Source organism: Lactuca virosa, chromosome 4 (genome assembly GCF_052849685.1).
Source record: "Lactuca virosa cultivar CGN04683 chromosome 4, Lactuca_virosa_CGN04683_v6, whole genome shotgun sequence".
In the NCBI taxonomy this organism is placed as follows: domain Eukaryota; kingdom Viridiplantae; phylum Streptophyta; class Magnoliopsida; order Asterales; family Asteraceae; genus Lactuca; species Lactuca virosa.
In genome coordinates this window covers 237,845,474-237,917,562 of record NC_136429.1, presented here as the reverse complement: position 1 = coordinate 237,917,562, position 72,089 = coordinate 237,845,474, and the positions used below count along the sequence as shown (strand labels likewise).

Genomic DNA, 72,089 nt, shown 5'->3' with positions numbered 1-72,089 from the left:
ATTCTCGTATCTAGACAAACAATTTCATGGAAGCCATAAATACTTTCATATTCCAATACCAAAGATATAGATTCAGACTCAAATGCAGAACTTAAAGATTATAGCTAACATAGTAGCATACTAGCATAATGATATAAATAGATGAACATATTACATAGATCATGTGTAGTGAAATCAGACTTGGTGAATATATAAAAGATAGAAACACATAAGCTACTGAATGCAGGTTCAAAACAGAGCAAGAAAAATATTCTCATCAGTTTTATAAGTAAGCGGAGAAGTTCACTTACTTGATCGGAATCTTGAAATGGGAATTTCTCGCAATTCACGTTTTATACACAAATATTCTCCTAACAAAGCCATTAGTGCCAATCCAGTGCCATTGACAATCCACCATGTAATTGATGTAGGCCATCCTCCATATATGATGCATATGAATAGATGGATGATGTAAAGGGTGGCAGCAAAATCTAGGCACTTCTTTGCTCTCTCAATCAAATAAAGCAAGAAACCAGCCCTGTTTAAAATCAGAAACAAATCTTCAGAGAATTCATAATTTCACACCAGGTTTTCATGTGATAAAGGCAAGATGATGTATATGTATTATTGATAAAGTAATGGTAACTTTAATTTAGCTATACATTTATACTTATAGGAAACAAACTTGAGAAAGAAAGACATGACAATTAGACATTTTTCATTCCATGATCACAGCAAAGGTAAAAACCATGAGTTCAAAAGAATACAGCAAAAGACAGAATCCAGGGTACAATAAGCTTCATTTCCTTTGCCATACTGCATTGAATCATATTTTTTACTGAACACCTACAGCATGTCAAAATCCAAGAAGTATGCAGACAATATCTAACAGGTATGATTTTTATAGAATTTGTTCTAGAAAAATTAGAAATTACATTGCATTAAATACAATGTATGGGAAACTCCCTGAAATTAAAAGTAAGAATCAAATTAAGCACAAAAATTAGGAAATCATAACTCTCACCCGGCTACAGAACTGAGGATGAAAGAAGCGATGACACACCAGCCGGTAACTGTGGAGATGCTAATCGTAGCGTAATCAAAGAAATAAACAAGGCTCATCATCGAAACCCTAGTTCCAACAAGAATAGCCATGAAAAAGCCCAACGTGAGATAGTACAAGCACTGAATGCATACAATTTGAGCTACAATTAGCCATGGATCCCATACCACCGAACCATAGAACATGACTACCGATTCACTTCCACTCCAAACACCCAATTTTACAAACAAATCAAAGAAAAAACTATTCAGCTAATTTTCACAACATATGAAGGGCACGCCCGATTGAACCTTAATTATCGGCGCAATCACCAGATACAATCATCGCTGTTGGTTTAACAGATACTCAATTCACTAAAACCAACGAATCAAACGACAAGGAAGGGTTTACAAAACAAATTGGAATAGATTCGAGTGAGGTGTAAATCGGCTATGAGAAACGGAGCTAGATCTAAGATTATGATTTAGGAAAGCGAAATTTGAAGATTGATTATCAGACCAAACGATGAAAATCGAAGGAACCCTAAACTTAAATTTCAATAACAAAACATTAAAACATAGAATATACTTACTTTGGAATACATATGGGGTTCGGTCCGCAATCATATAATTAAGTATATAAAATGATATTTTTTCTTAAAAAACAATTCATAAAATTAAGTAAAATGATATTTTCCTTGAAACAAAACTGCAAAATTGGTATCTCTAGTATCCAAAAGATAATGATTTAAAATAATAATATATTTTTCGATTTGAATATTTTGTCACCGAGTTTTTTCGTTTATATTTATATCTTTAACTTGTTTAAATTGTACACATTTAGTCCTTATGAGCGACTACTTCAGATAAGTCGAAAAAAATAACTTAAAAGGTAATATTGTAACACCGAAAATTTCTAACAAATTTTTCATTTTTAAATTACAAAACTCTCAGAATACATTTCACAAAAAAATCTCATTTATTTAGTTTACAACTCGTAACTCCATAATTGTTTGATTAAAATCCAGGATCCTCAAAACATAACTCTTTCATTGGTGTGTACAATCAAGTCGGTGCCTTCTCGCGATCCTGAGAAAACCTGAAACACATAACACATAACACGGTAAGCACGAAGCTTAGTGAGTTCCTCAAAATACCACATACAACAATTCGCCACTCAAGGCTATACTCTGTAAGACCCTCCGGTCTATGTGTCTCAGCGGGACCCTCCAGTCCCGTAGCTCGTTGGACCCTCTGGTCCGGTCTGATTGAGAATCATCTAGCCTCGTAAATCATTGGACCCTCCGGTCCGGTCAGAATAGCACATAGCATACATAAATCACAATATACATAATCTCAAGCAAACACGTATGACCTTCCGGTCCACACAGATACCACCCTGGGTAATGTATAGTGAGAAGACTCACCTCAGATGGCGAACAGATCCTATAAATGCTGCTGCTACACTTCGGCTTCTATCACTAAGCCAAACCCACAAATAACCCCATTAGGATCTAAGACCAATCCTTCACATTATTAGGTCTAAATATGGTCCACCAATCCGGTCCATAAATAATCCAAGCCCAATGGACCCACCAAGGCCCCATGCCAAATGGGTTCACAAAAAGTCCTCTAATGGCCCAACTATGGCCCAATTTTCTAAATTAGGCCCAAACCCTCATATGGGCCTTACCCTAAAGCCCATCTAAATATTCTAGTCCACAGGATTGCTCTTGGATGGCCCATCAATAGCCCAAACACCAGAGTCAAATAGAAAGGCCCAACACAAGGCCCGAGTAAAAATTAGGGTTTTCTCATAAAATGATGATTAGGGTTAAGTGTTTCTCACTTAACCCATTAAGGACTTAACCCATTAAGTCCATTGTTCCACTAAACCATCATACAACGGAATCGGCATGCCATAACTTCAGTCCACCGGTCCAAACGTGGGTCCCAATAGGCCCAAACCAACACACCCAAAATTAGGGTTTTCTAAACCCTAATTAGGGTTTCTAGCCCAATCACGAGCCAGCCCCGTCCAATATTAAGTAATTGGGCTAATTAGGGTTCCACTAGGTCAACACCACTCACTGCCACCTCGGTAGTGGTGGTCGGCGGCGGCTCCCGGCGGCAGCCACCATTTCCAACGGTGGTGATGGTGGTTCCGGCCTAAAGAGTGCATAAACAGCCTCAAACATAAAATATACGCGCACACATCCACCTCCCATGGTGGCTAGTGGCGGCATAGGGCGGCAGAAAAATGGAATTGGGTGGCAGCCACCACCTTGAGGTGGTGGTGGTGGATTTTCTGGTCCAATGACTCGCATCTAACACCATTAACACAACCCGGCATACTCATATCACGATCCAAAGTTGAAAAGATGTACCTACACACGACCACCCTCACGGCTGCATAAGGCAGTCGGAGAAGAAGAAGGTCCACCGCGACTGCTGTTCGGAATAGAGATGGCGACGGCAGCCTAGCGACAATATAAGCGGAGGGGAAGGAAGCAATCACAGCAGGGAACCGGGGATGAGTTCTTCCCGACGAACGGAGGCCACAATCACGCCTCACAGCTCCGGCGAGCATGCGACGCTCAACTATTTCACATCGTCCAGCAGCCACAATGGCGTCCCGGTGGCGGATTAGCAGCGGCAACGGCTGGTCTGATCGGAATGACGAACAAACATGGAGGGTGGCCGCTGGGACGTCTCACATGGCGGCTGAATGTTTTTGCTAGTTTTAGGGTTAGACGATGGGAGGGAGCACCGGGTATAACCCGTGTCTTTCTTCAAACAATTTGCGTTTTTACAATACCAGCCCCTCCCCACCAAATCTTCTTCAACTTTAACCCAATATTTACCTTTTTAGCCCATACTTCCATAATTCTTCTTCAACTTAAATCCCAATAGTTACCATGCAGCCCCTGATTCCATAAATTCATTCCAATTAAGGTCCAAAACTTACCAATTAGTCCCTGCCCTCAGAAATCTTTATAAATTAAATCATGAACTTACACGTTTAACCCCCACAAATCCAAAATTACATCAATTGACTCCCCGACACCCTCACCCCACTAAATATTATTTATTTATTAAACGAGATGTTACAAATATATTTCTTACTTTATACACATTTAGTCTTTAATATTTTTTTTTGCATATTTAGTTCTTAATATTTTGTTTGCAAAATAAGTATTTGTTGTTTTTGTACACATTCAGTATTTATGACAGGTTTCTTTAGGTTTTCTCATGACATCCTACGTGGGACAATCATTAATGATTTTGGGGTTGTTGATGTTTATGGTCACTGCGTTCTTACGTTCTAGACGTCGTAACTTCTTCATACAATCTCAGATTTTAACAATCTTTATATTCATACGTTCAGATTTGAGTCTACTACAACTTTCGTTTAGTTTACTCTCATTAAAAAGTAACATATTTTTACTTACGCTTTTTATAAAAAAAAATGTTCATACATACATTCATAAAGAACACATGTATATAAAGATCATAAATAAAATTATATTACTTTTTAACATGAATAATCTAAATGAAAGTTGTAGTAGACTCAAATACAAACGCATGGATATAAAGATCATTAAAATCCGAGATCGTATGAAAAATTACAACGTTCAAAACACAAAACTTAAGCCAAACCACAAGACCTAAGCAACTAAGCAGCCAAGGTCGTGGTGTCCATAAGCATCAACAGCCCCAAACACCCCATTAATGATTGCCCCATATAGAATGTCGTGAGAAAATCTAAAGAAAGCGGTCATAAGTAATGAATGTGTATAAAAACAAAAAGGACTTATTTTGCAACAAAAAAATATTAATGACTAAATGTCTACAAAATGAGAAATATATTACCATATTAAGTCATTTTTTCTGGCTTACTTGAAGTAGCCGATCATAAGGACCGAATGTGTACAGTTTAACAAGTTAAAGGGGAAAATATGGACAAAAAACTCAGTGACCAAATGTATACAAATCAAAAACTATATTACCTTTTAAGTCATTATCCATATTCTAAAAAATATGGATATTGTCCAAAAAGTTTCCAACTTGCATGAAAGGTCCAAAATCAATGAAATTTGATTTTGGATATGAAGATCGTTAAAATCTGAGATCGTATAAGGAAATTACGACGTTCATAACACAAAATCTAAGCCAAACCACAAGACCTAAGCAACTAAGCAGTCAAGGTCGCGGTGTCCATAAGCATCAACACACCTCATTAATGATTGTCTCACATAGGATGTCGTGAGAAAACCTAAAGAAACCGGTCATAAGTAATGAATATGTATAAAAACAAAAAGACTTATTTTGCAGCAAAAAATATTAATGACTAAATGTCTACAAAATGATAAATATATTACTATATTAAGTCATTTTCTCTAGCTTACTTAGAGTAGTAGGTCATAAGGACCAAATGTGTACATTTTAACAAGTTAAAGGGGAAAATATGGACAAAAAAACTCAGTGACCAAATGTGTACAAATTGAAAAGTATATTACCTTTTAAGTGTTTTTAGTCCTTGAGCAACTTGAAAATACTGTTTTACCATTTTCATTTCTTTTTTTTCTTTTTTTAAATCTATATTAATACCTTTTCAATTAAAAAAAAGAGAGAATTAAGTAATCCCACCCGTACCCTCCCCTTCTCTCTCTCTCTCTCTCTCTCTCTCTCTCTCTCCCCTCTCTCTCTCTTTCTCTCTCTTTCTTTCTTTTTCTCTCTTTGAATCTCTCTCATTTCTCCTTTCCATTGAGCAACACCACTATGCATCCTCTTCTCCATCTCCATTATTGTATCTTTGATTATAACTGGCCACCATCAAGCTAACTTACCTCCTATAAAATCCCAAAAATTCTAAGTAAAACAAAATTATTTTTACGTCAACTAAAACCATTAATCATTCATTTCTAACCATCAAAGTATGACAATATGGAAAAATAGTTATCAGAGTACAATCACAAAATCATAAAATGCTAAACACCGATGGATGCGATGTGATCATGTCGAGCCCTTCCCTTTTGAACCGGAAGTACCTGAAAAACATTTAAACATAAAACGTAAGCAAAAAACTTAGTGAGTTTCCCAAAATACCACATACCATACATATATATCAACCTAAAACTGTAACGGGACTATTTCACCCCCTAAATCCCTGTGAGTTCCGACTCTCTGAGTCCCTTCCGACTCCCTCGGTATCTTTCAACTCATACGAGTCTATTTCACCCCTACATCTAAGTCTACAATCATATCAGCAAGAGTCATAAAGACAACAAGCATATACATGCATATCATCAAGTGTCACTAAGACAACAAGAACATATAGACATATCATCAAGTGTCACAAAGACAACTATCATCCTACAAACATAATCCAGTGGGCTGACATTGGTGCCTTCGACCCACGAGTACAATGAAGAGACTCACCTCAAACTCACAATATTCGAATCACACATGTACTGCTGCTACAAAGGCTCCTCATACTAAACACATCCAAACCAAACCTAATTACTATTTAGGTTAATAACCCATAATTAAAGATCCAAATCATATTCTCTCTTACTAAGGGTAAATGTCACACCCCCGAACCAGACGGCGGAAATGTCTGAGGGCTCGTGTGACTTAAATTGAAATATCATCACAATGATTATACATGAAACATAACATAAACATCACCATGCATTACAAAATACAACCGTCATTGTTCACATCAAGTACATTGTTTCGCATTACATATTCCAAAACATAAATTGTACTATGATTGACATTTGCATAAAAGAAATTCCAAAATACTCTCGATGATTCTTCAACTTACCGATTACCTGAGAATACAAGTTATTTTGAAAATGGTCAACATATATGATGTTGGTGAGTTCATAAGCATGTTTGAATGAAAGATTTTGTATTATTTGTAAAACCCAAAAAAATCCGATATTTTCTGTAAATAGTCTGAAAAATGATGTAATAGTCGAGTATAAATGCATGCGCGAATTCCATTGTAAAATATGTATAGGTATGCAACCCATAAATCCTTTGTATTCTTTCTGTTGTAAGTAGAAGGTAATTAAATAATAGTAATTCCCCAGAAAATCCGATATTTTCTGATTATAAATGTGTTGTGGTCTTAAACCCTAAGACCATGTATTGATATATGTATGATTTGTATGGACGTGATTAATACTCTGATTTCCGTAATGTTATGATGATAATGATCTCTATGTGAGTCGCTATAACCATGCTTGATAATGACTATTACGCCTGTCTTGGCATTTTCAAAACGCCGGTTTGATAAAGAATGAGGTTGTCACCCTAGACTGGCCTGGTCTAACTGTAACGAACAGCTCAGGTGTGGGGGAGTCACCCCCGTATAGATCTATACACAAACTCTCACTCTCCCTCCAGGAGACTCTGGTTATAACTACAGGCTACGATCATACACTCAGTGGTGTCAACCGACATGTATCACTAGATCCGAATTGCACGATATAAGATGTATATGAATTTAGATTTTTGCACATACCAATTAAGTATTAATATGAATAGATCAAGCCCAACCAACATGGAAAAGGACAACTGTGGCCCATTAGGCATGTAAGTTATTTCCAGGCTCGTTAAGTATGCAAAAGGACACTTGAGGCCCATTAAGCATATAATGAATACTCCAGACCCAATTAGCATGTAAATGGACCACCAAGGCACAATAAACACGTAAAAGATGATTTCGGCCCATTAAGCATGTAATTGGGTCACTAAGGACCAATAGACATGTAAAGGATGAATTGGGCCCAATAAACATGAAAATGGATCACGAAGGCCCAATAAGCATGTTTAGTGAGTATCAGGCCCAATAGTTGTACCGTTGTTGTATTTCTGTTTGTTTGTTATAACATGATTCGTTTTAGTTGATGTGTTTACCGAAAATAATGTAAATAGCCCATTATTTTATTATCATGATATTCTTAATCCATTACATCATAACTTTACAATTTGGACTTATTCTAGTAAAACTTACACTTTAGGTCCTTTAAGACCTAAAATATAGGTTTAGGGACTTATTTCTCATAAATGACATTTTTGGCCCATTTTGGTTAAAAATAACATTTTAACCCATTTATTTATAAAACTTTGTATTTTCTGCCCATTTATCTAGTAATTGACAAATTGGGCCCAAAAGTACTTATGTTGATGTTTTCAACCCATTTTTAAAAGGATTTTACATTTTCAACCCTTAATTGGATAAAAATGGCATTTTCGGTCCATTTTCCATAAAATTAACGTTTTAGGCCCAACTTTGAAATAATTATCATTTTTATCCCAAAAACCGTGGGTTTTTCATTTTAGACTCAAGTTTACATATAATGACATTTTGGTCCACCAAAATCAATATTTTTCACTTTAGACCCAAGAAAACCGTAAAGCCCATTTAAAGGCCCATTATGCGAAAATTTTCATTTATGGTCCCTCTAATACCAAAATAACATAGAAGTTCATTTTTGAAATATAATGACTCTTTTTGTCTTCATGGAAACCGTATATGTCATAAAAAGTGTTGGGTCAAAAATATGGTTTATACTTTACTTTTCTAGGAAAATGTATTTTTATGTCTAGGACCGTAAACAGCTTGGTGTTTACGGCTGTATATGTGTTTACAGTTGTGTTTACGGTCGTGAACCTGTTCACGGCCAATGTCTCATATATATATATGAGGTGAGGAGTGCATGTGAGAGGGGGTAAGGCTAGAGAAGAGAGGAGCATATTGTAGAGAGAGAAAGTTAGAGAGAAGATAGGAGCTTAAGTGTGTGTAAGTTGTGTGTGAATCTTGTATTTGGATCTACATTCTAATCAAATCATACAAGATTCATCATCTTCTTCTTCTCCTTCTTCTTCATTAGATCTGGAATCATCCGTTTGATCGGGATTCCGCACCATCAAACGGATCTAATTGATACATAAGCAGATTGGGGACTTACAAGTGGTATCAGAGCTTGGATTGTATCAATCATTTTTGTCAGATCTGGAGCGTATTTGATCTTATTTTTGAAGGATTTCTGCGTTTTTGGATAGATCTTGGCAAAATAAGGGGGGTTTGTTCTTCGCGTTTTTTCATAAAAACGAGTTTTTGATCGAGTTTTGGAGCAAAAAGGGTGAAAAACGTCGTTTTTCTTCGCATCTGTTGAAGGGTTTACGGCCCTTGGAGGGTGTACGGCCTTTGAAGGGTGTACGGCCCAAGAAGGGTTCATGGCCCAAAGTTCGTTTATGGCCCTCGGAGTTTACGGCCAGCCTCGCACGTGTTCGGTCGGGGTTCACGGTCCTCGGTGTGCGGCCAGCCTCGCACGTGTTCGGTCACGTGTTCGGTCAGGAGTTTGCGGTCCGAAGTTCACGGCCTTCGGAGTTTACGGCTCAGCAGCATCGTTCTCGGCCTCGCACCTCATCCTCGCACGTCCTCGCATCCTCGCACGCGCATCTAAAAAAATAGGAAACGATTTTGGGGCGGCCAGGATTCGAACCCGGGTGCCTCGCCTCATCAGCCAACGCGCTTTACCAGCTGATCTAGCTTGCTAGATGGAATAATCCTTCGAAATTTAATTCAAAAGGAGTCATTTCTAGGTTCCTAATTTCGCATTTTGACATATTTAGCCCAAAAACCAATTTCTTTTACTTTTAAATTTCATTTTCAACCCAAAAATTTTAGTTTTTAATTTTTGACTTTTATTTTTGACTTTTGACCTTAAAAATTGACTTTGACTTCCAAAATTTGACCTTTGACTTTAAACTTTGACTTTTTCGTTTATCTTTTAAATTTTCAAATTTAGCTTTTCGGTTTGACTTTTCAAGTTTGACTTTTAAGTTTGACTTTTTAAATTTGACTTTTAAGGTTGACTTTTGAGGTTTCAAGTCAAAGGGCATTTTTGGTAAACAATGAGTTCCTCAAACATCAATGTCAATGAAATTTCCTTGGAGAATTTACGTGTGCATTACGAATTATTACGTAGAGAAAACGAGGATCTAAAATATGAAAGGTACACTATTAGGAAAGAACAAAAACCATTAAAAGAAAAATTAGAGTCCAAAATTAAAGATTTCAAGAAACTGCAAGAAGATTACCACAACAAGTGTGAGAATTATGATCACATCAAAAATAAACTTGTTGTTGTAACTGAAGAACTTGACACTTTGAAAATTAAGTGTGGAAAAACAGATGTTAGTTTCAAAAATTATACTGCGTCAAGTAAGACAGTCGAGTCCTTAGTTGAAAAACAATTGAGTTTTAAAGATAATCAAACCAAGGGTCTAGGGTATGATAAAGTTCCTCCTCCTTTTAATCACACTTATTAGTTTAACCCTTTAACCAAAGAAGAAATTGAAAATGAAGCACACCTTAAGTATGTGTAGCACCTGGTTCCTGGTATGTAAATTTATCTAAGTATTTTGCATTTTTAGCCTTGGACTCGGCGAGTTGAAGGCCCGATTCGCCGAGTAGAGCCGGAACATGGAACACGTTTAAGTTGGCGACTCGGTGAGTCCATATTCTGGACTCGGCGAGTCCCCGTTGTCTGGTGAAACCCTAATTTCAAGGGTTTGCACCCTATTTAAACCAACCTTATGCGCCCCAAGCTCGCCCCCATTCACCCTCAGAGCCCCCTATATCGTTCTAACATCGTTTCTTGTGAAATTGAAGTGCTTGGTGTGATTTCTTGAAGACTTTGAGAGAGAAAGGAGAGTAGATCGAGAGGAGAGGAAGGAGGCCAGGCATCTTGGTGTTATTTCAGAGATTTCCTTGAGGTATAACTCAGTTTCCCTCCGTTTTCATGCTTATAGTCCCTTAGAGCTCCATTAAAGTCCTTCTTGAGCCATTTCCAAGCTTGGGTATGAACTAGGGTATGTGATAAGCTGATTAACCTTTAGATCTAGGCATGATTGAGCTCCAGGAGCTCGGATCCACTGCCTTTATGAAGCCATATTGCATGAAAGCCCTAGATCTACTCTTTTAGTGCATTTTGAGCCCTAAAACCTTCATTGGTGTTTATTTACACGTAAAGTTGGAAACTTTACGTGTTAATCAAGCCCTAGGAACCTAGATCTACGTATGGAATGAGCTGGATCCAAGCAAAATCGAGTATATAATAGTGGCATGTGGCCGACTCGGCGAGTCGTTCATCGGACTCGGCGAGTCGAGTCGCGAGTCCTCGAGTTTTCCCCTTTTCGTGTTGCTGAGTGGAGTTGTGAGTCATGGGGGGGGTGACTCAGTGAGTCGGAAGCCAGACTCACTCATGGAGGAACTCGGCGAGTCAATGCCCTGACTCGGCGAGCCTCAAGAACAGACTCGACGAGTTGTTCGTACGACTCGGCGAGTCTCAGCATAGAATGTTCTTCGGTTGAAGATGAACTCGACGAGTTGTTCATACAACTCGGCGAGTAGGATGAAGGACTAGTGGTCATCGGTTTAGAAGGAAACTCGTCGAGTCAATGCCTAACTCGACGAGTAGAGACGAGATTATGGTCAATCGAGTGGATAGGGACTTGGCGAGTTGGCAAGCCAACTCGGCGAGTCGGGTCAACTGGAAGTTGACTTTGATTTTGACTCTTGGTTTAGTTAGGGGTAAATGGTCATTTTACCCTGAGGTCGGTTAGCAGTATTTGACTGAGTGTTTTTGTGGGAATTATAGCCGAAGGATTTCCGGAGCAGCAGCAGCAGAAGTCAGTCAGTTCCCACGCAGATCAGCAGCCACTTTGAGGTGAGTTACCTTCCAGTAACGGTGGGTCTACGGCCACAATGCCGGCCCACCAGTAGGAGTTGCATGATAGATGATTGTCTCTGTGATATTCATCTAGGGTTGTTACTACCTGTGATATGTTTATGTGCTAAAATGACATGATGCTATGTACTAGTGACAGTAGGGGGAGATAGTCCCCAAATTACCGGCCGATAGGGTCGAAGGGGCGGTCGTGCCCAGCCATGCTAGATAGATTATGTGATAAATGTGTTATGTGGTAGTAGTAAGGGGGTGAAATAGTCCCCAGTACCCGGTCGAGAGGACCGAAGGGGAGACCAGCACCCATATATGCTAGTCAGTACCCGGTCGAGAGGACCGAAGGGGAGGCCAGCTCCCAGATATGCTAGACAGTATCCGGTCGGGAGGACCGAAGGGGTAGGTCGGGCACCCAGATATGCCGGACAATATATGTATGTTATGTAACTGTATGGTAGGTGGTATGATGGGGGAACTCACTAAGCTTTGTGCTTACAGTTTATAGTTTTGTTTTCAGGTACCTCTTCGTCGAAGGGGAGAGAGCTGGCGCGGTAGCGGTACATCATACACACACATTGATTTCCACATCATGAGTTATTATGGGATTTGTACTCTGACATTATTATGTTTTTATAAAATGGTTTCCGGATACGCGACATTTTTTTATGAAATGATATGATCAGTGAATGTTTTATTTCTAATGTTTTGCTAAGTATATGTTTCAAAATGAATTTTTTTTGGCTCGTATTTTGGGATGTTTCAAGTTGGTATCAGAGCCCTGGTTTGAGGGATTCGGACACACCTTCGGGGGATGTCTGGACTCAAATCGAGGGATTAAAAGATTTTTATAAAGAAATGATTTTCTAAAGACTGAGTAAAAGAGTTTCGAGAAAGAACGAGGTGTGTGATGTGCGCGACCGGCCGAGCTCAAGTAAGTTTTCCCCAAAGTACCCATACAAGTTTATGTTATGATTATCAGTTTCAGTTTCAGTAGAACAACATGCTAGAATAGGACTAAGGATCTAGGAATGATGCCTTATGTGCCTGCTTTATGTGTTCCAGCTTTATGAGAATTGCATGCTAGTACCGAGTAGACAGTAGTAGGATAGCCTGTTTAGGTTATGCCTGATAGTATGAGCTTAGCAGTGTATGCTAGTACAGATCAGTCGATATGATAGCCAGAGTAGTATATACTTGATTATGTGTACTCAATGTCCGAATGCTGCTTGCTATGTGCTTTTAGGAGTTCTAGTTGTCTTTCACTAACTAGTAAACGAACATGTTAAGTTACATATTGCAAGGACTAAATAATTTCAGAGGGTTGGGTCTAGCCCTATTTCGCAGCTCTTGTTTGAGTCCAACCGTTGTAGGGTAGGATCCCTCATTCGAAGAATTATCTAGTCTGAGTAATATGTAATAGTATTCGCGAGCTAGTTAGGGGAAGAAAGCAGGGACTTCTTATGCAGCTGAGGGCGGAGAGTGGGTTGGCGACTTCCTAGGGTGAGCCTAGGATGAGATTAGCATGAGATCAACAGTAGTAGTAGGGACTTGGTGGAGTCGAGGCAGTTCTTGAGGAAAGTACGGATAGATGTGGAAGGTAGTATGGGCCCGTACTACTGAAAGCAGAGGATCCGTACTTGAATTAAGGAAGGCTGAGGCGAGACCAGGAACCTTGCAGTAGACGTGATCCCTTTAGATGTATCAGTACCACTGACAGTTGTCGTTATGTATTGCAGAATGGTGGTACTACGCTCGAGGCCAGCAGTTGGCAGTTCAGGAGAGGGATCGGGTTCGGGATCAGGTTCCGAGCAAATAGACGAGAGGCTACGCGAGTTCATCGCGTCAGAGATCACCAGAGGCATCCTTGATTCGACCCCCATTATCTTCGGGTCGATCAAGGAAGGGATAGTGGAGTTGATGGAGGATCGCCTCAGGGCATTCAGGAGCGACATGGCATCTGGCCAGTCAGGATCTCGCACACTGTCCTTCAAGGACTTCCGGGGCAGTGGTGCGCCAGATTTTCACAGGGCGAAGGACCCCATAGTTGCCAGGCGATGGATTGCAGACATTGAGTCTGCACAGTTGACTAGCTTCTGCCCCGAGGGGTCGAAGGTGAGATTTGCAGCAGGATGTTTGAGAGATCGAGCTAGGGATTGGTGGGAATCCGTTGGTGACTCGTTGGGAGCCTCGGCTGTCGAGGCTATGATTGGTCGGACTTCGTGACCAGGTTCAGGGCAGAGTTTGCGCCGGCTGTCGAGCTTCAGCAGCTGGCCAGGGAGTTCCTAGATATGAGACAGACGACGGAGACTGTGTCGGAGATCACCACCAAGTTCCGGGAGAGGGCGTTACTGGTGCCCCAGTACGCGGGTGATGAGGATATGAGGAGGACCCGCTATCATGACATGCTACGAGCTGACATTCGGGAGCATGTCAGTTTTTCAGCTTGCCCTACCCTGGACTCTATGGTTGCCAGGGCAAGGGAGAGGGAGATAGACCTGGAGCACATTCGGAAGAGAAAGGCGGAAGAGGGGCATGTTATGGGGGCTTCGGGGAAGAAGCCTAAGGGACCAGATGCGGGGCCGAAAGGCCAACAGGGGCGGGGCCGCTGCAGGAAATGCGGCAAGACGCATGAGGGAGCGTGCAAGTTGGGATCGTCAGGCTGCTACAAGTGCGGCAAGTTAGGGCACTTCAGCAGGGATTGTACCGCCCCTGCACCCGTGTTACAGACGTCAGAGTTGCTGTGTTTCCACTGCAACCAGAGGGGCCACAAGAAGGCCAATTGCCCCCAGTTGACAGCAGCAGCGCCAGTGAAGGCGCCAGCTCCAGCGACCCTGCGGATTACCGATGGCCGGCAGGGCAAGGCAGAGGCTCCAGTGGTGAGGAGTCGGGCATTTCAGTTGACTACCGAGGAGGCACGCGCTGCACCCGATGTGGTGATGGGTATGATTATTTCCCTCTGGTTTATTTTTATGATGTTTATGTTATTGATATGTGCTCTGTTTAGGATCGTTCCATGTGAACGATATCCGAGTACAGGTACTGTTTGATTCGGGTGCTACCCGGTCATTCGTTTCTCTTGCGCTTAGCAAGAAGTTTTCTGAGTCTTCAGGTATGTTGGATTGCCCTCTGGAGGTCGAGATTGCGGACGACCGATCAGTGCGAGCATCTGAGGTCTTCCGAGATTGTATGCTGAGGTTATTTGAGGAGCGCTACTTGGTAGACTTGGTTCCCATTCCATTGCATGGGAACAAGGTGATTATAGACATGGATTGGCTCAGTCCTAATGGGGCAGTGATCGACTGCGCGCAGCAGTTGGTGCGGATCAGGACCCCAAGTGGGGGAGAGCTGGTGATTCAGGGCGAGAGGCCACAGCGAGGACCAGCCTTATGTTCAGCAGCGAGAGCTAGGCGTTACCTTCATCAGGGTTGCGCAGGTTATGTCGCGTATGTTATGGATACCCAGGAGGCGGGTAGGGCGACGGTGGGCGATGTGCCCGTAGTACGAGAATTCACGGATGTATTCCCCGAGGAGTTGCCAAGGATACCTTCAGAGCGACAGGTGGAGTTCAGGATCGACCTAGTCCCTGGTGCGGCTCCGATAGCCAAGGCACCGTATCGGTTGGCTCTTCCTGAGATGCAGGAGTTGTCTACACAGCTTCAGGAGTTGTTAGACAAGGGTTTCATTCGACCGAGCAGTTCACCCTGGGGAGCCCCAATTCTGTTTGTGAAGAAGAAGGATGGGTCGCATCGTATGTGTATAGACTATAGGGAGCTGAACAAGGTAACGGTGAAGAACCGTTACCTACTCCCGAGGATTGACGACCTCTTTGACCAGCTTCAGGGAGCATCTTGGTTCTCCAAGATAGATTTGCGTTTAGGGTATCATCAGATGAGGGTCAGGGAGGAGGATGTGCAGAAGACGACGTTTCGGACGCGTTATGGCCACTATGAGTTCGTGGTGATGCCTTTCGGGCTCACCAATGCTCCTGCCGCGTTCATGGACCTCATGAACCGCGTGTGCAGATCGATGTTAGACCGGTCTGTGATAGTGTTTATTGATGATATCTTGGTTTACTCCAAGATGCAGGAGGAGCATGAGGAGCATCTGCGAGAGGTTCTAGAGACCTTGAGGAGGGAGAACTTGTACGCCAAGTTCTCCAAGTATGATTTCTGGTTGCACGAGGTGCAGTTTCTTGGGCACCTTGTCAACCAGAACGGGATTTCGGTAGATCCGGCCAAGGTAGAGGCCGTGATGAGATGGGAGGTTCTGAAGTCTCCATCTGAGATTCGGAGTTTCCTGGGATTAGCTGGCTACTATCGGAGATTCATCCAGGATTTCTCCAAGATAGCATTACCCCTAACCAGGCTAACGAGGAAGGTTGTGGTCTTTCGTTGGGGGCCTGAGCAGCAGGCAGCGTTCGAGACACTGAGACAGAGATTGTGCGAGGCGCCAATCTTAGCCCTGCCAGAGGGCATGGAGGATTTTGTTGTGTACTGCGATGCGTCCATCTCAGGTTTGGGCGCAGTATTGATGCAGAGAGGGCACGTCATCGCCTACGCGTCGAGGCAGCTGAAGCCTCACGAGGCGAACTACCCGACGCATGATTTGGAGTTGGGGGCTGTTGTGTTCGCCCTCAAGATGTGGCGACATTACCTCTATGGGGTTCGATGTACGATTTACACGGACTACAAGAGCTTGAGGTACCTCATGGATAAGCCGAATCTGAACATGAGGCAGCGTCGGTGGTTGGACGTGGTAAAGGATTACGACTGCGAGATCCTTTACCATCCGGGAAAGGCCAACGTGGTGGCCGATGCGCTTAGCCGCAAGGCGGCACCGATCAGGGATATCTGTCTGAGGATGACAGTGGTGACTCCACTTTTGGAGCGGATCCGGGAGGCTCAGCAGGAGGCTATGAAGGAGGAACATCGGAAGAGCGAGCGGATTGTGGGACAGGTTTCCTCCTTCGACTATGATAGTCGAGCGTTATTGACACTACACTGTAGGGTGTGGGTACCGTATCACGGGGGTGTGCGTCAGGTTCTGATGGAGGAGGCGCACAAATCCCGATTCTCCATTCATCCCGGGGCAACGAAGATGTATAGAGATCTTCGTCTAGACTATTGGTGGCCCTGCATGAAGCGGGATGTAGCATGGTATGTTGAGAGGTGCTTGACCTGCAGGAAGGTCAAGGCCGAGCACCAGAGGCCACACGGCAAGATGCAGCCGTTGGATATCGCGCTGTGGAAATGGGAAGACATCACGATGGATTTTATCACCAAGCTTCCCAGGACCGCACAGGGAGTGGATTCTATATGGGTCATCGTGGATCGGTTGACCAAGAGCGCTCACTTCATACCGATCCAGGAGAGTATCTCGGCAGAGAAGTTGGCCAAAATCTACATCCGAGAGGTGGTGGCGCGGCACGGAGTGCCAGTCTCCGTGATTTCAGACAGAGATGTACGGTTTACTTCCAGGTTTTGGAAGAAGTTCCATGACGAGCTGGGTACTCGTCTACATTTTAGCACCGCTTTTCACCCGCAGACCGATGGTCAGAGTGAGCGGACCATCCAGACTCTGGAGGATATGTTGCGGGCGTGCGTACTAGACTTCGGTGGTAGCTGGGATACCTATCTTCCTCTAGCTGAGTTTTCGTACAACAACAGCTACCACGCGAGTATCGACCGACCTCCCTTCGAGATGTTGTACGGGAGGAGGTGCAGGACCCCGATATGCTGGGGTGAGGTAGGCCAGAGGGTCATGGGGAGCACCGAAGTGGTGCTCAAGACGACCGAGAGGATCCAGCAGGTTCGGAGCAGGCTTCAGACTGCACAGAGTCGGCAAAAAAGTTATGCTGACAAGCGCCGATCAGACCTGGAGTTCCAGGTCGGGGATATGGTCCTCCTGAAGGTGTCACCATGGAAGGGTGTCATCCGATTCAGGAAACGGGGCAAATTGGGCCCCAGGTACATTGGACCCTTCAGGGTTCTGGCCCGGGTGGGCAAGGTGGCATATAGGCTGGATCTGCCAGCCGAGCTCAGTCGGATCCACAACACCTTCCATGTCTCCCAGCTGCAGAAGTGCCTAGTGGATGATTCAGCGGTGGTGCCGTTAGAGGATATCCAGGTTGACGACAGCCTGAATTACATTGAGCGCCCAGTCGCAATCCTCGACCGGAAGTCGAAGGATCTGAGGAACAAGAGGGTGGAATTAGTGAAGGTGCAATGGCAGCACCGAAAGGGTTCAGAGTGGACTTGGGAGCCGGTGGAAGAAATGATGGAGCATTACCCTGAGCTGTTTCAGGACCGAGCAGCAGACTTCGAGGACGAAGTCTAAAATAAGTGGGGGAGATTTGTAGCACCTGGTTCCTGGTATGTAAATTTATCTAAGTATTTTGCATTTTTAGCCTTGGACTCGGTGAGTTGAAGGCCTGACTCGCCGAGTAGAGACGGGACATGGAACACGTTTAAGTTGGCGACTCGGCGAGTCCCCGCTGTCTGGTGAAACCCTAATTCCAACGGTTTGCACCCTATTTAAACCAACCTTATACGCCCCAAGCTCGCCCCCATTCACCCTCAGAGCCCCCTATATCGTTCTAACATCGTTCCTTGTGAAATTGAAGTGCTTGGTGTGATTTCTTGAAGAATTTGAGAGAGAAAGGAGAGTAGATCGAGAGGAGAGGAAGGAGGCCAGGCATCTTGGTGTTATTTCAGAGATTTCCTTGAGGTATAACTCAGTTTCCCTCTGTTTTCATGCTTATAGTCCCTTAGAGCTCCATTAAAGTCCTTCTTTAGCCATTTCCAAGCTTGGGTATGAACTAGGGTATGTGATAAGCTGATTAACCTTTAGATCTAGGCATGATTGAGCTCCAGGAGCTCGGATCCACTGCCTTTATGAAGCCATATTGCATGAAAGCCCTAGATCTACTCTTTTAGTGCATTTTGAGCCCTAAAACCTTCATTGGTGTTTATTTACACGTAAAGTTGGAAACTTTACGTGTTAATCAAGCCCTAGGAACCTAGATCTACGTATGGAATGAGCTGGATCCAAGCAAAATCGAGTATATAATAGTGGCATGTGGCCGACTCGGCGAGTCGTTCATCGGACTCGGCGAGTCGAGTCGCGAGTCCTCGAGTTTTCCCCTTTTCGTGTTGCTGAGTGGAGTCGTGAGTCATGGGGGGGTGACTCAGTGAGTCGGAAGCCAGACTCACTCATGGAGGAACTCGGCGAGTCAATGCCCTGACTCGGCGAGCCTCAAGAACAGACTCGGCGAGTTGTTCGTACGACTCGGTGAGTCTCAGCATAGAATGTTCTTCGGTTGAAGATGAAATCGACGAGTTGTTCATACAACTCGGCGAGTAGGATGAAGGACTAGTGGTCATCGGTTTAGAAGGAAACTCGTCGAGTCAATGCCTAACTCGACGAGTAGAGACGAGATTATGGTCAATCGAGTGGATAGGGACTCGGCGAGTTGGCAAGCCAACTCGGCGAGTCGGGTCAACTGGAAGTTGACTTTGATTTTGACTCTTGGTTTAGTTAGGGGTAAATGGTCATTTTACCCTGAGGTCGGTTAGCAGTATTTGACTGAGTGTTTTTGTGGGAATTATAGCCGGAGGATTTCCGGAGCAGCAGCAGCAAAAGTCAGTCAGTTACCACGCAGATCAGCAGCCACTTTGAGGTGAGTTACCTTCCAGTAGCGGTGGGTCTACGGCCACAATGCCGGCCCACCAGTAGGAGTTGCATGATAGATGATTGTCTCTGTGATATTCATCTAGGGTTGTTACTACCTGTGATATGTTTATGTGCTAAAATGACATGATGCTATGTACTAGTGACAGTAGGGGGAGATAGTCCCCAGATTACCGGCCGATAGGGTCGAAGGGGCGGTCGTGCCCAGCCATGCTAGATAGATTATGTGATAAATGTGTTATGTGGTAGTATTAAGGAGGTGAAATAGTCCCCAGTACCCGGTCGAGAGGACCGAAGGGGAGACCAACACCCAGATATGCTAGTCAGTACCCGGTCGAGAGGACCGAAGGGGAGGCCAGCTCCCAGATATGCTAGACAGTATCCGGTCGGGAGGACCGAAGGGGTAGGTCGGGCACCTAGATATGCCGGACAATATATGTATGTTATGTAACTGTATGGTAGGTGGTATGATGGGGGAACTCACTAAGCTTTGTGCTTACAGTTTATAGTTTTGTTTTCAGGTACCTCTTCGTCGAAGGGGAGAGAGCTGGCTCGGTAGCGGCACATCATACACACACATTGATTTCCGCATCATGAGTTATTCTGGGATTTGTACTCTGACATTATTATGTTTTTATAAAATGGTTTCCGGATACGCGACATTTTTTTATGAAATGATATGATCAGTGAATGTTTTATTTCTAATGTTTTGCTAAGTATTTTTTTTTTGGCTCGTATTTTGGGATGTTACAGTATGGCCAACCCCCTGCTTCAGCTTCAGTTAAGACTGAACAATCAGGGCCAACTGAGGGTGCTGAGATGAAAAATACTGATGTTTCTACTTCTTGTGCAGGTAAAGTAGTGGAAGAAGAGAACAAGGAGAGCACTTTTGAACAATCCAATGACTCCTTAAACTCTGAATCTGTTGCTTCTAACTCAGTTACTCCTAACAAACCTGCGGTTGAGAAATACAGGCCACCAATTCCACTGAAACAGAGTGCATGTTGCAAGTGTGCATGTGGGAACAACCAGCGACAAGGCAAAGACACGCCACCAGGGGCAGGAAGAAACAACTTCCCAGTGAAGAAAAAGACATGTTTTCACCGTGGAACACCTGGACACATTGCCCGAAATTGTCCATATCGTGCATACGTTCCCTACTATGCACAAGGGTGGCAGAACGCGCCAAGAGGGAGATTTTCCAAAAGAAACCCCTCAAGGTCACGTTCAGACAATGGCGATTGGAATGCCACGAAGGGCAAGAGTTCAGCTCCTAAGGCCAAGAAATCAACTCCCAATGGCAAGAAGGGAATGACGGCCCAGAAGCCAATTTCAAGAAATGCTCCAATGAAACCAAAACCGGCTAGGTCAAAGTCATCTCAACATCATACCTCAAGTTCAAAATCAAGTGCCGAGGCACCCATCCGCTCGAAAAAGAAATGGGTTAAACCCGACTACAGATGGATACCAAAGGTTCAATCTCCCAAATCATCTAATGTGTCTAATATTTCTTCATCTTCTGTTTGTGATAAACATGATATGTCATGGGAGAGAGTTCCTTACACAGATGACAAAGGTCAACCCAGTTTCAAAATGGACTGGGTTCCAAAGACCAACTAATCCCGCTCTGTGTCGGAGCAGCTATGGAGGCATATCATCGGACTTCAGTTTGTTGGTAGTGGCTGTTCCAGGCACATGATAGGAGGCATCTCTCAACTGTACAACATTCAGAACATTGTTTAAGAGTATGTGTCCTTTGCGGGAAAGGAAGAAAGGAAGGGATCACTCATGGGGTTAGTGCTTAACGATGTGAAGAATTTCGGATCTGTTCTGAGATTATGTGTGTTGTTCTCAGACCTTCTGGATGCAAATTCAATCGGTGACTTATGGTTTGAGTTTTCTTCTCTATACTCCTGAGTTTATCTTACACTGTTTCATTTCAAAGACATTTTTCTTTAATTTCCTTATATGTCTTTCTTTAGTAGTTTGTTTTGGGAAGTGATATGAAGTATAGTGCTAAAGGGCAATTTATGATGCGTGTAATGCACTAAAGCCGAATTGTCTAGACTTTGTATTCAATGTGCTGGTAGGCACAAAGGATTCAAAAGGACTAGACTCAGTTTGAAAAATTGAAAGGACTTGACTAATGTGAACTTAGATAGTTTCATTTGGACTGACCATACAACGCTCGGGTAGATTGAGCAGTGAGATAAACATGGGAGCCTGCGAGATACACTAAAAGTTAATTATCTAGAACTGTGGCTGAACATTTCCTTGATGTATGGACTCATGTCCTTAATTCCGGTATTGATAGGGAAACTAGGGGGTTCTGATAAAGTAGGTTTGTAGGAAATTATTTTCTTGCTTTCTATCTGTCAGTCATATGTTGCTTCCTTTGCGTGATTGGAACATATCCGACCTGGAATGCAACATATGCAACTCTATCTCTATGCATTTCCATATCTATGAAATTCTTTCTATCTGTTAGCCATATGTTGTTCCCTCTGCGTGATCGGAAGATCCGACCCGGGACACAACATATGCACTCTACTATCTCTCTAAACCCCTATCTATGTTAGTCGTATGTTGTTCCCTCTGTGTGATTGGAAGACATCCGACCTGGGATACAACATATGCACTTCTATATCTGACTTCCTTCTTAATGATTGAATACTCACCTAAAGTAAGGAGTTCTATGGAAGTTCTTGATTACCGGGGTATATCGGGAAGTGGGAAACATGTTTTAGTACATCTAAAATTGAACCATTTAATAGGTTGTCTGTAGATCTTGCTGCTTAATTTAAGTGGACAACAATATCCTTGGTCGTCGTCAGCTAAATGTCCATTTAGGAATATATATCACAATGACTTGTCACTTATAATCTGTCCAAATTGTCAACATCCTTTGTGTTTAAGTGGACCACAATACCGGTGATTTACCACATCTAGACATGCAGGCGTGTGTTGATAAACGATATTGGATTGCTTGACAACTTTGATCCCAACTATTTTTGTTTTTGTTAAATTTGTTCATAGTTTTCCTCTATGCACAAATTTAGGTGGAGAATTAAAAAAAATTCAAAAATCAAACAAAAATCAGAAAAATTAAAAAACAATAAAAAATCAAACAAAATTCAGAAAAATATAAAAAATCCAAAAATATTGTGTGCTAAGTTTTCTTTTAGTTTTGTTTTGTCTTGAAAAGTGAATTCAGCTGTAGATGAGACTCATGGAGACTGTATCGAGAATTTCTGAGCCAAGGCTTCGTCCGTGATCATCGAAGAATTCTCATTCGAAGGAGCAAGAAATGAAGATTATTCTTTAAACATTCAATCCTTCAACCCCAGAAGCAAGGTCAAGCTGTTCTTGAAGATTATGTGACAGATTGCATTGAAGCCTCCTCAATCAATTTGATGTTATTCTTGTACCTGCTGAAGTGATCCAGAAGATTGTTTCTCTCTGATATTCTCTATGAAGATTCTCAAGCTGAAAGCGCTATCTTTCAAGAATCTTTTCAAGAAGCCTCCTCACCCAACGTACGTTTAATGTCAAATTCTAAAGAAAAGCCCAACTGCTCAAGATGAAGTCATTTATTGAAGATTCATTAAGTTCATCTTGAAGCTGTGAAGAAATCGAAGATAAACGCTGAAGCCAAGCTCCAAGTGAAGATTGACAAGAAAAGCCAGCTACTTTTTAGGGGGAGCTTGTTGGGTCAATTAGAAAAGAAAGCTATAAACCAAGGGGGAGATTGTTGGGTCAAAAATATGGTTTATACTTTACTTTTCTAGGAAAAATGTATTTTTATGTCTAGGACCGTAAACAGCTTGGTGTTTACGGTTGTATATATGTTTACGGCTGTATATATGTTTACGGTCGTGAACAGGTTTACGGCCGTGAACCTGTTCACAGCCCATGTCTCATATATATATAAGGTGAGGGGTACATGTGAGAGGGGGTAAGGCTAGAGATTAGAGGAGCATATTATAGAGAGAGAAAGTTAGAGAGAAGAGAGGAGCTTAAGTGTGTGTAAGTTGTGTGTGAATCTTGTATTTGGATCTACATTCTAATCAAATCATACAAGATTCATCATCTTCTTCTTCTCCTTCTTCTTCATTAGATCTGGCATCATCCGTTTGATCGGGATTCCGCACCATCAAACGGATCTGATTGATACACAAGCAGATTGGGGACTTACAAAAAGTCCTAACATTTTTGTTTATTTGACAAATATAGTCCTTAAACATGGTTTTTGTTAGTTTATTCAACAAGCATGCATGTTTAACACTTTCATCCATAAAGTATGTTGTTTAGAGTGTTTTAGTTTACCAATCTCAACTATTTTTGCTATGGCTTTCGAGATCTAGTATGTATAGCCATATCTTCACAAGAGAAACACACATAGCATGCATAATACTTAGATCTATCACATAAACACTTGTATTCTCCCCCAAAAACATGTAAAAACCGAAAACAAGGGGTATGAACTCACTTTGGGGTTTGGATCGGTTTTGATGAAGAGATGAAGGAGGTTTGAAGGTGTTTTCGGCCTTGATTGCTTCCTTGAAGAAGTTTTCGAACTTCAATGTTTCTAGGAAACATGATCACGAAATGAAGCTTTGTGAGGGAGTGTTCTTAGCTTAAGGATGAAAATCAAAGACTTAAATATGATAACAACTTACCAAATAGATGATGATTGTTGAAGAGCTCTTGGAATCACACACCAAGGTCACAAAAATGGCAAGAGAATGAGAGAGTATTTCTTTGAGCTTGAGAGGAAATTTTAAGTGAGTTTGAAAGTGAAATGTGTGTGTTTGTGGAGCTTCTTGGCCGAAGTTAAGAAGGAAAGAGGAGAGGGGTTAGTGGTTAATACACCATGGCTAATGTTTTTTTTGCTTAAATGTATGCCATGTAATTAGCTTGGTTACCCTCTAAATAAACATGAGGTGTCACCACCTTTTCCCATGCAATCATTTTTTATTCTTTTTTTTATACAAAAACGAGAAAGGAAAAGAATGGAGGGGTTTGGGCATTTCATTGATTTGGTTTGAGATTATGAGGCCCATAGTGATGGTTCTCGGCCCATTGGGCCTTTAGGAGAGTTCACGGCCCAATGTAAGTCCATTAGGTAGTTTATGGCCTAATTGAGTAAAACAAATGGAGCTTATGGCTCATTTGGGTGATTGAAGTTGTTGTGGCCCAACTCGGCCCATTAGGATTAACATGGACCATTTTAGGTCCACATGGCCCAAAGTGTTAAGTTTTATGAATGTGGGTCCATTTAGAGTCCAATTAAGGATTCTAGGCCCAAAATATTCGAATTGAAGGCTTATTGGCCTATTAGGCCCAATAAGAAAATCCTAGTCCATAATAAACTTGAACCGAGATTTTTAGGGTTTTCAACTCATTGTTGACTATTTGAAGTACTTTGTATAGAGTTTTAAACTTCACTAATGAATCTTGATGGAATTTGTTGTCATAAAATGAACATAGTGCATGATATCGAGTTAGAGTTACAAATATTATCATAGTTAATGTTTACATGAGCACAGGACTTCCTAGCTAAATTGCCAGTTGTGACAGTAAAATACCATTTTACCCTTCCCATACTGGACCCAACTAAACATGGCCCAAGGACCAAAATGGCCCAAATGGACTTCTGGAAGTATGCCATGCGTACTCCTGCATTACGCCCTGCGTACTCAGTGTCCACAGAAAAGGCATATGAGGCTAACCCGTTACGTGATGCGTACATAGAGGTTACGCCCTGTGTAACCCTCTGTTGTCCAAAATCACTTTTTAGCTCTAAATACCTAAAGTCCAATCGTCAAACTCACATATCTCAATCTTAGGAAGGTCTTAACTGATAAAGTCGACAACTTTAAGCTTTTTCATGGCTTACTAGAGCCCAAAACCAAACCCTAGGTTCATAACTTCACGAAATGACCAACAATTCATGCATGGGTGGAATATAACCCTCAAGATCCGATTTTTATGACTTCTTAACCTCAGAAATGGCTAAAAAGGATACTCAAGGGTTTTGGAGTAGCTTATACTCAAAAGAACCAAAAGCCATGGGACCAAAAACACATAAGGATTAACCAACTAACAAGATCTAGCAAATGAACCATCAATGTGGGAGCTTTTTACCTTCTGAAGAAGCTAGGTGAACAACAAAATATGGATCTACAAGAAATGGACTCCCAAGAGGTCCTCAAATGATCACCTTCTTCACAAAACACACAAAATATCACTCTAAAAGCTCAAGAATCTCACAAGGTGGCTAGGTTTTCGAAATGGTGCTTTGGGACAGTAGGGGTTGTTAATGAGGGAGGCCCCATGAGTACGCCCTGCGTACTCAAAATTGCCCCTCCACCTTTTAATGAATTACGCTAGGCGTACCCATGGAGTACGCCTCTTAAAAGGCTAATACATGTTCTAAGGGACTTGAGATGTTGTATGAATAGACCTTGAGCAAAAAAGATGGATCGAGATGCATCAATGGAAGAATTAAAGATAATGGGTAGTTAGTCTTCACTAACTAACAATATGAGTTATAGCTCTCACTCTCTCTTTAGATAATGTTTACATATTTATATGCATGTATGTTTAGATGTATTGGCATTAGATAAAATGCCCAGAGGTTATGAAATGAAGGTAAGAATTTATATATGTTTAAAATCATGTATATGGCATGTATGTATATCTAGAGTATGTATGAGACTATACATTTAAAATCATGTATATTAGCATGTACATATATTTAGAGCATGTATGTGTGGTGGAAAAGATAGAGTATGTACGTGGAGTTGTGATGTGTATTTTATGCACTTGTTTTAAATTTATAAATCCTAATCTATCACGTCTTAACTATACACACACTAGGTAGTGAACCTAATCGTATAGTAGTATATTTGTGGTAAGAAATGGTGTCGAATACTAGGGGAACAAGAATGGTTTTGATCAAATAATTCAAATGTTAATTAAATAAGTAACAATAAAGTATATAAGGGGTTTTTGTTTAAAATAATTAAACTTGTTTTAACACTCAAATAAAGAAAATAAAGTAAAGAACTAATTTAAAATAGTAGATTTGAAGTACATCCAATAGAATACAAATCCCCTTAATTTCTATGTTTGATTTATTAGAATTGCAGTGGATTAATGAGTTGGTTACCGAATTGTATAATAACTAGTTATCTTGGTCGGATATCCTAGTACTAATAACTAATGAACAGCTAACACAATGGTCATGTAATTAATGAACACATAATTAATTAAATATATTTGAGCTACGAACGATGTGATCTAGTGATTTTGTGTTAATGGTCATGATAATCAATCGAAACATAACATGGTATCTAATACTCTCTAACACAGTCATAATTAACAATTAATATTACCTAACCCTAGGATTGGATCGATCTCTAGTCCTAACAGTTTAATGGTCATAAATCAGTTGAGATTCAATTTAATACAATTAGATTGGTCCTCTTAACTACACATAACTCAGCAATAGGAATAAAAATCACAACTTTAACATGAAAGGTAAAGTAATCAATCGAACACAACTATTAACCAAACTCAGTTAATACTACTAATGAAATCGAATCATATTAATGAGGGTTCATCTACATCTATCGAAAGTATAAGGTTTTACACCATAATCGGTAAACTAAAATAGAAAAACATCACCGAAAGATTGCGAGATACAATCATTAAGTAAACCCGAAGTGAAATCTCGATGCTTTTAGCACTTGAATCTTCAAATCTTTGCTCTAATCGACTCTCTAGCTTCGAAATCGATCCTAAAGGGTTTCTGGAAGTCAAAAACAACCTATAACTTGTTGCCTAAGGTTGCCAATGGTTTCACCACAATTAGGGTTGAAAATATCAGATATTTATAGATTTGCGACACCGCGGCGCGGTAATGTCTAAACCGCAGCATGGTAGTCGGGTTTCCATATCGCACATGAACTCGTAGACTGACACTAAATTTTTTTCCAGAATTTTTATAAGGCGTGATGCGCTTTTGAGTTGCCCTCCCGATTTTCTTCGTTTTTCGCACTTTTCAGCTTCGTTCTCTTGCTTATGTATCCCAACTACGTTTTTATCTATAATTAAACATTTCAAAGCATATTAAGTATCATATATCTTTAAATAACATTTTATTCAAATATATTAAGATAATGGCCTAAAATATATAGATAAATAAGGTTATATCAAGTTGAAGATAGAGTATGTATGTGAAGATGACAATGGTATTGTGTAGAATACCTATGTGTATGAGATGAAGATAAAGATTAAGTACTAGAAGAGTAGTAGGAGATCTCTTGATGAGATAAAGAGATAGAATGTCCATGGGACAAGTGTTATGTAAGATTATGGTGAGACCATAACATGTGTAAAGGATATTCTCAGAAGAAAGGGAAGATGATTCCTTCAGGAATAAGATTATGATTTCTTTAGGAATGCAGATAGATGGTTCCTATGGGAATGAGATTAGGGTGGTTAGAGCAGGTAGATGAAGGGTTTCATGAGTGGAACTGAAACATCCCAAAAATAAGGTCCAGAAATTTCATTTTATATTACCAAATAAAACCATAGTTATCAAAACATTTCATCGGAACATGAGTCAAAATATCTCAAAACATTAATATCATAGTTTCCAAATCAAAACATCAGAGTAATCATCCCATGCTAAACATAATGGTGTGTGCACTGCAGCCATCCCGAGCTCTTCCCTTTGCTACCGGAACTACCTGAAACCAAAACTAAAAATCATAAGCACGAAGCTTAGTGAATTTCCCCCAAACTACCACATACCATACACATAACATACATCTAGGACATACGGGCCCCGCCCACACTCAAGGAGATAGGCCCCCCCCCACACTTGGGTAACTATGAGATACGGGTCTCGCCCGCACTCAGCTATCTATGAGATACGTGCCTCGCCCACACTCTACTAACTAGGAGGTACGGGCCCCGACCACACTCATCTAACTAATAGATACGGGCCTGTCCCACACTCCACTATCTAGGAGATACGGGCCTCGCCCACACTCCGCTATCTAGGAGATACGGGCCTCGCCCATACTCCGCTATCTAGGAGATACGAGCCTCGCCTACACTCCGCTATCTAAGCATACATACAAGTATCACACAGACAATAAGTATAACCAAAATCTACCAATTCATATCCATACTCAAATTATGCTAAGATACGGGACCTGCCCACACTTAGCTGCTAATCATCACACATAATATACACGGGCCAAAATTGGTGCCTTATACCTGTTCAAACCAGGAGGAAACTCACCTCAAATATCGAATGATAGCTGAAACGTCTCTGCCCCAAAATCAGCTCTACTCAGTCCCTGAACCAAACAATACCTTAGCTACCATTTCATACTCATAACCTATTAGGGTCGACTATGGTCAAAGTCAAACCTAGGTCAAAGTCAAAGTCAATGTTCCGAGTTGACTCAACTCGTCGAGTTCCAATAAATCACAGAAGCGTGAAATCGCGATCCAGCTCGTCGAGTTCTTCCATGAACTCGTCGAGTTCTTCCCTATTCACAGAATCGGGAATTCCCCAATACAACTCGTCGAGTTCCTCAGTATGTCCATCCCTCTTAATGCATTAAACCCTTATCCTTCAAATCCAAGTCCCATCTTCCAGATCTAGACTTGAAATGCCTCTAGAAGGGTAAAGTTTCCAACTTTACCCCTTGATACTTTTCCTAAATGGATTAAGCTCAAACCCTAACCCAAAAAGACCAAGGTCTTAATCCAAAAACCATCAAAACTAAAGATAGACCATGAGATCATAGATCTGGACTCTAGGGACTAAATGATCACGTAAAGTCTTAAACTTTATCCACATGCATGGCCATAAAAGCTTCAAAATACCAAAATGATGGTCTAGAGGTTGCATGCGACTTCCATCGCCATAAAGTTGGCACCTTTATGCCATGAAAACCCCTTAAGGCCCTAGATCTGAAGTGTTCTCCACTTGGGACGTCCAAATCCCAAGAGTCATATCATTTGGACCAAAATAAGCAAGGAACTTCAAAAATGGAGATCTAAATGACCACAAAGCAAGGTTCAAGCTTTATACCAACAAAATGTCATGGATGAAGCAATGATTCTGGATCTATAAACTCCTTTTTGTGTCCTCAAGCTTCTCCTTATTCCAATGGCTTCAAAACACACACTAAAACACTTGAAACGGCCCACACACACTCACAATAGCATTAGGGTCTCGAGATTTAGGGTTTGGGACAGTGGAGGCTGGAAATGACGCCAAGAGAAAAGGTTTAAGACGTTTAAATAGGGTGCAAACCCCGAAAATTAGGGTTTCATATCTGTCAGCCAACTCGTCGAGTTGAGGCTTCCCAACTCGTCGAGTTGGTCACTTAAAAATCCGCAGTCCTGAAAATCTCTACTCGACGAGTTTGGGGCTACCAACTCATTGAGTTTCTCTATAAAAGTGAATGAATTATGACTTTAAATACTCACCAGAAACCAGACGTTACAATTCTCCCCAACTTGTCTCAGACTTCGTCCTCGAAGTCTTCTGTCTCGAATAACTCTGGGTAATGCTCTATCATCTCATCCTTGGGCTCCCAAGTCCATTCTGACCCCTTAAGGTGCATCCACTGCACCTTCACCAACTGTACAACCTTGTTCCTCAAGGTTTTCGTCTTCCGATCTGTCACACCCCGAAACCGATGGCGGAAACGTTCCGGGGCGGAGGACGTCATGTGTAGCATCACAACCAATGAATAACAGCAATCATAGCAACACAACCATTACAGTGAATACTTAAATAAAAAAATGTTTACATCAGTTGAAACTTGACTGGAACTTTGTTTGAATTACATCCAATAGCTTTGTATAGTATAAACATAAAACTCTTATTGCTCCAGTTCCTCGAAAATCCAGCAAGTACCTGTCTACTGATTTCCTGAGAATACAAGCAGTTTGAAAGAGTATCAGCATAAAGCTGGTGAGTTCATAAGCGGTGGTTTGTAATGAAAATCGTTGATGAGTTCGGAAAATATTTGTATAGTTTCAAGAAAATACGATATTTTCCTTAGTGAAAATGTAGTATTATCAGTTCTGTAATAAACCATGAATATCTGTATGGTTCCAAGAAAATCTGATATTTTCTTTAGTGAAAAGGTAGCGTTATCGATTTCGTATAAAAACCATGAATGTTCGTTACTGAAAACTGTAGTGATATGCGAAAATACTACCTCATGTGACTAGCTAAAACTGATCATGAGGTATAAGTATTTTGTATGTGAAACCATTGCATAATCGGTTCTGTTTGAAAAACCCTGGCTTTAGCCAGTATACGTAGTGTGTATCAGTTCTATTTAGTAAAAATAGAACTGTTGAAGAGTGTTAAGTTGTAAACTAAAAGTGATTTATACATATTGTGAGTCGTATAACCATACTTGATATGACTAGAGACCTTTCCAACGTTCTTCAGGCGTCGAGTTAAATGACATTTGTCACCCTAGGCCTGCCTGCCCAACTGTAGCTAGCAGTTCGGGTGTGGGATTGTCAGTCCCGAATAGATCTATTCACAAATCTCATGCTCTCCCTCCAGGAGACTCTGGTTATACTATGAAAGGATTTATCCTTGTACACCTAAGGGTACAATATTGAAGTAGCGCCTCACAGTATCGTACAATCTAGTTTACATGTAGTGTAGTACCGTTCTACCATAGTGAAAATCCGTATGTATACCGTATGTAGTGATAATTACAGTTATGAGTACCATGATAAAGTAGTGAGGTAAACTGTAAACTGTTTCTGTCTTAGTGCATATGTTTAGTAGTGAAAGTTTCTGTACTTGTTATGTTTATAAAATCCCAAACTATACCGATTATAGTTTGCATGTATAACGTAGTGAATAGCGAATCCGGAAAACTATGCAATTTTAGTGAAAACGTCCCTTATGCTCAACACAGTACAAAAGGGTTAAAGTATGAGAATTGCATGAGTTTTGAAAACATTTATGTTTAGCTTGTATTCCCCCCTGAAAACATTAAAAATACGGAAAATGTAGGGGTATGAACTCACAGTTCTTGTTGTGAAATCATTGACTGAAATGAAGATCCTCGAGTTGTTGCACGTGACACTTAACGGAATCCTATTATCAAATAAATACATATATGTATCTAAATTAGCGATTTCATTAGATAACGTGTTAGAGGTACACTTGTATTCGGTTGAGGAATGTTACCGGGACTTGATCGAATCGATGAAAGTGGGTTTTCAATCAAAAGCACCACCAAAAAGGTGTTTACGGTCATAAACTAGGGTTTACGGTCAACAGGCAGTTTACGGTTTTTGAAGGCTTGGTGAGTTTACGGCCGTAAACTCAAGAACAGGGTTTACGGTCTTTGAAGGCTTGGACCGTAAACTCAAGAACAGTGTTTACGGTTTTGAAGACGGACCGTAAACTCAAGAACAATGGTGCAGATTTCGAAGAGATAAGCGTTTCCAGACGTTCCGAAGTGGCTCCAAACGGTGTTTCTTGATGTTTCCCGAAGTTTGAAGGTGTTTTTAGGTGTTTACGGTCAAGGTTCTTAGAGAGAGAAGGAGAGAGTTTTTGGCCAGAAATGTTCAAATGAAGGTGGAGGTCTCATATTTATAGTGGTTTTGTGGTCGGTTGTGGGGGGTCCACCCTTTGCTGACCGTAAACGAGTTTACGGTCGTAAACGAGTTTACGGTTGTAAACTCACTTAGGCCAGATTTGATTGATTTTTCGAGATATTCGGGTGTCCGCGCGATTTTTGGTTCCGACTCGTAAATAATTTAATTATATAAATAACTAGATTATTTTCTAAACCAAGAAGTTTGACGGAAAAGTTAATGAATTCGAAATTTTATTAACGGAAATCGCGTAACGGAAACAGACAAAGTTTCGGGTTGTCACACGATCCAGAATCGCTACTGGCCTCTCAATGTAATCCAGGTGGTCGTCCACCTGAATATCCTCCAAAGGCACAACTGTGGAATCATCCTCTAAGCACTTCCGCAACTGGGAGACATGAAAAGTACTGTGGATCTGACTCAGCTTGGCTGGCAGATCCAGTCGATACGCAACCCGGCCCACCCGAGCTATAACCATGAACGGACCGATGTACCTGGGACCCAGCTTTTCCCTCTTCCGAAACCGGATGACACCTTTCCAAGGTGACACCTTCAGGAGATCCATGTCACCCACCTGAAACTCCAAGTCTGACCGACGCTTGTTGGCGTAGCTTTTCTGCCGACTCTGAGCAGTCTGGAGCCTACTCCAGACCTGCTGGATCTTCTCCATGGTTTTAAGTACCACCTCAGTACTCCCCATGACTATTTGACTGACCTCGCACCAACAGATTGGGGTCCTACACTTCCTCCCGTAGAGCATATCGAAGGGAGTATGCTAGCGTGATAACTGTTGTTATACGAAAATTCCGCTAACGGAAGATACGTATCCCAACTCCCACCAAAATCCAAGACACGTGCGCGTAGCATATCCTCAAGAGTCTGTATCGTCCTCTCACTCTGTCTGTCCATCTGAGGGTGGAAAGTTGTACTGAAGTGAAGACGAGTACCTATCTCGTCATGGAACCTCTTCCAAACTCTGTAAGTGAAACGGACATCTCGGTCTGACACAACCGAAACCGGCACTCCATGACGTGCCACTACCTCGGCTAGTTTCTCAGCCGATATACTCTCCTGGATCGGGATAAAATGTGCACTCTTGGTCAACCGATCAACGATGACCCAAATCGAATCCACTCTACGTGCGGTCCTGGGAAGTTTTGTGATGAAATCCATAGTGATGTCTTCCCACTTCCACACGGGAATCTCCAACGGCTACATCTTGCCATGAGGGCGCTGGTGCTTGGCCTTGACTATCCTACAAGTGAAGCACCGTTCCACGAACCAGGCCACATCCCGCTTCATGCAAAATACGATCCCAAAAATACGATCCAAAATTTTCATTTTATATTACCAAATAAAACCATAGTTATCAAAACATTTCATCGGAACATTAGTCAAAATATCTCAAAACATTATTATCATAGTTTCCAAATAAAAAACATCAGAGTAATCATCCCAGGCTAAACATAACGGTCTGTGCACTGCAGTCATCCCGAGCTCTTCCCTTTGCTACCGGAAGTACCTGAAACCAAAACTGAAAACCGTAAGCACGAAGCTTAGTGAATTTCCCTCAAACTACCACATACCATACACATAACATACATTTAGGAGATATGGGCCCTGCCCACACTCAAGGAGATACGGGTACCCGCCCACACTCGGCTAACTATGAGATACAGGCCTCGCCCACACTCAGCTATCTATGAGATACGGGCCTCGCCCACACTCTACTAACTAAGAGGTACGGGCCCCGACCACACTCCTCTAACTAATAGATACGGGCCTGTCCCACACTCCACTATCTAGGATATACGAGCCTCGCCCACACTCCGCTATCTAAGCATACATACAAGTATCACACAGACAATAAGTATAACCAAAATCTACCAATTCATATCCATACTTAAATAATGCTAAGATACGAGCCCTGACCACACTTAGCTGCTAATCATCATACATACTATATACGGACCGACATTGGTGCCTTAAACCCGTTCAAACCAGGAGGAAACTCATCTCAAATGTCGGATGATAGCTGAAATGTCTCTGCCCCGAAATCAGTTATGCTCAGTCCCTGAACCAAACAATCCCTTAGCTGTCATTTCATACTCATACACTATTAGGGTCAACTATGGTCAAACTCAAACCTAGGTCAAAGTCAAAGTCAACATTCTGAGTTGACTCAACTCGTCGAGTTTACCCTTCAACTCGCTGAGTTCCCATAAATCACAGAAGCGTGAAATCGCGATCTAGCACGTCGAGTTCTTCCATGAACTCGTCGAGTTCTTCCCTATTCACAGAATTGGGAATTCCCCAATACAACTCGTCGATTCCCTTGTGGACTTATCGAGTTCCTCACTCTGTCCATCCCTCTTAATGCATTAAACCCTTATCCTTCAAATCCAAGTCCCATCTTCCAGATCTAGACTTGAAATGCCTCTAGAAGGGTAAAGTTTCCAATTTTACCCCTTGATACTTTTCCTAAATGGATTAAGCTCAAACCCTAACCCAAAAAGGCCAAGTTCTTAATCCAAACACCATCAAAACTAGAAGATAGACCATGAGATCATAGATCTGGACTCTAGGGACTAAATGATCACGTAAAGTCTTAAACTTTATCCACATGCATGGCCATAAAAGCTTCAAAATACCAAAATGTTGGTCTAGAGGTTGCATGGGACTTCCATCGCCATAAAGTTGGCACATTTATGCCATGAAAACCCCTTAAGGCCCTAGATCTGAAGTGTTCTCCACTTGGGACGTCCAAATCCCAAGAGTCATATCATTTGGACCAAAATAAGCAAGGAACTTCAAAAATGGAGATCTAAATGACCACAAAGCAAGGTTCAAGCTTTATACCAACAAAATGCCGTGGATGAAGCAATGATTCTGGATCTATAAACTCCTTATTGTGTCCTCAAGCTTCTCCTTATTCCAATGGATTCAAAACACACACTAAAACACTTGAAACGGCTCACAAACACTCACAATAGCATTAGGGTCTCGAGATTTAGGGTTTGGGACAGTGGAGGTTGGAAATGAGGCCAATAGAAAAGGTTTAAGACGTTTAAATAGGGTGCAAACACCAAAAATTAGGGTTTCATATCTGCCAGCCAACTCGTCAAATTGAGGCCTCCCAACTCGTCGAGTTGGTCATTTAAAAATTCACGGTCCTGAAAATATCTACTCGACGAGTTTGGGGCTACCAACTCGTCGAGTTTCTCTATAAAAGTGAATGAATTATGATTTTAAATACTAACCAGAAACCAGATGTTATAGGAACAAGATAAGAGAGTTCTTTGAAAGTACTTTATGTGATCTATGAGAGATTAAGGGTAAGAAATCCATGAGAGATTCAAGAGAAGAAGAATGTTTAAGGATCCACGAGGGATCCAAAGAGAGGGGAGCAAGTCCAGATGAGTGTATCCAATAACCTTAGTAGGATGTTGTTTCCCTTAGAAAATAGATGACATTATCATATGAGATTGGACCATTGGGCCTAGTTGAGAATAGAATGATAAGGCATGAGAAGTTGAGAATATAGAGGTAAGTGTAAGACGAGTACGAGAAGGTATGCTAAGAGTAAGATGTATGAGAAAAGCATGAGTAGGGTATGAGAAGAGCATATGTAGGTTATGCGGAGAGCAAAAAGATGAGATGAGATAAGAGTAAGGGACAAGAAAAGAGATGAAGTGAGAAGAATATGAGGGAGATAAAGACAAAGAAGAATAGAGCATGAGAAGGATGCAAGATGAGATGATAAGAGGTGAGGATAGAGTATGAATAGAGTATGAGACGAGTCTGAGAAGAGGCTAAGAAAGTGGATGAGATGAAAAGGAAAGATTAGAATGAAAAAGTATGTAAAGAGAAAGAATAGTTAAAAGAAAAAAAGAGATTAGACTTACAGAGTATGAGAATGGAGAGAAAAAGAATGTTAGAATGTGTAAAGAAAGAAAGATAAGAAGAAGAAGATGATTTACATGAAAATAGAAAGAATATAACTCACCATACCTATGGTATGATGTATGTAAATATTTCCATGTTTTGCAGGTTCAAGTGCAGTCGTTGTATGTGTGAAAATAGGAGCACAAGGACTTGGACTAGAAGTAGATTTATTTCTTTGTATTTTTCCTTGTTGCCTTATATTTTAGTTATGTTTATTGTAAACCCAAATATTGCCTGGGATGTAATTGTTTTATTTGAGTTATAGAATTCCGCATTTGTTAGAAAACTTTGATAATCCCTAAAATATTAGTTGAGAAAAGTTTGGTCGTTACATGAAGTCTCTTTCAAACATTATCTACTTCGGAATATACTTCATAAATATCATCTTACCCATATTATTTAATATTACTTAGAGTCTTAACATACTTAGGGGGTGTTTGTTTTTCCTTTTAAATCAGCTTTTTGACTTTTAACTTTTCCAAAAAGTTAGAAAAGTCCAAAAGTTGTTTGGTAAATGGAAAAGTCCTTTTAAAACCAACTTTTACCAAAGCACAAAAACTAGCATTTGCAAAAGTCATACATCCGTGACTTTTTGTCTTTTTGAACTTTTGAGGGTGGAAAAGCAAAAAGGAATCACAAACACTTTTTATACAACATCTTTTGGAAAAATGTCTTTTAAAAAAGGACTTTTCCCTTCAAAAAGGAATCCCAAACACCCCCTTAATACATCATAATACTTTATTCCAATGTATGCAATAGTTGGGATACGATAATGTATCTTTACCATCAACAGCAATCGAAACATCTTACATTACATATGAGGGCAACATACCTTCACGAATAACATATATTATCTTATTATAAGCACACATCAGTTCCATTTTACACTACAAATTCCTTCACTTAATTATCACTTTCAAGTCCTATAAAACTGTGTTACAATAAGATATTATAATGTATGCTATAACAGTACAATATCTAATGCAGGGTAGACAAACAAATTTGATTATCATACATGAGACATATTCTACCCTCTTTACATAAAAACATATACATTGAGTGAAAAAGTTGTTGATGATCGTGACCTGACAAATATTCTTAGGATGCAGTTTTTTTTGTAAGAATTTTTCTGTGTTTTTAATGTTATAGTATCTCACAATGGTGAAGCATCAAGTGTGTTATAAATCCAATTTTGTATTTTTATTGAATTTGTTCTTAATGAAATATACAAAAACTTTCAAAAATTATCTTTTTTGTTTGAAGGTGTGTTTAAAACTTATATTTGTTGTACATGTATAAATTATACTGATTTAGTTATTACCTTCATCTATGTTTAGTTAACTATTAAAAAAATTAAGCATGGGTCATGAGTCATGCTTGCTTCTCAAAAGGAAGAGATTTTCTATTGGAGCGGGCTTTCACATGAATCACGTGGATTAGTCATTAGAAAGATGAAGGTGTCGAACTGTCGATAAAAAAAAAAAAAAAAAAAATCATGCACTAGAGTGGCACTTAAAAACGAATAAAATCTCTGATATAGACACGAACGACCGCATAGCGCAGTGGATTAGCGCGTTTGACTTCGGATCAAAAGGTCGTGGGTTCGACTCCCACTGTGGTCGAGTAATGTTTTTTCGTTTCTTTTTTTTGTTCGTATTACTCATGTAGAAACAACTCTTGTCAATCTACTGTTGTTTTGGTTGGGTTGCAACTTTTTCAAAATAAGAGATATTTGAAACTATACATATGAACCAATCAATCAGAGGTTGTTATGTTGCAAACTGCAACAATTTTTATTTTTTAATGTTATATTTTTAATGACAATTGTTCTGAAAATTACAAATGACAATTTTTGTATAATATAGTCTCATTAAAACAGCATATATTGAAAACTATACATATGAACCAATCAATCAGGTTGCTATGTTGGCAAACTGCAACAATTTTTATTTTTTTAATGTTTTATTTTTAATGACAATTGTTCTGAAAATTACAAATGCTACCTCTACTATGATTAACCCTCCAAGAATCAAATATTACAGATACCTCCCCTCAACTTTTAAGTAAATGCCCAAAACCCCCCTTCAAGATTCTTTCTGTTGTGATACAACCTTCTTCCTCCTCCCACCTTTCTTCACAACTCCTGCACCTTCATCGTCACTTCCACTCTTATTCCCCTTTTCTGCATTTCCTTCACTTCTATTCTTATTCCCCTTTTCTCCAGAATTCATTTCACTTCTCAATCGCAAAATCTCACCCTTAGCAGCCGCCATTTCCTTCTCAAGTTTGCTTCCTTTCTTCTCCAAACTCTCCCGTTCCTTTCCCAATTTCACAATGATTCCATGAGCATCCTCCATGTTTTCTCGAGCTTCTTGAATCGCATGTTTCTGTTCATTAATGGAATTATACAAAACTTCCTTCTCGTCTTCAAGCTCAGAAATCTTACCCTTTGAGATCTCCAATTCCCTCGATAAAATCACCGTGTTCTTATTCATCTCGTCTAGAGCTCTCGTCGCTTCTTCCAAATCCATTTCCACCGACTTTTTTGAATCCCTAATTTTCAAAATCTCAGTTTCTAGAGTGTTGACTTTTTTAGTCAAATCACCGATCGTCTTCCTTTCTTCTTTAACCTCGTTGCTCACAATTTCAAGCTTCTTATACGTCTCCACCAGTTCTTCCCTCAAATCATCGCGTGTTTCAGATGCTTCTACAAGTTCACCAGACACCCTCTTCAATTCCTCCTTCGTTCTTTCCGAAACGTCTTTACTTCCGGCGAGTTCTTCAGCCAACATTTCAACAGTTTGTTTCAGTTTATCGATGTTATCATGTAATCCTTGTTTAGCTTCAGAATACTCGATTTGAACCCTCGAAACCTCTCCTTCAAGCTCCTTACATGTATTCTCGGAGATTTCTAGACGTCCCGCCAGCTCAGCAGCCTCGTTTCTTGTGTCGCCTAATGTCCTCTGAACCTCACGAAGCTCCTCTTCAAGATTTTCGACTTTACCCTTTTCCAGATTCAATCTTTTCCTCAAATCATCCCTTTCATTCGTCAAAAAGCTGATTAATTCTTCGTTTTTTTCCACATTGGTCAAAGAAGACTCGAGCTGTTCTTTAAGCTCTTCGAGTTTCTTTTCCCTTTCTTTCAAAAGCTTAGCATCAGAAGCCGATTTCTGTTCTGAAGAGAGCTTCAAATCACTGTACTCCTTCCTAACAGACTCCAGTTCTTCACTAATAACGTTTTTTGCATCACATAAAGATCGAATTTCTGCATTCAGATCATCAACATTCAAACTCTTCAATTCTAATTCTTTCTCAAGTTTAAAGATTTCTTGTTTTAGCCTTTCGATTTCCGAATTTGAACCACCTAATTCAACACATGTTTCTTCATACACAGAACTCAGTTTCTTGAACTCGGATTCTTTGGCTTCAAGGGTTGAGCTTAAATTTGCAAGATTGTCTTCTTTATCTTTGATTTCAGATGTAAGCAAATTTATCCGTTCTTGAAGCACTTGAATGGAGAAAAGCTTATCTTTCACCTGCATTTTGAGGTCTTCTTTATCATCAAACGCTTTTTTGAGGTCAGCATTAAGACCTTCGATCTGGTTATTGAGATCTTGGATGACCTTCTTCTCTTTTTGAAGCTCTTGTCCTAACCCCTTTATCGTGCTATTTGCTGAACTTAATTGGCTCATTAAAGATTGCTTCTCTTGATTCGATTTTCTAATTTGTTCGTTTTTTTCTTCCTTTTCGTTCTGCAGTTTTGACTCAAAGTTTTTCTGCATTGAAACAAGTGCAGCTTCCTTTTCCACCAGTTTGGTTTTCATCTGTGTGATTATACGGCTTTGTTAGAAATATAAGTTTATTTTGACATTTGAGGTCAAAGAAACAGTTTTTCTGAGTGACATTTGAAAAACAAATACCCAAATATAGAAATGTCTTCCGTATGCAACGCAAATCTCACTGCTATAAATTGGTTTACTTTTGTTGCATGAAGATGAAGTCTTACACAAAACCCTAATAAAATGATAATTTTCTCATGGGTATTTCTCATAACATATAAGAAAACGTTCTCATTCACTTTTAAATACATTACAAGTTTATTTTAAAGCATTAACACCCATAAAATCTTCTTTTTGGAAGTCTCATTGTGTAAAAGTGTTCAAGATCATAAATAACATGAGAATTTAAGGCTTACAGATTCTATAGTCATCATGTCGGCTGACTTTTCCTTCTGAGCCAATGCATAAAAGGCACCAAGAACACCTGAAGCAACTATGCCAAGTCCACTTGAAAGAGTAATAAAGGGATTTGGTGATGAATCTACATTAGTTGGTGCCTAAGGGGCAACAAAGGAAATCATTTAAAAGTGTTTCAGACATTATAAGAATATAATTTTAACAAGATGATGTATGTATTCTTGTTTAAATTTCAACATTAAATTAGCATAGTATTGGACCTCGGCTATTTGATTTCGTTCTTGTGCCCTTGCAAACTCTTCTGAAATAACATAATCAAGAAAAGAATTAGTCGATTGCAATTTAATTTTTCATTAACCAAACCATTTAGCTTTTGTTTTATTTATTTCTCTTATTCTTTACGTTTGAGGGAAAGCCATCAAATTCTTGACTTACCCTTAATCCCTTATGGCTTATGTTAACTTTCATTACACTTCTTGATTCAACAAATAAGCTACAATGCCAGTTTTCAAGATACACCCATGTATAACCCCATCAAAGATACAAACGTAATAGCTGAAGTTGGAATTTCGGGAATTTTTTTTAAGGGTAAATAAGAACAATTACTTCATTATTCTTGAAGGAAATCACAACGCTACTATTATTCCTTTGAAATAACACTGCAGGTCGAGATTCAAGACCCCATTTTACCAAATCACCAAATTATCCCAAATCAAGCTAATAAATGTAAAACCCTAGATACATTTCGCAAGTAGATTAGAGAAGAAGAACAAATGTGTTCAATTTTTAAAAGGGAATTGGAAATCAAGAATACCTGATTCATCCGTAGCGGAATTTTCAACAGCTCTTGCTTTTAAATTCAAGAACGGAAGAACAGAAACACCCATAAAAAGAATCGCTCTTCTCTGGCAGAAATCGTCTTCGTTGGGGTCATGGTGTTGCATAGAAGCATGAATTTTTCTTCTCTTATTGAAATTATGTGGTTTTCTTTGGCAAGAGTAGAAGAAAAGGGGCTGTGACGAAGATGAAAATGAAGGGAAAAGAGAGTGATAAGTTGAGGAGTGTAAAGAAGGAGAACATCCCATTGCAAACCCCATCATTTGAGATTATGGTAGATTTGCTTGTGTTCCTTTCTTTTTGAGTTTTGGATGACTGAATCTCAGACGATTTCAATGCGAGTCTCGCTATTTCTCCCGTCATTGTGTGGGATTTGCCCTTCACGGACCAAAATACCCATTCGATAATTTTATTTAATTTTTTACCTTTTTTTTTTAACATACTCCTAAACTATTTTTAATTTCATTTATGTTTTCGAGACTTGAAATCTTGATCTTAACGAAAAATGACAACATCTGATACTGTTAGTCTAGAAAACTTCGATAATTTTATATCCTAATAAATAGAACTCAAAGTTTTCTTTATATATTAATCATTAAAAAACCCAACATAAGATTTTTTTTTTTATTTTTATAATTGCTTAAAAATGTAATATATTTTTTATTTGTACATATTTGGTCACTGAGTTTTTTTCGTTCATATCTACCATTTCAATTTGTTAAATTATACACATTCAGTCATTATAACCGACTACTTCAGGTAAACCGAGAGAAATGACTTAATAGAGCAATATATTTCTCATTTTATACACATTTAGTCTTTAATAATTTTTTTTTACATATTTAATCCTTAATATTTTTTTATTGTAAAATAAATCATTGTTGTTTTTGTACATATTCAATACTTATGACCGTTTTCTTTAGTTTTTCCTCACGACATCCTATATGGGACAATCATTAATGAGGTGTTCGAAGTTGTTGATGCTTATGGCCACCGCGACCTCGACTGCTTGGTTGCTTAGATCTTGTATTGTGAACATCGTAACCTCTTCATACGATTTCGGATTTTAACGATCTTTATATCCACACGTTGTATTTGAGTCTACTACAACTTTCATTTAGATTACTCATTTTAAAAAATAATATATTTTTACTTACAATCTTTATATCCATGTGTTTTTTATAAATGTATGTATGAGCGTTTTTTTATAAAATCGTAAGTAAATATATATTATTTTTTAACGGGAGTAATCTTAACGAAAGTTGTAGTAGACTCAAATACGAATGCGTGGATATAAAAGATCGTTAAAATATGAGATCGTATGAAGAAGTTACGACGTTCAGAACACAAGACTTAAGCCAAACCACCAGATTTAAGCAACCAAGTAGACGATGTCTGCGATGGAGATAAGCATAAACAGCCTCAAACACCTCATTAATGATTGTTCCACGTAGGATGTCGTGAAAAAAACCTAAAGAAATTGGTCATAAGTATTGAATGTGTACAAAAACAATAATGACTTATTTTATAACAAAAACATATTAAGGACTAAATGTGAAAAAATATATATATTAAGGACTAAATGTGTACAAAGTGAGAAATATATTATCATATTAAGTCATTTTTCCTGGCTTACCTGGAGTAGCCGATCATAAGGAATGCATGTGTATAGTTTAACAAGTTTACGGGGTAAATGTGGATGAAAAAATCCAGTGACCAAATGTGTACAAATCAAAAAAATATATTACCCTTTTAAGTCATTATTTTTTTCTTATAAGATTTGTTCATTAAAAAGACAGTATCTTTGGTCCTAACATACTTTTTTTTTATCTTATTTAACATAATGACTACATTCACCATGAGTCGCTATTAGGAGACAAATGGTTCTAATGATCATTTTTGTCTGTATTAAGTCGATTTCTATATGAACGAAACTCAAATAAATGTAATCTTTTGGCCAATGGAGTAATTGACATTTATGCAAGTAAGTGATTCTTAATCTTTCTTATTTAACTACATTTCACAATCAACAACGGCTTTAGGATGTCAAAAAGTCTCGTGGGACCCCGAACCCGTGGGGCCCCGATTCCATATGCGGGATATTTGTTAAAAAAATCGGGGTTGGGGGCGGGGACGGGGGCAAGGTTAACCCCCATTTTAATTTTACGGGCGGGGACAGAGGTGGGCAGTCCCGTCCTGAACCCTCATGAGGGCCCCATTAATATTATATATATATATATATATATATATAATAGAAATGATTTAAGCTTCCAAAATTCAACAAAAATAATGTTCTTAAGTTGTTAGTATAATGTTTTTAAGATCTTATAACATTTTCGTTTTTAACATTCAAATTATGTTATAAATAACTATTTTTAACCTTAAAAAAAGATTCTTTAAGCCCAAAAAACAACTTCTTTTAGCCCAATAAAAATATAGCCCAAAATCAATCGAGGGGCGGGGGTAATACAGGAATTCGGGGGCGGGGCGGGGATGGCGAGGCTAGAAATTTTGGGGGTCGGGGTCGGGGCTACGACGAGGGAATGGGGAAATTTCGGGGGTGGGGACGGGGAATGCAACCCCCGTTGACATCCCTACAACGGCTTAAGCACATACAATCGAGTATGTTTTGCGCTTTTAGGTTATTTGTAACGATATTAAGTTTTTTTTACATACCATAAACCTACATTAATAATGAATTAACTGAAAATGAAGTAAGATTTAGAAAACATCCATCCATGAATCAGTAACACACTTGCGAGTTTTTAGTTAGGCTCACGAGTATGTGTTGTTATCACATGTTATCTGATGATGAACACACCCACGATTTATTGAAATGAGTCAAAAACTACAATTAGGGACAAGTGTGGTCTTTAAGTTATAACACGAATCATGAGCACACTCATGAGTGTTTTCTGATGACTCGCATGGATATAGTTGTATATGATGTGTTTTGATAACCAAAAACAATCTTAAATTTATAAAAACAATTTTAGTGGCAAACGAAAGACTTTAAAAATAACTAGTTTATTTTTAGATCATTTTAACAAAAACACCAAGAGGATCCAAATACATGTACTAGAAAGATAATAACAACCATATGATGTTTAATAGATAACCTTTGAAGCCATTGATCTCACTTGGAATTGGGGAGTTCATGAAGATAGCAAAAATTCAAGAATAGAATTTCTCTACAATGTATGTGATGGGTTTTACAAGTAATAATGCGGAAATTACCTTATACTCTTAAGGGTACATGCAACCTAATTTGATCTATGTCATAACACTATTGAAGCAACATACAATTGAACAACAAAACTTCTAAACCCAAATAGAAATAGAAATTCACAGAAGGATAACATACCTTTTGATTCGTGTTATAACTTAAAGACCACACTTGTCCCTAATTGTAGTTTTTGACTAATTTCAATAAATCGTGGGTGTGTTCATCATCAGATAACATGTGATAACAACACATACTCGTGAGCCTAACTAAAAACTCGCAAGTGTGTTACTGATTTGTTATTGTAAACAAACCCTTTTGATCCAACTAGATCAATCCAATAGTCTCTTGAAAACTAGCTTCAATTGTGTGCAAGCCTCTTAAGGTTCATTTAGAAATAATATTACTTCAAATAAGACAGTTATCTAGTTCCTTGATTATCTTCATGAAGGCTTCCAGAAGGCTCCACGAGGAGCCTCCAAATCGTCCAACAGAGGAAGGTTCTGGAACCTGTCATCTGCTCAACTTTTGAACAATTGAACAACAAAACTTCTAAACCCAAATAGAAATAGAAATTCACAGAAGGATAACATACCTTTTGATTCGTGTTATAACTTAAAGACCACACTTGTCCCTAATTGTAGTTTTTGACTAATTTCAATAAATCGTGGGTGTGTTCATCATCAGATAACATGTGATAACAACACATACTCGTGAGCCTAACTAAAAACTCGCAAGTGTGTTACTGATTTGTTATTGTAAACAAACCCTTTTGATCCAACTAGATCAATCCAATAGTCTCTTGAAAACTAGCTTCAATTGTGTGCAATCCTCTTAAGGTTCATTTAGAAATAATATTACTTCAAATAAGACAGTTATCTAGTTCCTTGATTATCTTCATGAAGGCTTCCAGAAGGCTCCACGAGGAGCCTCCAAATCGTCCAACAGAGGAAGGTTCTGGAACCTGTCATCTGCTCAACTTTTGAACAATTACAACTGATATTGCCATATTTATACATATTTTTAGGCAATATTTAATTACATTTTTATTAATATTTTGGTTATTCGCATATAATTATGGTGCTTATAAGGATAAATTGTTATTTGCAGCCAAAGTAGGAGAATTTTCGAAGATAGGGACTGAAATTGACAAAACATGGAACTTTGGAGGCTTGAAGGAAAGAAGAATGGAAAATTTAGCAAATGACGTACTCACGATGTGAATAGTTCATGACTCACGACGTGAGTGGAGAATTCTAGAAGATATGCACTGGATGGAAGAAGATTCCTTGCCGAATACGCTTATCTCATATTCACGACGTGAGACTTATTGGCTCACGACGTGAACGGGGAAAAATCAGAAATTATATATATCCTTGTCCATTACGACTTAAAGAGACTTTTGGTGGACAGAAGGCAAACCTAGAGACGATTTGGAGGAGAGAAGAAGTTCTGGAAGAGGCTTTTATCACCTAGGGAGAGAAAAGTACATCAAAAGTTTATTTGTTTGGTACATTCATTATGACTTCTATTATGAATTGTGTTTGTTTATTAGTTGCTATGAGCAGTTGAATCTAGCTACTATTGTTTAGCTAGATGAAGCTTCTAACTTATGGTTTAGCTTATTGATAATGGATTTGCTTAGTTGGTAATTTGCTTGTGTTTGATTTGTACTACCTAGCATGTTAATATTTGTTTCTTTAGTTGCTTGAATTCATGTTCTGTGTAGCTTAGTGATTATTGAATTACATGAACTTGAAACCTAGTGATTTAGTGAACATTGAATTGATAGAGCTAGGATCGACCAAAATCTTAGATAGTAATTGAAGTAAATAAATTTGGCTGTGCTAGAGAACATGAATTATGAACATAATTGTGTTTGCATAATCTTACATAGTAAATTCATAATCTACAACTTATTCTGTGTTTGATTATGTGTGACCATACATAGTTTTACATGAATTAGTTTAATATTGGTAAATTTAGACTTAAATTACTAATACCATAATAACCAACTTGATAATCCACAATTGTTAGCTAACCATAAAGAAGAAGTGGATTCGAACTAAACAAGAGTGTTCTAAATTATTGATTGAATTTGAGTTAGACAAAATTGCAAGAATGGTCCCTGTGGTATGTCAAAACTAGCAACTTTGGTCCAAAATGGGTTTGGCTTGCAAGGATGGTCCAATAGTTTTGTTTTGTTGCGATTTTAGTCCAATTTCCTATGAACTTTTTTATAATGATGGATTTGCCCTTTATTATTTTAGTTTCCATTTTTCTTTTATTATAACAATTAAAAAACAATTAAAAATAAAACAAAAATAAAATATCTCTCTCTCTCTCTCCCTCTCTCTCTCTCTCTCACACACACACACAACTCCCTCTCTTTTGATTCATATCCTTTCTTCCTTTCGTCCCTGTTTCACAAACAAAGAATGGAGCACCAGTGGTATGCCAACATCACCACCAACTTACCGGTGTTCGACCATATCCAGTCCGAGCCACCACAGTCGACGACGGGGGAAGGTAGTCGCCGACTGCCACCGTTAATCACTGCCTTTCCCGACTTTCTCCATCCACCCCCCTTTGAATCTGCAATGATGACGAGAGAATGAGACAGATGTGAGCTCGTCGACTGCCAGCCTTATTCCGCCCGTCCCAGTCGCTCAACGCCACCTCTCACCACCGTACATGACCTGACCACCCTCGTTACCTCTCTCCAGTCATACTGCACCGCTAAGGAGGAAACCCAGCTCCTCCCGTCGCTCTGCCACCCAAATAGCTTGCTGCCACCGCTGTTTTTGTGAGTTCTGGCCACCAAATGCTGCCACTCCCTCCGACCACCAGCTTTCTTTCTCTTCATTCTCGCCGGCAGGAAAGAAAAACGGGAGGAAACAAGTGTAGTGATTTTATTCAGATCCAAAATCAATGGTGGGTTTTCGTTTCTCTTCGAATCGATGGTAGGTTTTCCATTCAGATAAGGTTTTGTGTGTGGATTTTGTTTCAGATCTACCCTTCTTCATCTTCGTTTCAAATTTAGAACCAAGAACACACCTACCTTCAACTTTCGGATTTGGGTTTTATTTCAGATCCAAAATCAAGAATGAAGAACACTCATTGTGGATCTGGATTTGGGATGTTGGATGGTGGTGGGTCACGACAGGGGGAGGCGGAGGAGCTGCCACAGTCGACTGTGGTGTCTCTCTTCGTCGGAGAAGTGAGAAACGAGGGAGATAAACGAGTTGGAGATGAAAGGGAGGCCGAGGAGAGACAGAGAGATATTTTCTTTTTTTTCTTTTTGTTTTTTTGATTTTTGTAATAAAAAAACTGAAAAAGAGAAAATACCAAGGGCAAATCCGTCATTACAAAAAGTTTTAAAATTTTTGGACTAAACTTGCAACAAAACGAAACTATTGGACCATCCTTGCTAGCCAAACCCATTTTGGACCAAAGTTGCTAGTTTTGACATACCACAGGGACCATTTTTGCAATTTTGTCTTTGAGTTAAGTTCGTCTGATCTTGCAAAATCAGATAAAAACCCTTCCTTTGTTAGTAATTAGGTTAATTTAGTAGTAGATAAATTAATTAATCAAAACCATTCCCTGTGATCGACACCCGACTTACCCAACTATTCTATAATTTTGACTAGGTACACTGCCTAGGTGCAATTCATTTAGTAAGGTAGTTAGGTTACAAATATTAAAATTAGGTGTAGCTAATTGCACGTATCAAGTTTTTGGCGCCATTGCCGGGGAACGGCTTATTTGATAGTTATTTATTTGCTCTAGATAAATCGATCCTTTTTGTGGGGTAAAACCTGCAAAAAGTTACTTTTTACAGCTTAGTTTTTTTTGCAGTACTAGACTCACAACGTGAGCCTTAAGCTAACGACGTGAGTTCAGTATTTTCTCGTTTTTTTTCGTTTTTCTTTTCTGTCTGCCTTTCTGCGACAACACGAGGTGGTAGCCTTTACCACGTCGTGGTGACCAGTCAGTAGGAAGTTTTTAATTAGTTTTTGTTCAGTTTTACGTTTTTATTTTGTTTATTTTGTAGGAGTTCATGACCAGAGGCTCTAACACACCTTTGGTGCCACCTCTTGAAGATCTAGAGTCAGCCCTTCACAAAAAGAAGGATAAGAACGTGAAAGACGATCAAACAACAAAGAAGACACCTTTACAAGAATTCAAGTCAGTGTTCTCAAGGAAGTCGGGGAAGAAAACGGAAGAGTCGAGTTCATCTTCAAAGAACAAGAGCAAGGTTGAAAGCTTAGATCAAATACCTTTCCCCAACCGAATCTGAGTACGACTCCGAGACCGAGTTTGGACTTTATACGAGTGAACCCGAGAACGAGCCAAGAAACGAGATGGCAAACATTGAAGAAATGTCAATGGGAGCTTACAAGAAGCGAATTCGTGAAGATGTTGGTCCAGATTTAGTACAACCAGCGATACCTGCCACTGCCACATTCGAGTTGAAGGGACATATCCTCACTGCACTAAAGGATATCCCATTTTATGGGAAGGATCATGAGGATGCATTTAAGCATCTAGATGAAGTCAACGACATTGCTGACTATTTCAATGTCTCGAATGTTAACAGAGACACCATCTTACTAAGGATGCTACCAGTCACTTTCAAGGGAGCTGCAAAAGACTGGTTGAAAGCACTTCCTCCTGGTACAATCACTACTTGGGCTCAAATACGTGAGCAATTTCTAGATCAGTTTTGCTCACCTTCCAAGATAGCTAAACTCAAGAAGGAAATAGCCAACTTTAAGCAACAGCCAGGGGAGTCACTATACGAAGCTTGGGAGCGCTACAAGGGGGTTGTTAAGGAATTGTACTCAACATGATCTCAATGTTCAACAAGAGATGTCTATTTTCTATGATGGGGTCAATGTAATGACAAGACAACTCCTTGATTCTCAAGGCCCATTGACAAAGAAAAATCCAAGGGAGGTCAAGGAGTTAGTTGAAGAATTCGCAAGACACTCTCGTGAGTACCACAACCCAAGACAAGATGGAGCAAAAGGCAGTGGGGGTGCACATTCTGACGAGATGGCTGCTATGATGGCGATGCTCAATACTATGGACCAGAGATTGACCCAAATGGACCAATCAATTCATGTAATAAGAGTTGGATGTGAGAAATGCAGTGGGCCACACTTGACTAAAGATTGCCATTTAGATGATTATGGGAACAAGAAGGCTCAAGTTTGCTACTCAAGTGGGGACAAGTATGATGATGATTGGAGGAAGCCAAAGAAGGAGTGGCTGCCTTATGATGAGTACAAGAAACAAAAGGAGGAGAAATTCAGACAGATTGGCCGGGGTTTTTACCAAAAAGAGCAACCACCAGCTGAGAAGAAAGTTGATTTGGAGTCTATGTTGGTTCGTGTAACATCCCAACCGTCAGGTATCATTATTATTCCATTTAGATTTCATGTTTTAAGGTCTACTCGATGAGTTGACGCTGTGACTCGTCGAGTAGCAGCGGGCCAGGACACGTCATTTAATGAGTGACTCGTCGAGTCGGCATGGGGGACTCGACGAGTAGGAGCTGGCAGTGGAAACCCTAAGTTTCAGGGTTTTTGAACCCTATATATTGGACCATTAGCGCCTCCCACTGTCCTCTATCACCCCTTGAGAGCCAGAAACCCTAATTTCCGTGAGTGTGAGCTTGGAGAGTGTTTTGGAGCTTTGAGAAGTGATTTTTGTGAAGGAAACTTGTAGATCAAGAGGCTAGCATCAAGGATTTCGTGTGGACCCAGAGTCTACTTCAGTTTGGGCAGGCCTTGGAGGTAATAAGCTGTTACCTTGACCTCTTTTCTTCTAGAATCATTCATATGTGGAGGCTAGGGCTTTCTTTAGTTATTCATTAAGGGATTTTGGTATGGGAGCTAGATCTGAAGCTGAAACTTCAAATCTGAACCTCTTTTGAGTCCTAAGTCCATAAAGTTTCCAGCTCTTGCAAGGATGAGACTCTCCTAAGGTGTAAAGCTCCATTAGAAGCTTAGATTGGTCATTTAGAGCCTTTAGGGCCTTGCATGCGTGTAACGTTTGCAACTTTACATGATAAACATGCCTTAGAAGCTTGGATCTGTAATCTGGAACCTTGGCATGGCTTAAAAAGTGTCTGCATGGATGAAGGTCTGCAAGGACTCGACGAGTTGCATAGTCAACTCGGCGAGTCATATGAAGATGGTCATGAACTCGTCGAGTTGATGAACAACTCGGCGAGTCCGATGAAGATTGCCTTGGGCTCGGCGAGTCGGCTAGGGTTTTTCCCAATCTTTGGACACGTATGAACTCGGCGAGTTAAAGGGGAACTCGACGAGCCAACCAAGGATTTCACGACTTATCGAGTTCAGGAAGGACTCGACGAGTCGGTGAACTGCACTCGACGAGTCGAGTCAACATGGACTGTTGATTTTGAATGTGGACTTTGACTTTGACCAAGGGTTGACCAGTTGACTTCTGAGGGTATTCTGGTAATTTGGAAATTTATGAAAAAGGGTTGTATGGTAACTATAGGTGGTGGAGTTCGTGTTGGTGATCCGGGAGTCGAGCTTTCTTGTTTCAGACGACAGTTGCGAGGTGAGTTATCCTCACTATACTAAGGGGTCTAAGGCACCAAGGCCGGCCCATTGGATATGTTATCCTAGCAGTGTTAGATGTTGAGTATGAGTTAGTGTTGCATGTTAGTGGTTATTCCAGTTAGGTAGATCTGTAGGACTACCTATGATGTTATATGATTATTGCATGCTCAGTAGTTATGTTATATGTTACATGTTATGTGGGATGGGTTGAGGTTGTACTGCTCCGTGTGGTAGCCAACAAACCCTAGAGTATTCCAGATATGAGCTGAGGGCCAGGCAAGGCATTCCAGACTCATACTGAGGACTCGAGAGCATTCCAGATACGAGCTGAGGGCCCGGTAGGCATTCCAGACTCGTACTGAGGGCCCAGGGGTAATCCAGTCTGTAAAGCTGTGGACCCAGTACATGCTGTTGTTTATATATGTGTTATGTGCAGTGTATCAGTATCTTGGGGGAACTCACTAAGCTCTCGGGCTTACAGTTTCAGTTTATTGTTTCAGGTACATCAGGGGATCGCGGCAAGGCGAAGGCGTGATCGTACAGCTCCTCATGTTTTATCTATGTTTCTAGGAATACTCTGATAAATAATATTTTGAAAACAAAGTTGTAATGTTTTGATGAACTTGACATGTTTTAAAAGTTTAAATTGGTTTGAAATTTTTGGGTGTTACAAGTTGGTATCAGAGCCTTGGTTTGAGTGAATTGGAGGAACACTCGTGTAACTCCAGTCTCAAATCAAGGAAAGGATTTTCAAAATGATTTTTTTTCAAAAGGTTTTCAAAATAAGTATAGGAGGATGCAGTGTGTACGATCAGCCGGAGCCAGTAAGTAGATCCCAAAATACCATACAGTTAATTGATATTGCAATGTTAGAAAAGCATGCTAGTAATAAGATAGGGATCCTCAGGACTCGTATGTTAGAATTGCCTGATCTTTGATGCCTTATCTTATGTAGAGTACCTCAATTGATTGTTTGTGACTCTTTCGCGTGTGAACTAACTATTGGGTGAATACTCTAAGTCACATGCTACATGGGTTAAATGGTCTTAGAGTAAGGGATTTGGTCCTGCTGCGCAGCTCTTGTCTGAGTCCAACCGTTGTGGGATTAAATCTTTTAGTCTAAGATTGTTTAAGCCGTGCGGTATGTGATTGTATTCATGCAATAGTTAACTGGCACCAATGGAGGGTCGTGTGGCAGTTGGTGGATGAGTGGGTAGTGAGAGGCAGGGAGGCCAGTTATGAGATATTTAGCATTCCTCTAGAAGCGAGGATTTAGCGCTCGCTATGCATATGTATATTGTAGGGTGTTGTGGTGATACTTGAGACAAATATGGGTAGGTGCGGAAGGTAGTATGGGCCCGTACTACTGAAAGCACAGGACCCATACGCGTATCAAGGAAGTCACAACCCCCTAGGGTTTGGTTGGGAGTAGGTTCCACGTTGTGTATGCGGATTATCTGATATCTTCCTGGTGTACGTTCAGTATGGTGATGGCAAATCGATTTGAGGCGGGATCCGGATCAGGATCGGGAGCGAGTGGCCAGGATAGGCCGGTATTGTCCGTCGATCAGATACGGGAGATGATTTCCGTGGAGGTTTCTCAGATTTTGCGAGAAGAATTATTCGGTGTCGTGGACCGGGTCGCCGCCAGGGTGATCGCCAAGTTCGAGGAGCAAGTTGCAGCGTTGCAATCTGTGAGAGATGTTGCTACCGGGATGACTACTGGGGGAGTGCCGGTGGTGGGGTCACAACTGGGAAAGAGGAGGAGGGACTTTCAGCAGGGAACGAAGAGTTGGAGACAACTAATCTAAGTATTGGGAGTCAGGAGGGTTTGGAAGTGTGTGGCAAATGTGGGGGAACCCACAGATTTGCTTGTCACAAATTCAGGTGCTACAAGTGCGGAGAGAGAGGGCATGTGCAACGGGATTGCAAGAAGGATCAGATATGCTTTCACTGTCACCAGCCAGGTCATTTCAAGTCCAGTTGTCCTACGTTGAGGACGGAAGGAATTCAGATTCCAGCGGTCATCGTTCCTTGGGAGGTCAAGGTCGAGCCGCAAGAAGTCTCTGGTATGTAATTGGAAAACCCCATTCTGTAATAATATTGTGGTCAAGTCGTCTCTGATTGGTATTTATTTTGTCTTGGAATATTATTGAGTATGGATGAGAAATAAATTCGGGTTATTTGCATGTTTTGTTTGGTCTATGTATTGCGGAGCTTCATGAGTTGTTAGGTCACTAAAAGTGTCAGGAGAATTTATTGTCGGGGAATTTTAAGGGCTGTTATGGGAAGGTAGCATGGTTGGATACCATGGTTGGCGGAAGTGGTTTTGTTCCTGTCGATCTTTTGGTTGTGGCTTCTCAGTCATGGGGATGGGCTTGGTATCGGTTGTAAGCCCAGTGGCGTTATGGATTCGAGTTGTTGATGCAGACCTAGTGAGTTTTGGTTTGAGGCCTCAAAGGCTTTGCTCAAAGCCGGAAATGCTGGTCGCGGGGCTCAGGAAGGGAGTAACGATTATGATCAGCTTGAATTTTGCAGTTGGAAGTAGAATGGATGATTGATGGATTGGAACGTCGTTTTCCAGGGCAAGGGTTGTGCCCTTTCAGTTTTTCGAGCTCGAAGGAGTGAGCAGGCTTGTGATCCCAGGATCAGGTTGTATTCCAGCTCGGGGTCAGTTGGTTGCGGGGATTGGCGACATTATTTCAGCACCGGTAAGCGTAAGTGGGTCGATGTGGCATGAGTATTTTGTGAGGCTCGGTTTGCCTTGGATCTCTTGTATCAGGCGGAAGGGATTGATTGCGCGGCCTATTGCACTTTTGGGATCGTAGACTATGTATTGGGAGTAGTTTGTAGCCCGGTTTAGGGCAGAGGTTGTTTCAGCTACTGCGGTTCAGCCGCGGGCGTTTGAGCAGGTGAGTGAGTCAGGATGCGAACCCTGAATGAAATGATTTATAGAGCTCGAGGCGGGAGACTTTGTTGGAGAACTTTGGGAAGAAGGGTATTATATGGGATGTCTGCGGACAGGGTCCCACAGGATGATTATTCAGTATTGTCAGGATTCAGTGATTTTAGTAAGCGTTATTGATTGGTGGAGGAAAGCGCCAAGGGAAGTAGCTCGTTGTTGAGACATTAGTTGGAGCATCTATTTTTTTTGGACTTCAAGATTTGGGTGTGGGATCATTCGAGCTTTAGGGACTGTTGGTTTCCCGGGAATTCAGGAAGTGTTCATCTAGTTATCAAAAGCATGTGATCATTTGGGATTGGCTGGTAATGGAGCACCAGTTGGAAAGAGTTGGTTGTCATCAAATCGATCGTTGGAAAGTGAGAAGGATTGGAAATTCTCCAACTTCCATGTATTGTGAGGACTTAGTCGAATCTAAGTGGGGGAGAATCGTCCCGGAACGCCGAAGCCGGATCGGTTTTGAAAGTGGGATAAGTTTCACATCGTTGTCAGAAAGAAAAAAAGACAACCCAACTGGCTGATTGGTTTAAGGTTTGTGTGAGTTGGGAGTTCGGTAAAACTCCCCAACGTGTGAATTGTGTCATCTCGGTGCTTGATAGCAGAATTGGGAATTTTCAGATTGAGCGTCATCCATTGAAAGTTTTGTCTGTTGCTGTTCAGATTGCGATTTCAAGAAGGGTCGGGCAGGCGTTAATCGGTGAACCTCCCAGAAAGCGGGAAATTCTCCGAAGGAAATTCAAGAGGCGACAGTTGAGGAGTTAGGAACGCGTCAACAATTTACTTGTGCAGTGTGCTTACATTTCCTAAGCCTTTGGGGTATGTTTCCCCTCAGTAGTGGAATAAACTTTTGATTCTTATCGGACTCAGATTTTCGGTAACCTTGGGAATAATTGTGGAAGTTTTATTGGACTAGCTTTGGTATTAGTAGAATCGGGTCAGTATCAATCCAGTATGGGCTTTGTGGCGAGTGAATGTGGAGTTAGGGATTCCCAATTATGTACATGGTAGTGATTCTTCATGTGTAACGACGGGTATTCAAGGTGGCAATAGGGTTGGTTCGGCTTACGTGCTTGATCAGGTTTGGGATGTAGTTTGCAATTGGATCCAGAGTTCGGCTATCATGCTATTCTAGGGTCATGTGCGATCGTGAGTTGTAGGAGTTTGCTTGGATAGAAACTTATTATATAAGTGAATCGTGCATGGTGGGATTTCAGCATCGTGGCACTGGTTGGTGTGTGAAGGACGTTGGTTAGGTTTTTCTTTTAGACAAGGTTGATAGTTTATCAGGAGCATTCCAGTCATGAGCTGAGGGCCAGGTGGGGCATACCAGACTCATGTTGTGGGCTCAGAGGCAATCCAGACCTATGCTGAGGGCCTTGTAGGGGTATTCCAGTCATAGGCTGTGGGCCTAGTGATCCTAGTAGTTCATTTTTCTGTTGGAGCACTTTCGGAATGGACACATTGTTGAGGTTCGGGCTAGCCGTAATCGGCTGCGAGGAGTCAGAAGAGTTTGTGCGAAATACACAAGTAGGTCCCTGAACCTCAAGTTGTAAGTTTAGACCTGAGTTTGTATATAGTAGTATTTTGATCTATGGAATTCCATCCCGAGGATGACCGGACCCTATGATTGATTGGACCTGATGTGTTTGGTATGCCAACCCGAAGGTTGATTGGGCCAAACATGTGCATGATACGAGGGTATTCCATCCTGAGGATGATTGGACCCGTCGTGGGCATGCCTGGTATTCCAGGCCGAGGCTAATTGGGCCAGGTATGAGTGTTTGGGCTTATGAGCCGGTTATTATATGTATGTGGTTCAGGAACCAAAGGGAACATTGTCGTGTTGATCCAAAAAGGGGTCATCTCCCAGTTTATATCTCGTTGTTCATTTTATCGCTAGGAATTGGTTATCAGAACAAGTTTCTCTTGATCGGGTACCTAATCTCTTGTCGAGAAGAGAATTATAGGTAGCAGTGTGGGATTTGTGATTCCGTTTTCGGGTGGGAAACCCCAAGTTTTTAGCAGTTGAGTAGCCAGTTGGGAGATAGGTGCAAGGAACTCGGCAATGATCCAGTGTGGGTGGTCTGTCAAGAAGCCAGACCATCTCGAGACTCCAGATTTCGGAGTGAGTAAATATGATCATATTGTGAGGGATTCGTTTATTTTCCAGGTTTTAGAACCCTGCGAAGGTTGGATATGGTTGCCTTGGAAGGGGCTAGAGTTTATGCTTGGGGTTGTAGTCGAGTAGTTCAAGTTGTTTGGCGTGTAAGGAATGATAAGAAACGATTTCGAGGACGAAATCAAATTTAAGTGGGGGAGAATTGTAACATCCCAACCGTCAGGTATCATTATTATTCCATTTAGATTTCATGTTTTAAGGTCTACTCGACGAGTTGACGCTGTGACTAGTCGAGTAGCAGCGGGCCAGGACACGTCATTTAATGAGTGACTCGTCGAGTCGGCATGGGGGACTCGACGAGTAGGAGCTGGCAGTGGAAACCCTAAGTTTCAGGGTTTTTGAACCCTATATATTGGACCATTAGCGCCTCCCACTGTCCTCTATCACCCCTTGAGAGCCAGAAACCCTAATTTCCGTGAGTGTGAGCTTGGAGAGTGTTTTGGAGCTTTGAGAAGTGATTTTTGTGAAGGAAACTTGTAGATCAAGAGGCTAGCATCAAGGATTTCATGTGGACCCAGAGTCTACTTCAGTTTGGGCAGGCCTTGGAGGTAATAAGCTGTTACCTTGACCTCTTTTCTTCTAGAATCATTCATATGTGGAGGCTAGGGCTTTCTTTAGTTATTCATTAAGGGATTTTGGTATGGGAGCTAGATCTGAAGCTGAAACTTCAAATCTGAACCTCTTTTGAGTCCTAAGTCCATAAAGTTTCCAGCTCTTGCAAGGATGAGACTCTCCTAAGGTGTAAAGCTCCATTAGAAGCTTAGATTGGTCATTTAGAGCCTTTAGGGCCTTGCATGCGTGTAACGTTTGCAACTTTACGTGATAAACATGCCTTAGAAGCTTGGATCTGTAATCTGGAACCTTGGCATGGCTTAAAAAGTGTCTGCATGGATGAAGGTCTGCAAGGACTCGACGAGTTGCATAGTCAACTCGGCGAGTCATATGAAGATGGTCATGAACTCGTCGAGTTGATGAACAACTCGGCGAGTCCGATGAAGATTGCCTTGGGCTCGGCGAGTCGGCTAAGGTTTTTCCCAATCTTTGGACACGTATGAACTCGGCGAGTTAAAGGGGAACTCGACGAGCCAACCAAGGATTTCACGACTTCTCGAGTTCAGGAAGGACTCGACGAGTCGGTGAACTGCACTCGACGAGTCGAGTCAACATGGACTGTTGACTTTGAATGTGGACTTTGACTTTGACCAAGGGTTGACCAGTTGACTTCTGAGGGTATTCTGGTAATTTGGAAATTTATGATAAAGGGTTGTATGGTAACTATAGGTGGTGGAGTTCTGGTAATTTGGAAATTTATGATAAAGGGTTGCATGCTCAGTAGTTATGTTATATGTTACATGTTATGTGGGATGGGTTGAGGTTGTACTGCTCCGTGTGGTAGCCAACAAATCCTAGAGTATTCCAGATATGAGTTGACGGCCAGGAAAGGCATTCCAGACTCATACTGAGGACTCGAGAGCATTCCAGATACGAGCTGAGGGTCCGGTAGGCATTCCAGACTCGTACTGAGGGCTCGATGGCATTCCAGATACGAGCTGAGGGCCCGGTAGGCATTCCAGACTCGTACTGAGGGCCCAGGGGTAATCCAGTCTGTAAAGCTGTGGACCCAGTACATGCTGTTGTTTATATATGTGTTATGTGCAGTGTATCGATATCTTAGGGGAACTCACTAAGCTCTCGGGCTTACAGTTTCAGTTTATTGTTTCAGGTACGTCAGGGGATCGCGGCAAGGCGAAGGCGTGATCGTACAGCTCCTCATGTTTTGTCTATGTTTCTGGGAATACTCTGATAAATTATATTTTGAAAACAAAGTTGTAATGTTTTGATGAACTTGACATGTTTTAAAACTTTAAATTGGTTTGAAATTTTTGGGTGTTACAGTTCGTTTCATGGAAGCTTCAGAGAAGAGACATGATGATACTGATGCAGCATTGAAGGATCAAAGAAAAATGATGATGGAACACCAGACCTTGATGAAAAATCATCAAGCCATGATGGTTGACCAGCAAAACTCACTGAGAAATCAGCAAGCCTCCATCAATAACCTTGAAGCTCAACTTGGCCAACTTACAACTTTGGTGAATGAGAAGCTATTTCCTCAAATTCCTGAAAAGAAGACTCAATCCCATGTTATGGCAATTGATATTGAAGAAGAGGCAATCTCTGAGTTTTTAGAAGCCCTAGAAGTGGAGCCAAAGCCATCCGGACCAAAGCCAAAGAAGACGAAGCTCGAAAACGAAAATGTTGCTGAATTACCAGACTCACGTCGTGAGCCCGCCATGCTCACGACGTGGGCTCAGTCTGAACAGAAAAATCCAGATTCCGTTCCGGTTTACCGACCGCCTTTTCCATATCTGTTTCGAGCACATCTCAGTCCACTGGAAAGGGAACATCTGGAGTTTATTCAGCAAATAAAGGGTATTCCTATTAATACCCCTTTTATTGATTCACTTTCAAGAATTCCAGAATACACGAAGTTCCTACAAGATCTTGTAAACACTCGTCAGCAACTAAAGAAAAATTCTAAGGTCATTCTTAGTGAGAAAAGCTCAAGAGATGTATTGGGAGAGATACCTAAGAAGATGGGAGACCCTGGACGCCTCACTATTCCGTGTGAGTTTGGAAATAATTTGAAGACTTATGCTTTAGCTGATTCTGGGGCTAGCATAAATTTGATGCCATTTTCATTCTATCAAAAGCTGAATATTCAGAAAATGAAGGCTAGAAAGATGACCATCCACATGGCAAATCGCTCGGTGACGCACCCAAGGGGAATTGTAGAAGACATCCTTGTTAAAATTGGGAAGTTTGTTTTCCCAGTTGACTTTGTGATTATGGATATGAAGGAGGATGCAAATGTCCCAATCATTCTTGGTCGCCCTTTGCTAAATACGGCTGGCGCTTTAGTTGATGTTCGTGAATCCAAGCTTACATTGAGGGTTGGTGATGATAAGGAAGATTTTGGAATACAAGATGGGTTTCAAGGATATGATGTTAACAGTGAGGTGTTCAATATTAATGATAATAATGAACTTGAAGAATTAGAAAAGCTCATGGAGGAAGAAATCAAGACAATTCATCAAGTCAAACGCACCAAACCGAGAGCATCCATCCCGTTCTTCGTTGAAGTCATTACCTACACAAAACCGACAACTTTGATAAGTGAGGAAAGCGAGGAATTGTCGAGTGATGAAGACGAAGCTACTTCCAAGGAGACGAGTCCATTGGTGAAGGAAGAAAATATTCCTAGGGAACTTAATAAAAGTGAAGAAAAATTGGAGACTAAAGGGATCAAACGCAAGCTCGATGGAGACGAGACCAAAGCTAAAAAGGAGAATTCAAAGAAGGCGTACATTTGACGTGTTCAAGCGTACAAGAGGCGATGGAAAGAACAGAAGGTGCAGGTGGTGGACTCCTCTAATAGCTCAACGTAGGAAGCACAGAGTCCGGCTCACGACTTCATAAAAAAGAAGCGCTTCTCGGGAGGCAACCCGAGTTTGGTATGAATTTTCTTTTCTTTTTAGTTTTTGCATTTTTATTTTTCTAGGAAAATCGATCATATCATCTACATCATTTTATGCATAATTAAACACTGAGTGTGGGGTCCCTAGAAAAATTAAGATTAAGAAATATAATTAATGAAGTGTAGGATTTAAATGTTAACCAGAATTCACGACGTGAATCCTCTAGTATCCACGACGTGAGTTACGTAAAACTCACGGACATCTGTTTTCCGGCCCAATATATGTTATAGTCCATTTATTATTAATAGAATGGCCCAAATTTTCAGCCCAAAACGAACTCACGACGTGAGTCTGTGCAAATTCACGACATGAATAGTGAATAGCACGGGACCACAGATTAAAGACAGAACCCAATTGACCTAATTCATTTCTTTATCCCCCACGAAGTGAACATGTTCCCTCTGGTCCCCCTTGTTCCGCTTTCGGCCGCCACTACTCAATATTCCACTTTTGCTCACGTAATCTTCCTCTTAAGGTATTAATTTTTTATTGCTAGTGATTAATTTTGCTTTAATGTTAGAGTTTAGGGCTAGGGTTCAGTATTTGGTTAATTGTTCATACATGCTTTAAAATTCGTGTTTTAGCTCCTGCATGATGAATTATTGTGTTTAGATTTGCCCTAGGGATAACCCCCATTGAAGTTGTTGGACCGATTAAAGGACTGCCTTGACCGATTTTGACTTCGTTAACGAATTCACGACGTGAGTCCTTGGTATTCACGACGTGAATCCTTGGCGTGACCATTACAGTTTTCTGCTTAGTTCTAATCTATTGGGATGTTTTGTTTGTGGTTGTTTGATGTTTATTTTTGCAAAATGGGTCCGAGAAGAGAGGTTCCACTAGGGGTGGGTAGTTTGCACCCATTTTACGTCTTCCCAACCACTTTGCCTCGGGATATTTTGACACGGTGCAACAACCGGTTGGGGTGGCTTTACAACCGTGAGATTGATGTTTCCCCTACAGTTAATTGGGCAAGGTTAAGGGAGGTTGGGCTTGTTGATCAAATGTCCCAGTATCTCACAAAAATATTTTTGGGAAATGGATTTTCATTTACGTGTAAAGGATGGAACAACTTGTTCAGAATTCAAGAAAGGGTGTACAAAGAACTTTGTGTGGAGTTCTTTGCAACTGTGACATTTCATGAAAATGTCCAAGATCCTACCTTTCAGCGAGCATTGGTTTTCCGTCTCGGGGTCGAATACCGAGAGTGTAGTTTGGTAGAGTTCTTTTGGCGTATGGGGTTGTACGAGGCGCATGAGGCCATGACTCCTGAGTTTGAGATGTTTCTGAGGGAAGCTGCCTGAGGGTATGAGAATGGAGTTTCGGGGATTGGTTTTTGGAGCAACATTGCTTCCGGAGTGTTTAACTCCGGGATGTCACCAGAAAGCAGCATTAAGTCACCCATCCACCGCCTACTCCACCGCCTTATCACTTTTTCCATCCACCATAAACGTCATGGGGACAAGGTTACAAAGATAAACTTGTTCTATTTGTGGACAATTTTACAGCCGGGAGTATGCTGCAACATTCCATACTTCTTGGCCCGCTATTTGGCGGAATTTGCTACAAGTTCCCACCACGGGAGCCCCATTTGTGGAGGCCATTTTATTACAAAATTGGCCCGGTCTTATGGTTTGATTGTTCCCGACATCACCCGTTCGTTGACTTGTATGGAGGGAAACGAATTCACTATGGGGTATTTGGAAACAATGCGGGTAGTAAAGAATTATGGGTCTCATTGGGGAATTCTTCATTCGGATGCTGATGATGGTGACGAGCAGCAAGCTGATCAACCTGAGCCACAACCACAACCACTGCCTCGATGGAGGAATGTTAGAGGTCGAAGAGAGAGAGGGCAGCCGGTGCATCAAAATGCACCCTTTGGAGAAGCGCATTTTGGAGGAGATATGGCGGGATATTTTGATCAATTATCCTTGAGTACTAATTGGATCGGGGGTACAATGGAGAATATGGTCCGACATTTTGGCATTGAGCAACCACCACACTTGGGGAATCAATACCCCATTTTTCCTACATGGAGCTCTTATCAGCAGTCAAGGGGAGACGAAGCGGGCACAAGTGGAGCGCATAACGATGCAGAAGATGATTGATCGTTTGCTTTTATTTTGATTAATTAGTTTTAGTTTAATTTGGGTTGTGTTTATTTTGATCTTGTTTGGATTGTTAAACTTTTGAACTTGTTTGTTTTGATATTATGTCACTTCTGTTTTTCCTTTGGTTGCTTTATTTCATATTTGCTAAAGGAGTCTCGGAAAGGAAGGTCGAGTCGAGAGCGTATGTGTCTAGCCAAGGGTTGTCTAGAGTCTAGAGTCGCGAGTCGAGACCCACAATTGAAAATAAGTGTGGGGTGAGTCGAGAGAGAGGATGAATTTAGCGAAACGTTATAGAGATTCTGCATTTAGAAGTGTCTTTATCCATTAAGATATTGGGGTGGAATGCTAAAATTAGTAAGAAGAATAGGCAGTTTAAATTTTCAGACGCCCAGTTCTCACATCGTGAGGCTATATTCCTCACGTCGTGAGTTGGGTTGTGAAGAATTTCTGAATACGCATTACAGCGTCTTCACGTCGTGGGACATATTACTCACGTCGTGAGTTTTCCATTTTCACCATATTGAAGCCTTTTCGTTCCTATGCATTATACGGATCACCACCATTACATTTGGAGTTATTATGAAGACAATTATGGCTCGTTTCCTTCGCTGTATAATGTGGCGTATGCTTTCCCACGTTATTTTTCACACTTTGGAGTCTTGCACCACTCTTTTTGAAGATTGAAGTTTCGTTTTGTTGCTTGATGGCTCATTTACTTATTTCGCGAGTTCAAGTCCAAGTTCCTAATTAGAAGTTCCATATTCGAGATGCACATTTCGCCCACACATCTGGAGTTCGATCTTGCCACTACTATCCCAGGGGAGTCTGTTCCTTTTTCTCCCTTTTATTGTTTGTAATTTAGTCTATGCATACAATGGGGGCATTGTATGAAATAAGTGTGGCGTAGGGGGTCGAAAAAGTAAATTGCTAGAAATTAGTAGATTTAAAAAATTTTAGAAATAGATTTGAAATAATATTCTAAATAAAAATTCTAGTTATAATGATAATCTAAACTGAAGTTGCTAGTGTTATATGGGATGATCTGATGAGAGCTCAAATGTTTAGTTGAGCCAATACACGTTATAGTGCATTTGTGGCCTCCTTTATTCTAGTGAAATCATGGGACAAAAACACAACCTCGCTTAGTTTGAGGGATGCAATATGTTTAGCAGCCTGTACTTGAAATGTATCCAGGAAAACTAAAACCTTAACCAATAAAGGTTGAAGTTAAGCGCCCCTACTTAAGCATGTAGGTTTTGAGTGAAAAAGTGAGATATTTATAAAAAAAAGAGAGAAATTACCAAAAAGTGAAAATTTGAAGAATTTTTGGAGCTATAGAAGTATCAAAGTTGAAGATCAAAGATCAAAAATTCTAAAAATTGAAAGTTGAAGATACCAGAAATTACAAAAGGTGATGAATTCAAAGTACAAATTGAAGATCAAATGTCAAAGAAAGAAGAATTCAAGAGCTCCATTGTGGTATCTTAAAGTTGTAATTCTCTAGTTTATGTATGCTTAGGTAGCTTTACAAAAATACCTAGAGGTTAGAGAGATTGTTGCGGATGGATTCGGAGGGATGCATAAAATGAGCATTGTTCAAAAGAAGCGGGCGCGTGTTTATGAGGATTGTGAGTATTTAGAATTGAGGGGGGTTATTTAGGAAACATTTTAGACACAAATGCACGCGTTGAGGTCTTGGCATAATGGCTGAGTTTGAGTTGGATCGTTCTATGTGATGTTGGTGATTAAGGTTTGAATTAAAAATGAGGTTTGCTTGAGGGCAAGCAAAACATAAGTGTGGGGTATTTTGATATTGCCATATTTATACATATTTTTAGGCAATATTTAATTACATTTTTATTAATATTTTGGTTATTCGCATAGAATTATGGTGCTTATAAGGATAAATTGTTATTTGCAGCCAAAGTAGGAGCATTTTCAAAGATAATGACTGAAATTGACAAAACATGGAACTTTGGAGGCTTGAAGGAAAGAAGAATGGAAAATTCAGCAAATGACGTACTCACGACGTGAATAGTTCATGACTCACGACGTGAGTGGAGAATTCTAGAAGATATGCACCGGATGGAAGAAGTGTCCTTGCCGAATACGCTTATCTCATATTCACGACGTGAGACTTATTGGCTCACGATGTGAACGGGGTAAAATCAGAAATTATATATATCCTTGTCCATTACGACTAAAAGAGACTTTTGGTGGACAGAAGGCAAACCTAGAGACGATTTGAAGGAGAGAAGAAGTTCTGGAAGAAGCTTTTATCACCTAGGGAGAGAAAAGTACATCAAAAGTTTATTTGTTTGGTACATTCATTATGACTTCTATTATGAATTGTGTTTGTTTATTAGTTGCTATGAGCAGCTGAATCTAGCTACTCTTGTTTAGCTAGATGAAGCTTCTAACTTATGGTTTAGCTTATTGATAATGGATTTGCTTAGTTGGTAATTTGCTTGTGTTTGATTTGTACTACCTAGCATGTTAATATTTGTTTCTTTAGTTGCTTGAATTCATGTTCTGTGTAGCTTAGTGATTATTGAATTACATGAACTTGAAACCTAGTGATTTAGTGAACATTGAATTGATAGAGCTAGGATCGACCAAAATCTTAGATAGTAATTGAAGTAAATAAATTTGGCTGTGCTAGAGAACATGAATTATGAACATAATTGTGTTTGCATAATCTTACATAGTAAATTCATAATCTACAACTTATTCTGTGTTTGATTATGTGTGACCATACATAGTTTTACATGAATTAGTTTAATATTGGTAAATTTAGACTTAAATTACTAATACCATAATAACCAACTTGATAATCCATAATTGTTAGCTAACCATAAAGAAGAAGTGGATTCGAACTAAACAAGAGTGTTCTAAATTATTGATTGAATTTGAGTTAAGTTCGTCTGATCTTTCAAAATCAGATAAAAACCCTTCCTTTGTTAGTAATTAGGTTAATTTAGTAGTAGATAAATTAATTAATCAAAACCATTCCCTGTGATCGACACCCGACTTACCCAACTATTCTATAATTTTGACTAGGTACACTGCTTAGGTGCAGTTCAGTTAGTAAGGTAGTTAGGTTATAAATATTAAAATTAGGTGTAGCTAATTGCACGCATCAACAACTACAGTCCTTCACCTTTTAATTAATTCTAATTAACCCATAATTAATTCCAAATTAATTCTAAGTTAAATATAACTATTTCTAAATAATATATTAGTCATATAATATATTAATAAATCATTTATCTCTCTCCTACAATTAATTTAAACAATTTCTTGGTTATGAGGGCAACCCAAAAAGGACTTTACTTTTTTTCATCAACATTATACCAACTTAGTAAGGACCTTAGACACCTTAATCCAACAACATCCACCATCAAGATTAAGGCACTTGGATTGCTAGTTCACATCTTGTATAAAATACTTGTTAAGCCTTTAAGTGCTTAACACAATTAAACACTAAAGAAGAATCACTTCTAAGCATCAAATCTTCACTAGACTTCAAAAGGCATGGAGAGAGAATGAGAAGAAATAAGTTGCGGTTTTAAGAGGGAGAAGAAGAGAGTAAAAAGACTAGCCAAAATGCAAGCCTCATGCATTGTTTTATACTCCCATACAAGTCAAAAGTAACCCCATATAATAATGTAAAGTATTACTAGCCTTTTATGAGCATGGGGAACAAATGAGGGAGCTTGACAATCAACCTCCATGCTTGAATAAAATATTTGGTCATGTCATTTTAAGAATAGGACAAAAGTTAGGTTAGTTTCTTTAACCAAAAAAAACTAACTAACTAGTAAGTCCATAGTTTACCAAAGTGTCCAAAACTTTGTACATGACTTATTAAATCATGTTATATGTTATAATAACAAGTTTTTCTCTCTTTAATTATTATTTTCACAAAACAATAACTATTCCCTAATTAAATACAAGAGTTTATTTTATTTATTAATAATCATATTAATAATAAATATTCAAAATGTGTCAACTTGATAAATGTGTGACTCCCGAACAACAATGTATTCTAACTCTGATGTGTAACTGTAATTAAAGTATACATAAAACCACTATCCATATAAATTTCTCCTACATCTAAAAGGAGGACACACCTAGTTTGTGATTGAGAATCATCTCAATTTATTTGGAAGTTTACGTATGTATAACAGTTTAAACATAGCTTTCTTGCAAATACTTCGCAGATTTAAAATATTCATCTAGTTCTCTCAAGTTGTAACACCCTGACTCTCAGGTATAAACTTTACAGCCTTATATTCATTTTGAAAGGTCTACTCGACGAGTTGGATGCCCTGGCTCGTCGAGTAGGAACGAACTTGGCCGCATGTCTTAAGTGACCAACTCGACGAGTTGGAGGACACAACTCGACGAGTTGGAGCTGGAGGATGAAACCCTAATTTCCAGGGTTTTGCACCCTATTTAAAGGGTCATTAGCCTCCCTTAGCATCCCTTACAGCCCCCCTTGAGCTCAGAAACCCTAAATCGTATTTACTCTCTATATTTGTGTGTTATTAGGCTTGGAAGATAGATTTTGTTGAGAAGAGCTTGAAGTCCAAGGAGCTTGGAACAAGGAGAAGTTGTGGATCCGAATTCTACTCCATCTTAGCATCACTTTGAAGGTAACAAGTCGTTAGCTTGGCTCTCCATTAGCTAGATCTCTTCATATATGGGTTTAGAACCCTTTCTAATGTATTGTTGTGGTATTTCCGGATTTGGGGCAAGATCCGAGATTGTAACTTCAGATATGGACTCCTTTAGCCCCTTATTGTCACAAAGTTCTAGTCTTTGTCAAGCTATGGCCTTCTCCTTGCCACACGCTTTTTCTTTAGCCTAGTTTTGGCTCTTAAGACCTTGCATGCACGTAAAGTTTGCAACTTTACGTGGTAACTAGGCCCTAGGAGACTAGATCTACCAATTGAAGCTTTGGAGCAGCTTAAAAACATTTGTATAAGAAGTGGACTGCATGAACTCGACGAGTCGCATAGACGACTAGGCGAGTCCGATGAAGATTTACTGTGGTTGGGTTCTGAATGGACTCGGCAAGTCAGTAAGGGGACTTGACGAGTCAGTAAGGGTTTTTCCCGACTTCTAGATATGCATGGAATCGACGAGTTGGTTGGAAACTCGGTGAGTCAGTGAGGGTTTTATGACTTTCTGAGTTCTTAAGGAACTCGACGAGTTGCTAGCTGCACTCGACGAGTTGGGTCAACATGGACTGTTGACATTGACCGTTGACTTTGACCAAGGGTTGACCAATTGTACTTTGAGGTTATTTTGGTAAATTGGAATGCTGATGGACTTGGTCCTATGGTGGTGATAGGTGGTTGAGTTCGTGGTCGCGGTTCGAGAGTTTTGCATTATCACTACAGTTAGGCATCTGTGAGGTGAGTTTTCCTCACTATACTCAAGGGTCTAAGGCACCAAGGCCAGCCCTTTTAGATTGTATTCCTGATATGTTATGCTAGTATGAGTTGTTAGATTGGTATCCTGGTAGATAGGATGGTATTATGTTGCTATGATCTGTATTTCAGTATCCTGATAGATAGGATGATGTTATGCTAGTAGGATCTATTAGATCGGTTTGTCTGTCTATAGACTAATATGTGATTATCTGATATACGTGCATATGATTGAGTGGTGGTTAAGGCTCATCTGCTTTGTGCGAGAGCCAACAGACCTGGGCATTCCAACCCGATGGTTGTGGGCCGTGAGTATTCCATCCCGAGGATGATTGGGCTCGTATTAAGAGGGCATTCCAACCTGATAGTTGTGGGCCTGGGGTATTCCATCCCAAGGATGATTGGACCCATAATATGTTGGCATTCCAAACCGATGGTTGAGGGCCTAGGGATTCCAACCCGATGGTTGATTGGACCCATAGGTTGTGTTGTGTATATGTCGATGTGTGTATGTGTATATTGGGGGAACTCACTAAGCTTCGGGCTTACAGTTGTTGTTTTTGTTTCAGGTACTTCTGACGATCGCGGGAAGGAGAAGGCGTGATCATACACCTCCTATTGTTTATGATTTGATTATGGGATATTTTGACACTAAACTATTTTGAAAACAAGTATTATAATAATCAATGGTTTTGGGATGTTTTAAAAAGTTTAAAATTGGCATGATTTTTTTGTGGATGTTACAAGTTGGTATTAGAGCCTTGGTTTGAGTGAATTGGAGGAACACTCGTGTGAATCCAGTCTCAAACTAAGGACAAGACTTTCAAAATGATTTTTCAAATGGTTTTCAAAATAACAAAGGAGGATGCAGAGTGTACGATCAACCAGAGCCAGTAAGTAGACCCCAAAATACCGTACTATTATTTGATTTATGTGATATGTTAGAACAGCATGCTAGTATTAGGCTAGGGATCTTCAGGAATTGCATGATAGAATTGCCTAATTATATGATGCCTGATAGCCTAGGGTTTTTCCATATATGAAATTGACATCATTATTGTAGTTGCTTAGTGTATGTATCACGGCCGTACATAATTAAGATCTTATAGCCTGAGAATGTTTGGTTTGGCCTTATTTCCTGTTCTTGTTTGATGAAGGGATTAGGGTAGGATCATGTATTCGAAAGTCTATAGGGTTCAATGTTATGTATGGCTAGCATACACAAGTGTTGTAGGGTTGGTGGAAGTTTCATGGGTGGGTTGTGCGAGGTCAGTAGGCCAGTTATGAGATAGTTAGCCTTCCTCTAGGAGTGAGGGTTGAGCGATCACCATGCATATGTATATTGTTAGGGTGTTGTGACTGGATCCGGATCAGGATCAGGGCAGGGCGATCAGGATGCCCCGACGACACCCGAGATTATCGGCCAGGGTGGGCCAGCGTTGACAGAGGATCGTGTCAGGGAGATCATCCGCAAGGAGGTAGTCGGGATTGTCTGGGGTCAGATTCCGGAGATGTTTGGGTCTATTAAGACCACCACGGTAGAGTATTTTGATGAAAGATATGCAACCCTAGCTAAGATGGCTGCCGCAGCAGCTACAACGACTGTAACAACGACAGGGGGAGGAGCCAGTCAGGCTTTTCAGTATCGGGACTTCGACAACACGAAGCCCCCTTCTTTTTATGGGACTCAGGACCCCATCAAAGCCATGAGGTGGATATCGGATGTGGAGGGATGTTTCTTCACGTGTTCATGTCCTACTGACCAGAAGGTTAGAGGCGCCCTGAACCTGCTGAGATCTGGGGCAAAGGACTGGTGGAGATTGATGACTGGATCGTATTCTGATGACCAGAGGGTTACGGTTACTTGGGATCAGTTTAGGGATATGTTCCACGCTCGCTACATCCCACAAGTCGAGTGAGAGAGGCTAGCTCAGTAGTTTCTGGATTTGAGGCAGGATGGTGAGACAGTGGCGGAGATCACCCACATGTTCACAGAGAGGGCGATGTTCTGCCCGGAGTTTGCTTCTGAGCAGAATCAGATGACACGTTATCTGAGCATGCTTAAGACTGATATTCGACAGTTTGTGGCGACCCAACGTTGTGATACGCTTCTGGATTTACAGGAGGCCACTATGCGGCGTGAGTTGGAGATTGAGCTATAGTTGAGGGAGCAGTGGCAGGCCCCGACACAGTCACAGTTGGCGCCAAAGCGGTCCAAGACCGCTGATACTAGGACTGGAGGACATTCGGGCCGCACTTGTGGGAAGTGCGGGAAGGCTCATTCGGGGGTTTTCCGATCGGGGAGCGGGTACCACAAATGTGGCAGGCAGGGACACATTGCTAGGGATTGTAGGCAGCAGACTCCAGCTTCTGGGGTCAGATTATATTATCATTGTGAGCAGATGGGCCATATGAAGGCCCATTGTCCCCTACTAGCCGCCAAGCCGGCGCAGGCTCCTGCGCCGGCTACTCTGAGGATTACTTACAGGAGTCAGGGTCGAGCAGCGCCCCCGAGGGCTCAGGGACGCGCCTTCCAACTTACAACAGAGGAGGCCAGAACAACACCAGACGTGGTTGCTGGTATGTTTCTATCCCTTATCTTACTGATTTTATATGTTTTATGCTTATATGGTTGTACCTGTGATTAAATATGTTTTTAGTGAACTCCTTACCTGCTTTGGTATTATTCGACTCGGGGGTGAGCTGGACGTTTGTTTCTTAGTCTTTCAGTAGGGAGTTCGGGTTGCCAGTGGGAGAGTTAGAGTGACTGTTGCGAGTCTCCATAGCCAACGAACACGGGGTTTCCGCTTCTTCGGTTTATCAGGGTTGCGTATTGGAGATCTTCGGGGTATCTTTCCCGATAGACCTGATCCCGATTCCCATGGGGGATGTATGTGTGATTGTGGGTATGGGCTGGCTTAGTCGCTTCGGTGCCATGATCGACTGCGAGGGTCAACGAGTGGTAGTTAGAACCCCAAGTGGTGGAGAACTGATTGTTTATGGCGAGGGCACCATATTGGGATCAGGGTTTTGTTCCACGGGTGTGCATGTTATCTAGCGTATGTGGTGGATAGGTTGGCCAGGGATCAGGTTTCATAGTCAGAGAGTTTGCTGACGTGTTTCCGGAGGAGTTACCAGGAGTGCCTCCGGAGAGACAGGTCGAGTTTAGGATCGACCTAGTGCCAGGTGCGGCCCCTATCGCCAAGGCGTCGTACCGGTTGGCACCACCAGAGATGCAGGAGTTGTCATCACAGCTGCAGGAACAGCTGGGCAAGCAGTTCATTCTTCCGAGCAGTTCTCCATGGGGAGCGCCGATTCTCTTTGTCAGGAAGAAGGATGGTTCACACCGGATGTGCATTAACTACCAAGAGTTGAACCAGTTGACGGTGAAGAACCGTTATCCACTCCCGAGGATAGACGATCTTTTCGATCAGTTGTAGGGAGCATCTTGGTCCTCCAAGATAAACCTGAGGTCTGGGTACCATCAGGTCAGGGTTAGGGAGGAGGACGTGGAGAAGACCGCGTTCCGAACTCGTTATGGACATTACGAGTTCGTGGTGATGCCATTTGGGCTCACCAACGCGCCAGCAGTATTTATGGACCTAATGAATCGGGTCTGTAGACTGATGCTCAATCGCTCGGTCATAGTGTTCATAGATGATATCTTGGTGTACTCCAAGACCCGAGAGGAGCATGAGGAGCATCTACAGGAGCTATTGGGAGTTCTGAGGCAAGAACGGCTTTACACCAAGTTCTCGAAGTGCAAGTTTTGGTTACGAGAGGTCCAGTTCCTGGGACATCTCGTTAACGAGGAGGGGATTTTGGTCGATCCGGCCAAAATCGAGGCGGTTATGCAGTGGGAGGTTCCGAAATCTCCCCCGGATATCAGGAGCATTTTGGGATTGGCAGGGTACTACCGGTGTTGGTTTTTGAGCATTCTAACACTCCTATGGTGTACATGCAACCCTATAAACCTTGGATCTACGTTTTCTCTATTATACATGCAAATATTAACTATTCCAAGGTTTCATCCTAACTAGCATATTAAGAAGCACCTATACTACAAAGTTCTAGTTAGATGACATACCTTTTGATGTAGCTTGATGTCTTCAACCTTTAATAGCTTAGCCCCAATAGTGTGGAAGCCTCAAATGGAATCACAAATCACCAAAACACCTTGGAAGAACTTGAGAGAATATGTATGCACACTAAAATCGGCCCACTCTTATTTTCACACACTTGTGCCAATTTTGCGAGCCAAGGACCCCTTTATATATTATGGAGGATTAGGGTTACATCCATGTAAACCCTAATACCCATGACCTTTCATTTACATAGGATCCATGGGTTAAAAGCTCCATGGACCATCCATGAAAGCTTAGCCCAACCTAAATGAACTTGACCCATTCCATATATATAAGAGTCCATATTTAATTAGTTCTTTTTGATCACTTAATTAATTCTAAATTAATTCTTGATCAATACTAATTAAATAATATGATTCCATATTAATATATTAGAACTTATAATATATTAATATAAATCATAAATATACTATTCTCAAAAGACTATCCATATAAATTGTGCCGGTGAAGTGCAACCCAAATGGACCATGCCGGGTCGGGTCAATTACATACCAAATATAGTTATGGACTTAGACATTAATCCAACAGTCTCCCACTTGGATAAGTCTAAAACTATTATTGAGTATGACTTCAAACCCTGACTAGCAATCGTAGCTCTCAAAAGCTTCTGTCGAACTCTGACCTTGCCGATGAACTCTGACCTTTGTCAATGACTTGTCCATTAGATAAGGGATCATATATTCCTCCATTCTAGATATAATATGGACTGAGACATGGATTATAAATCATTCTCTCTGTCCATTTGTTGTTTCCCGATTTCCG

The 72,089-nt window shown here is 40.7% G+C and overlaps 2 protein-coding genes and 2 non-coding genes across 5 annotated transcripts in view; 1 reads left to right on the top strand and 3 right to left on the bottom strand.

Moving 5' to 3' along the window:
- LOC145108107 (structural molecules protein) overlaps positions 1 to 1,627 on the bottom strand; it is a 3,842-nt gene extending 2,215 nt beyond the window's left edge. The window contains exons 1-2 of one of the 2 annotated variants that reach the window (XM_079045103.1): positions 1,004 to 1,627; positions 291 to 517 (exon numbers count right to left, since the gene is read on the bottom strand). In XM_079045103.1, coding sequence (XP_078901229.1) covers positions 291 to 517; positions 1,004 to 1,227 — 451 coding nt within the window. In that variant the 5' untranslated portion in view covers positions 1,228 to 1,627. The remainder of the gene's footprint in view (positions 1 to 290; positions 518 to 1,003) is intronic. The other variant, XM_079045104.1, reaches the window with a different exon arrangement.
- A 36,013-nt stretch (positions 1,628 to 37,640) lies between these two features.
- On the top strand, positions 37,641 to 37,714 carry TRNAR-UCG (transfer RNA arginine (anticodon UCG)). The gene has a single exon. It is a non-coding gene; the product is annotated as a tRNA-Arg (tRNA).
- A 304-nt stretch (positions 37,715 to 38,018) lies between these two features.
- MFP1 (MAR binding filament-like protein 1) lies at positions 38,019 to 41,488 on the bottom strand. Its single transcript, XM_079045101.1, has 4 exons — positions 41,103 to 41,488; positions 40,549 to 40,589; positions 40,288 to 40,428; positions 38,019 to 39,916 (listed from the first exon to the last, which is right to left on the bottom strand). The coding sequence occupies exons 1-4, from the start codon at positions 41,386 to 41,388 to the stop codon at positions 38,177 to 38,179; spliced, it is 2,208 nt and encodes a 735-aa protein (XP_078901227.1). The 5' UTR covers positions 41,389 to 41,488; the 3' UTR covers positions 38,019 to 38,176.
- A 7,611-nt stretch (positions 41,489 to 49,099) lies between these two features.
- On the bottom strand, positions 49,100 to 49,207 carry LOC145110306 (small nucleolar RNA R71). Its single transcript, XR_013709689.1, has one exon. It is a non-coding gene; the product is annotated as a small nucleolar RNA R71 (small nucleolar RNA).
- Between the last annotated feature and the right edge of the window lie 22,882 nt (positions 49,208 to 72,089).

Excerpts from the sequence above, each read along its gene's own strand:
- MFP1 (XM_079045101.1), bottom strand. The coding sequence starts at position 41,388 with ATGATGGGGTTTGCAATGGGATGTTCTCCTTCTTTACACTCCTCAACT. Across the intron at positions 40,429-40,548 it reads AACGAAATCAAATAGCCGAG|GCACCAACTAATGTAGATTC; the intron begins GTCCAATACTAT and ends GTTGCCCCTTAG. Across the intron at positions 39,917-40,287 it reads ACATGATGACTATAGAATCT|ATGAAAACCAAACTGGTGGA; the intron begins GTAAGCCTTAAA and ends ATAATCACACAG.